General features: G+C 39.8%; 2 protein-coding genes across 2 annotated transcripts; both read left to right on the top strand.

Moving 5' to 3' along the window:
• Window positions 1–20,254: 20,254 nt before the first annotated feature.
• On the top strand, window positions 20,255–28,969 carry luc7l3 (LUC7-like 3 pre-mRNA splicing factor). Its single transcript, XM_007234898.4, has 11 exons — window positions 20,255–20,478; window positions 22,442–22,508; window positions 22,611–22,650; window positions 22,746–22,890; window positions 23,091–23,165; window positions 23,955–24,059; window positions 24,562–24,723; window positions 24,849–25,198; window positions 26,173–26,351; window positions 26,463–26,659; window positions 28,435–28,969. The coding sequence occupies exons 1-10, from the start codon at window positions 20,380–20,382 to the stop codon at window positions 26,624–26,626; spliced, it is 1,386 nt and encodes a 461-aa protein (XP_007234960.2). The 5' UTR covers window positions 20,255–20,379; the 3' UTR covers window positions 26,627–26,659; window positions 28,435–28,969.
• A 1,296-nt stretch (window positions 28,970–30,265) lies between these two features.
• On the top strand, window positions 30,266–64,068 carry si:ch73-281f12.4 (RA_Radil_like and Myo5p-like_CBD_Rasip1 domain-containing protein). Its single transcript, XM_022673578.2, has 16 exons — window positions 30,266–32,625; window positions 33,772–34,101; window positions 34,241–34,476; window positions 35,304–35,635; window positions 39,275–39,946; window positions 40,156–40,193; window positions 42,073–42,257; window positions 42,430–42,539; window positions 46,804–47,023; window positions 47,106–47,278; window positions 53,939–54,083; window positions 54,975–55,153; window positions 55,723–56,113; window positions 60,685–60,827; window positions 63,346–63,485; window positions 63,870–64,068. The coding sequence occupies exons 1-16, from the start codon at window positions 32,498–32,500 to the stop codon at window positions 63,967–63,969; spliced, it is 3,522 nt and encodes a 1,173-aa protein (XP_022529299.2). The 5' UTR covers window positions 30,266–32,497; the 3' UTR covers window positions 63,970–64,068.
• The last annotated feature ends 8,021 nt before the right edge of the window (window positions 64,069–72,089 follow it).

The following is a 72,089-nucleotide window of genomic DNA, read 5'->3' as shown; positions in this document are numbered from 1 at the left end:
CCAGCACCAGCAGTGCCTGCCGCCCACGTGGTACCCACTGCTCCAGACCCTGTGCCCGCGGCTCCGGCCGCCTCTGACCCTGTGCCCGCGGCTCCGGCCGCCTCTGACCCTGTGCCCGCGGCTCCGGCCGCCTCTGACCCTGTGCCCACTCCCAGAACTTTGTATACCCCCAGGCCTGCCCCAAGGCCCCCTGTCTTTGCCCCCAGAACTGTGCCCAGGCTGGCTCCTTGGACTTCCGTACAGACTTTCGCCAGTCCTGGGCACCCACCAATGTTTGTTCCCGTGTCTCTCCCTGTCCTGGTCCCGGTGTCTGTGTTTGTTCCCATTCCTGTCCCCGGTGGTTTTCCTGTTCCCGTCCCTGTCACTGTGTTTGTGTCCGTCCCTGTCCAGGTATTTGTTCCAGTTCCCCGGTCCAGTTTTGTTCAACCCCCTGTCCAGTCTCCATTCCTGTCTAGTGTCCAACCCTCTGTCCCGTCTAAGCCCCCTGTACAGTCTTTTGTCAAGTCCTTGTCCCCTGTCCAGTCTCAGTCCCCAGTCCAGTCGTTTGTTCAGTCTGAGCCCCCTGTCCAGTCCCAGTCTCCGTTCCCTGTCCAGTCTCCGTCTCCTGTTCTGTCCCCTGTCCAGTCTCAGTCCCCTGTTAGGTCGTTTGTTCAGTCTGAGCCCCCTGTCAAGTCCCAGTCTCCGTTCCCTGTCCAGTCTCCGTCTCCTGTTAGGTCGTTTGTTCAGTCTCTGCCCCCTGTCCAGTCTTTTGTCCAGTCCCTGTTCCCTCTCTCTCGGCGCCTCTGGTAGTGGCGCCGTTGAGGGGGGGTAATGTTACACCTTAGCCCATGTCTGTCTTCTGTTTCTCCCTTATTTTGTCTCTTGTGCTCCTGCCCCTCTGTTTTCCTGTCAGTGTTCACAGCCATGTGCTATTGTTGTTGTTAGTATTTGTCTCCACCCTAGCTCCGCCCCAGCCCTGCCCTGTAGCATCAGTGTTCTCACCTGTGTCCTGTTTGTAACCCCGCCCCCTCGTCTTCCTAGCCCAGGTGTTTCTCACTCTCCTCTTGTATTTAAGCCCCTCTGTTAGAATGTTCAGTGTCGAGTCTTTTGTATTTTGTATTTTGTATGCTGTATCTTTGTATCCCTGCAGTCCGATCGTAGCCTAGTCTTAGTTTCTTAGTCTGTGTTTCTTGTATCCTCGTCTTAGTTTCTTAGTCAGTGTTTCTCAGTTTATATTATCCAAGCCTTGTTGTTTTGCGTTACCCGTGTTTTGTTTGTTTTGATTTATCTTGTTTGTTTAAAATAAATATTATCTTTGCACTTACGTCCTCCTCCTTCACACCCCTCCGACTCCCGTGTAACATCACCAGGTTTGACAAGTGGCTGAAATAAGAATAATACTGGTGATATACTTTGCGCATTTACTTTGTGAGCCCCGAGGAGCCAGATTAACTTTGAAAAAGAACAGAAAAGTAAGGTTTAAGTTCCCAGGGGCTTTAAAGATAACCACCTCTAATTCCTCCCTGCCTACTAGCATGTCTCACTGCCTGAAGAGGATGTGGTGAGCATCTTTGTATGCAAACAGAGGCAGTTATATAATTGCGGGACTGCAGGCTAGAGACTATTGGCCGGGCGCGAGAGGTCACAGCGGGGCAATGGGCGGCCAATACTGTAGCTGTGATTTTGCGAGTTAACAGTCTTTGAGTGTGGCGCTGGCAGCCCTGCCACCAAAAAGGGAGAGGTTAGTTGGCATGCAGTCACTCTAGAAATCGAGACAGGAACACTTTGTCTCCACTCAGGCATGCACGTCTGATCACCACCCCACCCAAACTCTCTCACACACACACACACATACACTCATATACACACAAATACACACAAACACACACATCCCAATCTCTTTACCAAGCTCTCCCCTGGGGAGGTCCAGAACAATCAGCGACTCCTGGGGCAAAAGAACTCCCAACACCTGCTGCAGCAATTGCGCGAGTCTGCTAGCGGCAATGAGCTGGAAATAAAGAGAAATGGCACAAGTTTGGTTACATAACCCAATGGGAGATTGACAGTCCTGTCAATCAGCACCTGGAGCCCGGCAGCCTGTGGGCTCACGTGTGCGACGGAGCAGACAGTTAGCTGTAGCAGAATGGTCCTGTACGTGAAGATAAAGCACAGCTAACGGTGCTATAGCAACAGCTTGTGTGTGTGTGTGTTTAACAGCAATAGAGAGGGAATGGGCTGCACGTGCTTTCCACACACCACACCATTGTGCACGTGAGGGATGATGGTAAAATGGGAAGCAGCAGCAAAATATAGCTACAATACAATCAATCTTCACTCACTTTTCTTTGTGGGTCACAGTGTGAATTACTTGAAGCAAGACATTTAACATTTCCTGATCCACAGTGTCACGTGTGTACCTGGACAGTGGACAGTGCAGTAGGTAGTGATGATTGTGACCCTTGATTTAGTTCTAAGGTAGCCAAGTGGGAATCACTACACAATGGTGAGTGTTAGTCAAAAACTGTTGGACACACCCAGTATGCAAATAGATTTTGACAGAAGCCAATGGAAAAGAAGCTGTTAATTGCAACAGACTAAACTCAGTTATTATAAGTTGGTTCAACTCAAATATCTCAGTTTAAATGTATGTGTGCCCACAAATGTTCAACTAACTCAAAATAGCTGAGTATTGTTTAGAAATTTTATGTAAAACAGACTTAAATCATTTGAGTTCAAACAACTTCTGGGTTTACAGTGTGGTGTGGGCATTCCCATGTTGTGCTTTTCATGTGTAAATAATTATTTTACAGTGTAGTTTAATTCTAATTTCTCTAAGACATTTGCAAATTAGTCATGATAGAGTGATTATTTACTTATGCACTGACATATGGTGCATCATCTGTGGGATGTGTGTCACATGGACAATTTTAGCCAGACATCACCAGTTACAACCATTACCATCGACTGCACTGTCTACTGTTGGTGGTAATTTAGCCTTTTCTATCAAAATGAAAGGTTCTTTGCATTAAGTTCTTTGCACAAAATTATTCTCACATGAAGAGATCTCACCAGCTCTATTCTTGCCAGTTTCAGCCACTTTCAGAATGAGTCGTTTAAGGGCTCTGTCACTTTTACGCAAATAAGCTGTTGCTGGTCAAGCCTCAAAACACGAACAGGCTAGTTCATGCTTAACTGTAATAGAAACACGTATAATTCAAAACTACCTACTATCTCCCTCATTTGCTGAATTGCCTTGGACAGTAGTTACAGATCCCTGCCTCAGACAAAGTCTACAGGCTAATCCTGCTGTGTACTGTCTGAGGCTCTCAACCAAAATGACCGAAACAATAAGGGAGCCATCCAAACTTTGCATAGAAGCATATGATTGCTGACAATAAACTCTTTCAGCTGATTCACAGAAAATGGATGGATGGATTGTTTTAACCCTTGGAGATATTGTGTTTATAGGAGCAGCCTAGACCCAAGTGGAAATGCAAAATCAAAAGCATTAAATGAATTTTGCATAATATGTCCACTTTAGCGAATAGAGAATGCGCCCCCCCCCCCCCCCTTGTTGCCTCATGACAGGTTCTGGAGGCAGGAGCGTACTGTAGACACGCTGGACCTGCTCCCATCACGTGCATCCTCCCAACCTCCTCACTGGTCGTCAGCATGACAAGCAGCTCTTCTGTCTGCAGAAGAAGGGAATGATTGTCCCTGTCATTTTCTCATCCTCTCTCTCAGCAGCACGAGGCCGGTGGGGTGTCAGACAGAGATCAGCTTTTAATGAAAGGAGTGGTCCTGCCACGCGTTTGAGCCGCCGCCCCCTGCTATAGTTTATATTCATATCACAGGCTGTGGGTCTGTAATCTCCCTCTGCTCATATTGCCGGAGTGAACGCAGTGGCACTGCAATAATAAAGGCGATATTGGTATTCTTCCCGCTAAGCCCCCAGCTGTCAAAGTACTGGACATGCAGTATCAGAACCCGGAGCTGAGAATCCAGGCCTCCCTGTCTCATACTGTCACAAGGTGCACACACAACACACACACAGCGCTTTGTTTATGCTCACTCACATTTACAGCAACCATGCCCACCCACACACACATTTATGCACACTCACATTTGGCGCCTATGCACTCTAAAAGCTGAAATCCCAGTACTGCATAGAATTGTACTGTACAGTGTGTTCTGTACTAGAGATGTACTACACTAAACACGAGCATGCCATAAGTCATGGGATAGCAGCAGGGCTGTTTCAAGGCATTCGGGGTCCCCAAGCAAAAAACATAGCATTCTATTTCTAGAATGCTTTAAGTATTCTATTCTAAATTTATGTAGACCAATTATCACACCCATTTAGCTGCTACTCAGCTGTATATCCTCTATCACTACTGATGCCACAACACAAGAAGGGTGAAGACTAGCACGTGCCCCCTCCGACACATGTGACGTCAAATACCACCTCTTTTTTTCGAACTGCTGCTGATGTTGCCTATTCAGCATGCTCGGAGGAAAAGTGCAGCGACTCGGTTCCGATACATCAGCTCACAGACGCCTCGTGCTGATCGACATCACCCTAGGAGTGATGAGGGGAAAGAGCGCCATCTACCCACCCAGAGAAGGCAAGGCCAATTGTGCGCTCTCAGGGCTCCGGCAGCTGATGGCAAGCTGCATAACCGGGATTCAAACCAGTGATCTCGCAGAAAGGGTAAATAGTTTATCATAGTAACATATCTAGTATAGCAGAAAAGCTATGCCATCTTTGTCAAAACCGAAGATAAGAACATTCCTTATCCTTATCCTAATAGTCCCTATTACAGTGTTTAGTCACATTATTAACCCATCTGAAAAATGCTGCTGTTCTAAGTAGTTTCTTACTAGCATTGACTGTCTGTTCTGTCAGTGTGCTTAATAGTGGCCTGATAGTTGATGCCAGTGGTGCCTGTTAGTGGAGGTTAGCAGTAACTACACCTGGCCATTGTAACAAGGTTATGGGTTTAATATTAAAGATCAGCATGCTGCCATTGTTGGGCACTTGAGCAAGGACCTTAACCATGTACACTACTCCAGGTCTGTTTGTGCTTCTAATACTGGTCAAATGTCTTATCTTGTCTTGTCAGATGGATGGTATATGACATTTCCAAAGGTACAAGTGCATTTTTTGGCAATTGAAGATCCAAACAATTTTTTTCATATATATTTTTTTTACCTAATTACCAGCCTAAATATGCCCTTGTTCCAACTTTTTGGAACATGTGCCAACTATGAATATAGAATGGATGTATAATATTAATGTCAGGTCTTTTGTCTGTCAGCTTCTCATGTCTGTGTTATTCTCAGGTCTGTGTTTCATTCTCAGTGTATTTCCACTCACCTGTGTTCCTTTGTAGCTCCGCCCCTTCGTCCCAGGTGTTTCCTGTTCCCTGTGTGTGTGCACCTCTATTTAAGGTCCGTGTTCCATTTCCCCGGTGTCGATCCTTGTACGTTTATCGTCTGTCAGTGCTCCATGTTTTCCCCAGTTTCCTCAGTCCTATGTTCAGTAAATCCCTGTGTATTTTGTATTTGTTTTTGTTAATAAATCCCATTTTGTTTGCATTTGCGTCCGCCTCCGCGTCCTCCCTGCACCCGCACCTGACAGAAGGATCGACCCTAAATAATGGACGCAGCAAACAAGTGGACCGGCTCCAGGTTGGCGATCCGCCATGCACCATGCGGGACCCCGGCGTTGGAATCCCCGAGGCCTAAAGGACGCCACAGGCCTCGGGGTAGACGTTCTAAGGGGTCCCGCCAGCATGAAGAGGATCCCTTTACGGGGCAGGATTTTCTTGGGGGGGAGCTAGTGGTTGGTGCGGTGAGCCTCGGGTCTCATCCCGTGTTTGGCAGTAGCCATGAGTACCCGAGGCAAGTGGCGCGCAGCCCGTGGGACTACCTGGGATGTGCGCCCAGTAGCTCCGAGGAGGAGCTCTACCCCGCACCAGCCCGTACTCCATTTTCGTTTCCCCCAGGGGCTGTACTCTACCCGTGCTCGGTGACTTTCGCGGCCGAGATGCCGCGCTCCGTGAAGCCAGCGGATGGGACGCCACGCTCTGTGACTCCCGTGGCTCATCCGCGCTCCGAGAATCCCGCGGCCGAGACGCCGCGCTCCGAGAATCCCGCGGCCGAGACGCCTCGCTCCGAGAAACCCGCGACCGAGACGCCACGCTCCGTGAAGCCAGCGGATGGGACGCCACGCTCTGTGACTCCCGTGGCTCATCCGCGCTCCGAGAATCCCGCGGCCGAGACGCCGCGCTCATCCGCTCCCCGAGACTTCAGCGGTGGCCGCGCCGCCCCCCGAGAAAGCGCCGGCGGCAGCGCCGCTCTCTGAAGCTCCGGCTAAGCTAGCTAGCCTGCTAGCTCCACCGCGCTCTCAAGCCCCACCTGCTTCCAGCTCTCAAGCCCCACATGCTTCCAGCTCTCAAGCCCCACCTGCTTCCAGCTCTCCAGCCCGGCCGGATTCCAGGTCTGCGACTCCTGCTCCAGAAGCAAGCTCCGGTCCGGTTTCTACAGCCTCGCCCACTGCTGAATCTGCGGTTCAAGGCCGGATCTTGGCGGCAGCCGCACTCTCAGCTCCCGCTGAATCGGCGTCTTCGCCAGCTGTATCAGCGCTGCCCACGGCTCCGGCCGCCTCTGTATCAGCGCTGCCCGCGGCTCCGACCGCCTCTGATCCCTGTTCCCGCGGCTCTGGCCGCCTCTGACTCTGTGCCCGCGGCTCCGGCCGCCTCTGACTCTGTGCCCGCGGCTCCGGCCGCCTCTGACTCTGTGCCCGCGGCTCCGGCCTCCTCTGACTCGGTGCCTGCTGCCACCCCAGTTCATGTGCCTGGGCTACCCGCCTCTGCTCCTGTGCCTACTCCAAGAACAATGTTTGGCCCTAGGCCCCGTGTCCCTAGGCCAGCAAGGCCTCCTGACTTTGCCCCCAGTACTGTGCCCAGGCTGTCCCCACAGACTTTTGCTGGTCCTGGGCACCCTCCTATGTTTTTGGTCCCCCTGTCTCTCCCTGTCCTGGTCCCCGTGTCTGTGTTTGTTCCCGTTCCTGTCCCTGGTGGTTTTCCTGTTCCCGTCCCTGTCACCATATTTGTGTCAGTCCCAGTAAGTGTATTTGTCCCAGTTCCCCTGCCCAGTCTTGTCCAGTCCCAGTTCCCGGCCACTGTCCAGTCTCCATCCCTGTCTAGTGTCCAACCCTCTGTCCAGTCTAAGCCCCGTGTCCAGTCTTTTGTCCAGTCCTTGTCCCCTGTCCAGTCTCAACCCCCTGTCCAGTCCTTGTCCCCTGTCCAGTCTTTTGTCCAGTCCTTGTCCCCTGTCCAGTCTAAGCCCCCTGTCCAGTCTTTGTTCATGTCCCCTGTCCAGTCTAAGCCCCCTGTCCAGTCTTTGTTCATGTCCCCTGACCTGTCTGCTTCCCTGCCCAATGTCCAGCCACGTGTCCAGTCTCTAGTTCAGCCCCCTGTCCAGTCTGTGTCCTTGTCCAATGTACAGCCCTCTGTCCAGTCTCTGTTCTCATCCCCTGTCCAGTCTCTGTTTTCCGCCCCCTCTTGCCCGGCTCCTGGGGATCTGTTTTTACGCGTCCCGGGAGTTGCGCGTTAAAGGGGGGGTTCTGTCAGGTCTTTTGTCTGTCAGCTTCTCATGTCTGTGTTATTCTCAGGTCTGTGTTTTATTCTCAGTGTTTTTCCACTCACCTGTGTTCCTTTGTAGCTCCGCCCCTTCGTCCCAGGTGTTTCCTGTTCCCTGTGTGTGTGCACCTCTATTTAAGGTCCGTGTTTCATTTCCCCGGTGTCGATCCTTGTACGTTTATCGTCTGTCAGTGCTCCATGTTTTCCCCAGTTTCCTCAGTCCTGTGTTCAGTAAATCCCTGTGTATTTTGTATTTGTTTTTGTTAATAAATCCCATTTTGTTTGCATTTGCGTCCGCCTCCGCGTCCTCCCTGCACCCGCACCTGACAATTAAATTAAATCAAACAAAAGTAACAGCAAATGTACTAAACACTGTTTTTTTTTACTTGCATTTTTTTCATACTGTCCCTTATATGAAACTTTTTCTGTAAAAGTATGTACTTTTTAGGGTTGTATTTATTTTTTTTTTAACATAATCTGTCACATGTATAGCATACGACTGCCGAGCAAGGGCATCAATTTATTATCATAATAAATTCGGTGTTTTCCCTGTACTTAGTAAAGAACATAAACTGGTTCAGAACATTACTAATAAAAGTTTGTGGTAGTTCCTTTTTTAACTAAGCAAACATACTTACATAAGCGATCATTATAAACAGCTGTGACCCATAAAGACATAAGATTGACATTAGTATGACCAGCTATTGGCTATTTAAAATAAATCATCTATTCACAAAGCATCCACTAAAAAGGTTCTTAAGGGACAAAATATGGCTGTCCCATTGCATCACTCCAAAACATTGATTTAAGCACAGTTTTTTAAAGGAGTATTGCACTGCTGTCAGCCCGAAGGAGAAGAGAGCAAAATACCCCATGGTGATTATTTTTAAATCAGTGTTGAATATAAAGCTTGAACATTCTGAGACTGCCAAATCCTCATGGTGGGCACACAGTGTCCTGCCAGTCTACTATTCTGAAACACGTGGGCTGGCCTATATGGTGTAAATACAGAATTCCCTGCTGCCAGGGGATCTTTTATCTAGAGAATATTTGCGAAAGGTACAGAGTGAGTGAGAATGTGAGAACCTGGTGTTACCCCAGTGTTCCATAATAGCACAGCGGGACGCCTGAGACACAAGTTTAAATCCCAATTGTGTCATTATACCACTGATAAATTATCAAGTGGATTAGATCTTAACAGTAGGAGGACCAATACGTTTGGTACAGAGCTCTATTGTGTATCATGAATCTCTCTCTGTCTGTCTGTCTGTCTGTCTGTATGTATATTTGTGTTTGTAAGTCCTATTTGGTTACCATGAACAATTTGTCTTTTTCATCCTCCAACCATTTATCAGTATTATATTCCTTATCCTAAGATGAGCACAACTAAACCAAAGTTCTGACCTTAATCCAATAGAAATATTCTGGGAGGACCTGAAGCAGCAGTTTATAGGAAGAACCCCACCAATATAACAGAGCTAAAAGTGTTTTGTGCAGAAAGCCGATGTAAAAAAACTTTTATTTGCAGTCATTGCTGCACAAGGGAGTCTCACCCGATATTGAAAGCAAAGGTTCACATAATTGTGCCAGTCAAAATATGTAATATTGGACTATTTTATCGCAAATAAATGACTAGTCTGATATTTATGTTTCTTCTAGTTATCTAGTCTTTATAGTTTGTGAGAGAAGTTGTAGGTCAAACTGAAGGTTCACAAACATCAAACATTCATGCACCACTATATACATTATTTTGATGCCTTTTTTATTTCTCTCTATTGTTCTGTGCATTCACTGAGGCGAGGCTGTCACCATGATAAAATTGTTTTGCCATCTTCTAACCATTTATCAGTACTGAATTTCTTATCTTTAGAGGAGAACAGCTCTCTTCACTAAGCACAGACACTCATTTCAAAAATACTAGTAAAAAAATAAGCACTGTTCCTGACACACATACCAACCACTACACTGTCTCACACTGTCCTGACAATTCTGTGTTGAAAACAAACCACCTCCCAGTCTGGTCATCAGTGATCCTACAGTCAGAGACTGACAAATACAACATGCATCACAACAGATGGGGCTCAGGCTGTAATTGTAGACCTATCTGCTACATGTATGTAAATAACAGGTAGATGTTTCTAATAAACCCGGTGCATGTGTGAATACTGAGCAGCACTTACGCTTAGATAATTTCCACACCAGTGCAGATTGAAGTGCAGATGAATATTATATTGTGTAGAATATTATATTTCTATTAAAAACTACGCATAGAGTTTTGTCTGCTTTATGCGTAGGTAAAAGCCCACAGCAGTGCACACTGCCTACTCATAAGCCAAGGACAAGTGACTGTTCTGCCCTTCTACGAGGACACACTGTGCTTGCAGCCAGATGAATTTAAACCAGTCTCTCTGAATCAGAAACTTCTTGCCCTCTTAATGTGTTCGAGAGCATTAGTTATAAAGCTGTGAAGAGGTAGAGTTATTATACACTGAATACTGTATTATACAGTGAATACTATTAGAGTGATGTTCTAAGAAAGAAAATATTTTAAGAAATGTAGTCAGTCAATCCAAAACTTTTCAGAAACTTTCAAAGTATCCTTAACTGCAGTCGCAAAGACCATCAAAAGCATTGTGATGAAACTGGCTCTCATCAGGACCACCCCAGGAAAGGAAGACCAAGAGTTGCATCTGTTGCACAGAATACGTTCATCAGAGGCCCTATCCAGACGGGATTAGTTTCTAGGGGTGCCTGGTAATTTTTTCTTTTATGGGGGGTCCTCTGTGATTTTATTCCCGTTTGGAACAACCACTTTTTTTTTCTTCTCAGACGTCCTCTAAGAAAATTACAGGCTGAACTACCTACTGGTTTTCGCAATTTTATTCCCGTCTGGATCCACATAAATCCAATTAAATAACTATTTGTCCACTGCTACACACTGTAATTACACTTTGTGCGCGCGTTTCTACGAAGATCCACGTGAACACAACAATGAATGCCGATGTTGTGATCAAGAAAGGCAAAAAACTTAATTGCCGTCCGGATGCAAGAGTAATATCACTGAGTAAAAGTGTAAAATATTTTTCACAGAACCCGAAGAGTTGATTTCTTAGTCTTTTAACTCATTTAACCCAGAATTTTTCCCAGACCATGTGTCACTAACATTTAAAAAATAATCAGTTACTGTTTTGAATAAATATTGAGTTTTATGGTCAGTCACAGTTGTGACCAGTTGGGTAATGTATAGCATACCAGGGTTTAAACAGCTCTGGTCATGTGACACTGCACACACTTCACTAACACCTGTTATTTTGTCATTGTTTAGTGAAAATAATAAAATAAAATTATTTATATTTCAATAACATTTTTAGAGCCTTATAACTGAAGGTGTTTTAATGGTCACTACTGTGACCAATGGAAATAAATGGGTTATGTTCAGAAAATACCATAAAATCAACTTAAAGATAGATTTAATCTTATTCTTCACTTTGCTAGTATGGATAGTATGGATGGAGCTAAGGCTTTTTGGGCTGGAGATCACTTAAAGGAAGGTGCGTAATGTAACGCTGGGATGAGACGGGAGGCGGATTTAAATGCGGGTAAGAACAAGACTTTAATGAATAACAAATAAATAAATAAATAAACAGGGGAATAACGAATAAATATATATACATAAACAAACAGGGAAAACAAACAAAGAGCTAAACTAAACAGATAAGTACAAAACAGGGCTAGGGATATATACAGAGTTAAATAAGTGAGTAATATACAAAACAAATAAATAACGTGACTAAGAAAGTGACCTGACAAATAACAGACTAGAAATAAACAATAACGTGTAAATACAAGAACATAGAAAGAGCAATAACGTGACGTAGTAAACAATAGCAAAGACAAACGACAGAGGAAGGTGCAAAGACCGACCGAGGACAAGGTGGCAGAGGAGGGCTATTTATAGTAACATGAAACACTGAACACCTGGGGAAACAGGTAACGAGGGGCGGAGCTACAAATTACACACACGTGATGGAAAAGTACTAGAGAAACACACTAGGAAACGGGGAAAACACAGGAAAACATAGCGAGGGCGTAACACGTAAAGTCAAATGCCCCAAGGTGAATGTAGAGATAAAGGGAATAAATGGGAAGAAGCTGCGTGCAAAAAAGAGTGTGTTGTGTGTGAAATTAGGGTCAATAAGGAGGAGGAGTTTTGGGGCTTTTCTCTCAATAATGTAATATGTATATGTATATATAATCTCCACTAAAACTTTTGAGCATGTCTTTATGAATCTAATTAAGTCACCAAGAAAACGTCAAAGACATGTAGATATGACTTTGGATGTGACATTTGAGTGATATTATACAGTAAGCTAATACAACAAAGAAGTATCATGCAAAAATGTCTTAATGTCATGATGCTTATTCTATACAGTGATTAGGAAGGGTTATTTTAAACGCACTGAAGATTTTTATAGATCTTGTCTGTAAAGTGTCACTGTCTGAAAATACATTTAATGGTGTGAATGTGTGAGATTATTAAACATACAGAACAAATAACCAACTTTTATGAGTTCACTGTGTTCAGAAGTTTAAAATCACTTTTAATGATATAAAACCTGGTCAGTTGCAGATTCATGTATTTTATAAAATTAGATTACAGAACAACATGATATTCAACCAATCAAGCATAGCATCATAACCACCCCCTTGTTTTTAGACATTCTACATTATTAATTTTTTCAGCTCCACTGAGTGTATAAGGCAACACATCACTAAACTGCAGCTATAATTTGAGTGGTGGGTTATTCACAGCACTGCAGTGACACTGGCATGGTGGTGGTGTGTTAGTAAAATGTGATGTGTTGGAATGAGCGGATCAGTGCTGCTGAAGTTTTTAAACACCTCAGTGTTAAACACCTGCTGGACTGAGAACAGTTCAACAACAGTTTAGTCCTGTGGGAGTCCTATAAATAGCGTACCAGTATTGCCACCCAATTTGCATTTAAAGTGGTTTTCCAAGTCACGTTTTATCATGGTATTACTTACATGGTATTACTGTAATTTAAACCTTTTTTAAAGGTTTCATAATGTAGAACCTTTTTTATTCTTCTAAGGATGTTTATTCCTAGAACCTCCCTTGTCAACCCTTGTAAAAGAAAAGTGCATGTACGTATATTTTTTTAAAAAGTATACGTAACATGTAAAAGTACATACTTTCAACATTAAAATTAATACGTACTTAAATACATACTGAAAGCACATAGTAAAAGTGTTTTTTATATAATCTCTGAAAAGTTAAGAAGATTTTAGTTTTTTATTTGTAAACTTTTTTTATACGCTTTAAGTATATTTTAAATGTACTACTTTGCATACTGGTACACATATTGTGTCCACCTTAATGCTAATGGGAAAAAACTACATTAAAATGCACTTTAAGCAGTATTTAATGCCAAGACATATATATTTTTTATCAACACAGAAATTAATTTAAAGCATATTGCTTAAAAATACATTTTATGGAAATACAGAGAAAGTATATTTAATGTGTATTTACATAAAGTATATTAAATAGAAAATGTAATTTTAGTATTTTTCACCTAATTTGAACATACTTTTAATGCTCTTAAGTATGTTTCCTTTTCACAAGGGAATTTTAGCCCCTCATTCATAAATTACTAGTAGGAGCAAATTGTTATTAACACTGTCAACATTGATATTAATTATCACTAATGCAAAAACTCCCAGTGTTTGAATGGTACCATATTTTAACAGGTTGAGCAGTGCTGCTTCCTTTCTTGTTGTGCCTACAGGCTTGAAAAATAAAAATGCATCAAAAACAGTTATTTGAAGAGATTCTATTTTGAAAGAAAACATTTTGCGTCCCCAAAGAACCTTTCAATTCTTTCACTTCATTCAAAGACGTACCCAAGTGTGTTTTAATCTATTCCTATCTGCTGCTGTAGAGTACATTGGACATTGATTTTGGTGCTTTTCTCTGTTCTCAGTCACTGAAAAAGAACATCTGTTACCTCAAAATACATTGCCAGTTAGTTTCTATTATAAGTGTGCTTCTAGCAGTACAAGGAAACATATGAGGTAAACATATAAACAGATAGATTTTATTTACATTTACAATTATGGCATTTTTAGATGATGCTCATATGCAGAGCGACTTGCAAGGTTATTCATATTACAAAGGTGGCCCAATGTAGTGTTAGGAGTTTTGCCCAAGGAATCTTATTGGTGTAGCACAGCATTCAGTCACTCAGGTCAGGAATTGAACCACAGTCTCCCACACGATGTGGTGGTTAGCTCACTGGCAGGTAGTGGTGTTATCCACTGTGACACACCAATGTTATAGATAGAAATGGACAGTTCTAAAGTATTCACAATGTGGTGAGGTTGGGAAACCTCATATAATAAATAATTCTATAATGAATAATTCATTGACCGTTTTTAAGGATCCAAATTTTCTTCCAGGGTAACAATCCAATATAATCTTATGTTTCTCTTGCTTTAATGTGAGGAAGAAACTGAAAACTAAAGGATAATTTACATTACACTGACATTACAGCCTGTTCTCACCTAGCCAGCACCCACCAGTTGGTCCATGTGAGCAACAAGAACATTTTCAGCCAGCTCATCCCTACCTCCTCTTATCTGCCTCTGCCTTTATTCCTTTGCTGACTGCAGCCACAGACCTGCCTCTGCTCTTCTTTCCACTCACTCGCAGCTCAGACAGGAGGAACAGCAGCTTCTATAATGAGAACAAGAGCGTGAGCGTGAACTTTTCCCATATCATTCTTTTCCCAGTTCCACATGCACTTTAACATGTTTCATATAAACACTATACGACAAGGCCTTCTGAAAGTGTAACAGCATAAACTTGACCACATATGGAATCGTTGGTCATCATCTCCACCAATACAAAAGCTCAATATGTGATTGAAGATGACCTGCTGCCATTCTGAGTCACACACTAAGTTTCATTCCTGCCTGTCTATTGATTTCTTCTAAGTGCAACTATTTTTTGAGGGTATTAAAATCATCTTGAAATCATCTTCAGTAATTTTTTTTACTGTCAGTAATTTTTTACTTATTAATTAATGATTTTCTTTTTTTTGCAGCCCATTTAGGCTGTAGCCACTGCAAATCTCGGTACACTACACTGTATACCAGGGGTCGGCAACCTTTGAGACATGGAGTGCCAATTTTAACATTTCTTGTCAATGAGTGTGCCACTATCAACAATAATGGTAAAAAAACACACACAAACTACGGGAATATGTTCTACAAATTTGGATTTTTTTTTTACATAGAAAATGTGCTTTACTACGGAGCCCGGGAGGGGCCGTGGATAAAAAAAACAATTAAATCGAGTGAACGATGTAGCAGTTCGTGCTCACGTTTTCTTTAATTCGAGTGAACGATTTGCAATTCGTGCTCACGATTTCTTTAATTCGTGCTCACGATTTCTGTAATTCGTGCGCACGATTTCTGTAATTCGAGTGAACGATTTCTGTAATTCCTGCTCACGTTTTTATGCAATAAGACAATAAGCTGGGAGGGAAAGGAGCATTTTCTCTCTTGATCTGTTACAGGGGTGCAGTGATGATAATCAGTTATCTACCTTTATAACCTGCTGATATTAATGCACTAGTGTTACAGTTAGATGTACAGTACAGTGAGCAGATTTTGCCTGGTGGTGGAATCTCTACAGCGCGTGGGGGAGAGCCGTCCGCGGCACGGGTTCCCTGGCCGCGAGCGCAGGTCTTCACGGAGCTTATTTACCAACAATATAGACAAATATAGTCAATTCCAGTCATGATTAAAGGAAACAAACATTACTAATGCAGGATAACTGTGTGTTATTAAAACCAGATCAAAACAAAGTTATAATGCAATGTGGAACTGTTTATAATTTCTTATTTTCAACAATAGTATAACGTAAAGAAGTATAATTATATAAATATACAGCTATAAGACTTAGGTCCAAATGTACACTGTAAAAGTTAATAAAGATAATACAAAATTAATGCAAGGTGTGACAGTTGTCTATGAATGGCTCATATAAGAGCTGCTTTAAATATGTAACACTATATAAAATCAAAATAGCTGGTCTAAAATACTATTAATACAATGTATTAAGATATTTAGTAAATAGGCATTTCATATAATAATTTGGATCAATTTGATAATTTATTCCAATATGTTTCCTAAAATAATTAAGTTTCTATATCTGATGAAATGTCCTGAATATCTGCTTATTCTCAAATCACAGTGTCCTGCCCAGAAACATGCCACAAGCTTCAAATAAAAAAATATAATAATTATAAACTTCTTAAATGTATATTTTCTGAATTATGTGTTTATTTATTATACAAATTATTAAAATATAGATTAAATCTATCATAAAAGTAATAATGATGTAACCAGATTTAAGAAGGTGTGCATTTCCTTGGAGGCTGGCTGAATGTTATTTAGAAATTAATAAACACATTTGCACATTGCATTATAACTTTGTTTTGATCTGGTTTTAATAACACACAGTTGTCCTGCATCAGTAAAATGTTTGTTTCCTTTATTCATGACTGGAATTGACTGTATTTGTCTACATTGTTGGTAAATAAGCTCCGTGAAGACCTGCGCGCGCGGCAGGTGTCTGGCGGCGGGGGAACCGATGCCGCGGACGGCTCTCCCCCACGCGCTGTAGAGATTCCACCACCAGGCAAAATCTGCTCACTGTACTGTACATCTAACTGTAACACTAGTGCATTAATAACAGCAGGTTATAAAGGTAGATAACTGATTATCATTACTGCACCCCTGTAACAGATCAAGAGAGAAAATGCTCCTTTCCCTCCGAGCTTCTTGTCTTATTGCGCATAAAAACGTGAGCACGAATTACAGAAATCGTTCACTCGAATTACAGAAATCGTGCGCACGAATTACAGAAATCGTGAGCACGAATTGCAAATCGTTCACTCGAATTAAAGAAAACGTGAGCACGAACTGCTACATCGTTCACTCGATTTTATTATTTTTCTATCCACGGCCCCTCCCGGGCTCCGTACTTTACAAATAAAATTATTATTATTATTATTATTATTATTATTATTATTATTATTATTATTGTTGTTGTGTAATCAGAATAACAGTGAGTCCAGCTCTGGATTAACGTGGCTTTATAGATAAGCGTAATTTGCACTGAATTAATATATCTTGCCTACCAGTCAGTGTGATCCCTGTCCTTGCTTTTCTTGGCTGAGCTTTCTTATCTGGGGGTTGTAGTTTGTCCCTTTTAATTGTAAACATGACTCGAAATTGTCCGTCGTCAAACGGCTGTGGATAGGGCTCAGCACACTTTTCATGTGCGAAAATACCTGCTCACACAGGTATGTTGAGCCGAACACTGCCAAGAGGGCCAATGCAATGCTCTTGAGACAGCCGAACTTTTCTAGTGCAGATGTCCAGCGTGCGAGGATGCAGGCTCCGTGCTGTTGCACAGGGGTGGATTCTAACTGCTTTCGGAGCTCTGCAAACTTCGTCACCTACAGTGGTGAGCTCTTCAGCTCTATCAGCTGCATCTCCACGTCCTGTACATCCATCCAGTCGATCAGAGCTGCGACACGATCTTTGACATACACAAAACCATAGTCTTACATCCAGGAGGGCTGAAATACCCTAGCTTTGTTTTTTAAGCTGGAAGCTCTGTCATCTGTTGTAACGCTATTAGGTGGGCTAACTGATTTTGATTAGGCTAAATTTAAACATGGGTCTGTGGGAAAGTGGGCGGGAGCTGAGTGCAGAGCATTGAGGAGCGAATTCGATTGAAGGGTCGTGCTGTCAGTCTGATTTTTTTTTTTTTTTTTTTTTGCTGATGCTGGTTCAGCGTGTCGCGTGCCAGTGATTATGCCTTGGCGTGCCAGCAGTGGCACGCGTGCCATAGGTTGCCGACCCCTGCTGTATACTATGTTGTGTATTTTATACACTGTATAGGTTTCTGTATTGATACTGTTACCTGCACCAATATACTTTCTGGTCCCCAATAAACAAAAGGTTCTGTTTCTGAATGAAGAACCCCTGTGTGAGTCTGTGTAGCAGCACTGCAAACATTGAAATCTTAGTAAAAAAAAAAAAAAAGGTTAAATCCTTATAAATCTGACATTTCACATTTTTGCACTTATGTCAGGAACCTTTAAGAACATGTGATTTATTTCTAACTTATCTGTGTTTTATTCCTTTTGGGAGATACAATTGCATTCTGGGAGATACATTTTCTGTTATCTGACCTAAGCAACATTTTTACATTAGTTGGTTACCTCCTATAAACTGCTACTTCAGGTCCTTCCACAATATTTGTTTTGTTTTGAACATTGTTGTTTTATTCTATAAACTACAGACAACAATTCTCACAAATTCCAAAAAAAATTATAGTCATTTAGAGCATTTATTTGCAGAAAATAAGAAATAACTGAAATAACAAAAAAAGGTGCAGAGCTTTCAGACCTCAAATAATGCAAAGAAAACAAGTTCATATTCAGAAATTTTTAAGAGTTCAGAAATCCATATCTGGTGCAACCCTGGATTTTATTCACAGTTCGGTTTGGTTTGATGGCTTGTGATCATCCATCTTCCTCTTGATTATATTCCAGAGGTTTTCAATTTGGTAAAATCAGAGTAATTTGGTATATATATATTTGTGTGTGTGTGTGTGTGTGTGTGTGTGTGTGTGTGTGTGTGTATATGTATATATATATATATATATATATATATATATATATATATATGTATATATATTTCACACATATTTCATCATTTTTGGCAGTAAGAGAACTGTGGCATTTGCTTCTTCTACCTTGTACAGAACAATACAGAGCTCTCACACACACATAAGCCTGGACACACTGCGCTCGGTCTGGGCACGAGGATCTTGTTTACATAAATTACACACATAATGCACCTTAAAGGCAAACAGTTATAACAGCCAAAACTTTCTGGCACAGCTCAGAGGCCTTTTGGATGACAAAATGCTCCTCATTACTTGCTTGTATGCATTTTTTATGGATATTAAAGTATAAAGTGTCACAATACACAGGGTTGATAGGATTTTTAAATTTTGACAACAAAATTTAATTCTGTATATGTTTTATTTATTGATCTCTTAAACTCTATACTAACATTAGTCGCTCCATAACAAATGCAGGTCTGAGGTGCTTTACCAAGAGGCTTCCATACTTAAACCTGACCATTATTGAATCCCGAATGGAACCTGTTGCTAAATTTGTTGTTAAAGACAATATAGTTACAGTTCATAGCAGTCAAGGTAAATGTCTTGAAGTATGTCAATGATCTCTTACCAAGAGGTACACTACCCAAAATAGCATACATTTTTGCCTTTATACCTTGTGGTTTAAAGACCCACACCTGTTATCATTTACATATCTGCTAAGCACCAGGATTTGATGGACAAGGTTCTGGACAAATAAATGTTTCACAGTCTTTTGAGTTGCCTGTCATAGATTCTCGGAAATGTCAATGTGTTATTTTCTACCGCAGCTATGGTTGGATTTGAAACACCAACTGAAACCGTACAATTATTTTATAAATTATGTAAACATTATATTTTAAAAAATCTTTTCGTTAAGAGCCAAAGCAATATTGCAAAGCTGATTGCTAGTAAAATATTTAACAGTACAAGTGAGATATTAATAATAAAATATTCATTAAAGACACAGATACATTCTTGTTTTGTTTTCCATTTAAAAGGAATGCCCTAGAAAAAGAACAGTTCAGAAAAACTGAGTTCAGAGCCCAAAACTGCCAGAATATTCTTGTCTATAATTAAACATGATTCGTGAGGTATATTCATTAAGCTGTTCAACAGCGCCCCCTTGTGCACATTTTAGTGTGTCAGGAAGCTTAATGAGCCAGCTTTATGAGGTGCTCTGTAACCCAGCTAACATTTTAATGAGGGGCTCACATGGTGGATCGTGGGCTAGGTGGGGTTGGTGGGATTGGGCTCTAAATGGGTTTGTAAATGTGTTTTTACTGGGACCCAGTTAAGCCTCCCAATTTCATTTCTGACCATTTGAGGTTAAATTGAGAACAAACAATTAGCTGTAAAAAGCTTTTTTTCCACAGTCTTTCATTTCTGCTCCTCACAATCTAAATTTTGGGTAAAAAAACCGTACAAATTTCAAATTGTTAAATGTTTGCATCTTGTAACAAAAGTCTGGTTGTAAACCAATGTTACGAGATGCAAAATGTTATTTTCTATTTTTCCCCTGATATTCAGATTGTGGGGCATCTATCTATCTATCTATCTATCTATCTATCTATCTATCTATCTATCTATCTATCTATCTATCTATCTATCTATCTATCTAATTTTCACTTTTCAGTTGGCTACAGTATTTGGAGGGGAGAGTTTAATTATTTCAACAAAATACATCAAAAATTGCTAAAATATAAATAAACTAATTTTTAAAATGCAGCTCGGTGCCTTTCTTTCTTGTTTTTAACTTATTTATAATTTTCAGTATTTTAAGCAGGGGGGTGTCTCACTCCAGACCAGTAGGCGGCACACCCTGCACTATCCTCGGCCTGCGCTCGGTTTGTTTCAGCGCTCTCTGTTGCGGAGGACCAGAGCTGCCATTTTGTCACTGCAACGGAATCCCGAGAACGTCGGGTTCTTTCTGTAAATGAGAGAGAAGAAGCGCTCCTTTCTGGTCGTAAAGAATTAAAAGGCACCATGCTGTCCGCCGCCCAGCTCCTCGACGAGTTAATGGGCCGAGATAGGAACTTGGCCCCCGATGAAAAGCGCTGTAACGTCCGCTGGGACCATGAGACGGTGAGTCTGGCCAGAAAGCGTTAGCTTAGCTTAGCGTGCTAGCATTAGCACATTGATAACCACTACTTTATTAACGTTGTTTTGGGATTTCTTGTGGATATTAAAGTGAGGGATGTTACATTATCGGTACTAAGTTCCTTTAGAAATACGCATTTCGATTTTAGGTCCATCCAGGTTTTGCTAAATTAACGAAATATAAGCTAGTTAGAGTTAGCTAATCTAGCTGTTAGCTATAGTTGCAAGCCAGTAACATGCTGGTTTTCTTTGAATCCAGATCCAGTTCCTCAACGTAGCTTGCGAACGTACTTGAAAATCCACCTCGGGTTTTTCTCTAATTCCTGCGCTGCTGCAGCTCAGACAGTTCGAGCAAAATCCCGGAGTGGGTTTTCAAGCACTTTCTCAAATATTTAATAAATACTAGCTAGCATACCGGTATTTATTTAGGTACGTTAGTTGAGCCACTACATTATTAGCATGATTAGTTAAAATATCACCACACACAAACCAGTATTAGCTTTAATACAAACTAGAAGAGATGGCAAATTCTGAACATTATTTTGTTCAGTTGATTACTCATAGAACTTATTTAGATTTTTTTCTAAAGTATTAAAAGTATCTTAATATAACCATATTTCCATTTGTTAATTCTCTCTTAAAACATATAATTGGCATTTCAGTACATCATTCTGCAATAAAATGTGTTTTGTGTCATAGGAACTAGGGCTGGACAGTATGACTATATATAGTCTCCAAACCATCACTGATTGTAGAAACTTTACACTAGACATTAAGCAGCTTGGTCTTATATAATATTATAATTTTCTGTGAGACAGATTTTTGTTTTTTTGTTGGCTGTTAGCCATAATAATCAACAATAAAATAAATAAATGTTTTAAAATAGATCACGGTGTGTAATACATATGTATAATATGAGTTTCACATTTTTAACTGAATTACTGAAATAATGTAATTTTTTAATGATGTTCTAATTTTTGGAGATGCACTAGTATATAAAACAGGGTGTCTGGTAGGACAATTTCTGGTTGTAACAGCTTTTGTTGGTTTCCTAAGCAACCACAGTGCTGCTAATGGCACTGACGCAAGAGCTGCTGCAAACATGGGAATTCCGAACTGCATGTTCAGTGCTGCCTGTTTTTCTTTTATTATTATTATTTTTTAACTTCATCTTGCAACAGCTGTTGTAATCTGCAAGAGTTTACTTTAAACATGTGTTCTAATTAGGGGTGTGCCATATCGTATCGTACATGAAAATATCGCCAAAAAAAGTTAATATCGTGAACGATATTGTACCCTGAAATATTGTGCTATATCACCCACCACTAATTACCTAATTATCACATCAGAGTACTACTTTTTTGCCATTTTTAGCAAAAGAAAAATTCACACTGTTCTCATTTCCTATTATATATCTACTAGAGACATAATATATATCCAGTATCATTTATTTTACTTTAATATGGATACATGGAGATATTTGGAGTGCATTACAAGTATCATGACATTCTGGATTTTTGACTACTGTTACAAATCTGATTTTTTTAAATATCTCAGTTAGCCATATCATATTGCATGCAACAATAAAATTCTAAATATATTTTTCTAATTCAGTGTTTTGTCATATCGTCAAAAGTATCGCTATCGTGAAAATACCATAAAATATTGTGATATTATTTTAGAGCCATATTGCCCACCCCTAGTTCTAATTACAGATTAGAATTCAATCAGAGTAAAATGTGTATACAAATACTAAGAAATCTAATTACTGAGCTACAATCCAACTCTAATTTATGTTTGTGATTTTTGACTTGATCTGATCTAGGAATTGGAAACATGTTGTTTACAAGATAAATGTAAAAATGATTGTAATTAGTACAATAATACATGTTGCTTTGTTTTAAACTTCAGGAGACAACTCTGACCTTCTTTTTTACCCTTGTTGCAGGTCTGCAAGTATTATCTGTGTGGCTTTTGCCCTGCTGAATTGTTTACCAACACACGTTCCGACTTGGGTACGTTTTGTTGTTCTGCTCTGCAGAATATAATTTAATAGCAGTATTTTGTACACTAACATATTTTGTAAACGTCATAACTTTTTGCTTTTATATTGATAGGTCCTTGTGAAAAGATTCATGATGAAAACTTGAGAAAACTGTAAGTAAACAATACTCTTGTACCTTAGAGCAATAGTCTTTGCTTTGTGGTGGATTTGTTCCAGAGTTTGAAAAACATGGTCATATGTTTGGCAGGTATGAGAAGAGCTCCCGTTTCATGAAGGAAGGCTATGAAAGAGACTTCTTGAGATACCTCCAGAGCCTTCTGGCTGAGGTGGAGCGCAGGATCCGAAGAGGCCATGCCAGACTGGCACTTTCACAGGCACAGCAGAACTCTGGAGTATGTGAATGAACTAACATTTTCACTTACAATCAGATTTAATTACTATTTAATTAGCGTTTACTATTGATGCATGTTAAGTATTTGCAGAACCTATTTGTGTGTTCATAGTTTCAATGGTATCTTATTTATTTTTTTTTTTTTGAAAAATATTGGTATGTTGTGCCACAATTCATGCTTACACTTTCCTGTACTGGTAGGGACCTGGCCCATCTGGGAAGAATGAGGAAAAAGCCCAGGTGCTCACGGAGAAGATTGAAGAACTTGTAATTCAGGTACCCTTATGTACAGTGTTTCAGAAGTTCATTAGTGCAGTGCATGAGTGGCATACTATCTCAACATGGAGATGGACCAATCTGTTTCTGGGGCCCATACCACAAAGCTGATAATATTTTGTTATGATTGCTCCATCGCTGATAATGATCAAGGGTGTAATTGAATGCATCTTTAATATAATACATCTTGAATGCATTTTTGTGCAGGTCTCTCAAGATTAAATATACTTTGCTTTTTGGAATTGGACACATAAGAAAAAAATGCAGTATTGTGCTTTTCACCATTTACACCATTTGCCATTTTCTGTACTCTGCTTCCGCCATGAGATGTTAGTCTTAAACATTAAACTGACCGTTTAAACAAACAATGTTGGAGGAGACATGCATGGAGGCATGCATACACATGAGCATCTTTAACTGTGAGCCATCTCTTTGATTCCACCTTGTGGTTAAACAAGCACACTGTTTGAGCCCTGAAATGAGCCTTACACACAGCTGCTGTAATCCTGAATATGATCTGACATGCTATTATATCGGCTAATATCAATATTGCCACCAATAGCAAACGCGTCAGTTTTGTGTAAATTTTGGCATATTATGCAGCCTGTGATATCTGACTGGGCTGTAAACCAATTGCATGAATTATTTGATCAGTTTTTCTGTGAGGCTTGCTAGCACAGTTTTGATTTATACTGAACAACAAATTGATTGAACTTCTTCCAGCATGTAATGCAAAGCAATAAGCCACAAATTACCATTATGTTTTGTATTGATTTGTTGTGTCCCCAGATTGAAGAGCTGGGATCAGAGGGTCGTGTAGAGGAAGCTCAAGGCATGATGAAGCTTGTGGAGCAGCTAAAGGAAGAGAGGGAGGAGCTCAGCTCAACACCTTCTGTGAGTTATACATTTCCTTGCTACAATGTTTTGACAAGTGTAATTTATCTTTTGCCAAAAGGCCACTGAAGTCATGCGTCGTTCTTTAGCCTTCAACATTCCAGGCCACTGCAGTCTCGCAGTGAATGAAAGGGCACACCAGATGGTAAAGAAAGATACTGTCCACATTAACCCGTGTACATTGACACAGTAGTTTAACTATCGATGGGCATACTAGGTTAACATTCTTTACTATTAAGGGAAGAGTGCCTCTTAAGCTGGGGGGAAAAAAAAAGTAAACAGGACAAAAAAAACATACTGGGTTACACAGAATATGACTAAGGCACATGTTTATTAACTAGTTTTATTTAATGCCATTAAAAACAGACCCAGAGTGTCAAATGGCATAACAACCTGCAGCTGAATACAAAATTAAATGGTTCAGTGGTTGGTGTAATGTTGACTGCAGTTCAGTTTCAGACTGGAGGATTAATGGCTTTAAATTGTTTGTGTGGACTTCTAGACAATTGAGAGCTTTGCTGCTCAGGAGAAGCAGATGGAGGTTTGTGAGGTGTGTGGTGCTTTCCTTATTGTTGGCGATGCTCAGTCCAGAGTGGATGACCATCTAATGGGCAAGCAGCATATGGGCTATGCTAAAATCAAGTCGACTGTGGAGGAGCTCAAAGTGAGTATGAATCCTGTCTCTTTTTGCTGGGATGAAAGTCATGAATTTATGAAATGCATTAAAGTGTTCCTAAAATTGTATTTGTAAAATTTGTAAAAATCTTAATATTTGCTGAAATTCTGCAGGAGAAACTTCGCCGGCGCTCAGAGGACCCAGAAAAAGACGATCGGACTAAGAGAGAGAAGGAGAGGGAAGACCGGGAGCGAGAGAGGGAAGAACGTGAGAAGAGACGTAAGGAAGAGGAGGAGCAGCGAGAAAAGGAACGGGAGCGAGAGAGGGAGAAAGAGCGTGAGAGAGAGCGAGAACGTGAACGCGAGCGTGACCGGGACAGGGAGAGAGAGCGGGAGCGCGAAAGACGAAGCAGGCGAAGCCACTCCAACAGTCGCCACTCCAGTCGGGCATCGGACCGCCGCAGGAGCCGCTCACGGGACAGGAGGAGGAGTAGGAGCAAGGAACGGGAGAGGAAGCGGAGCAGGTATGAACGCTCATGAGTCATCAAAGTCTAGTCCTCATTAACTTAATTATTTACTGTGAAAGCGTAGTTTGTGACACCACCCCTGTTGAAGGGTAGTTTGCAAATTAAAGTTTTCATAATCAGTTACGTTGTCTGTCAGTGACTCGTAAGACGTTCAATGTCTGTGCAGTTTAGGCAACAATAAATTTTACACAACTGTGATTTGTTAGAATTCTCCATCAGATCATGGCTAAATGCACTATGCTGGCTCTATACAGGTCAACCTAAGGTATAAAACCAATGCAATGTTTTCCAAAAAACACACTTGGGCCCCATCCTATTTCTCTTTTGTACCCCTAACCCATGTTTTCGAGTGTAACCCTTCCCCTTGGAACAGAGTTAGAAGGAAAAGGGGTGAAATCCTCTCCCTAAGAATTGGGACAGCCCTTCAAACACCCAATGCAGATATTGCTATAGTAGTGGAGCACTAAAGTTCAGCTATATACCTGCTAGTTAACTTTAGAACATCATATGTCTTCAGAAAGGGGGCAGGTGAAGAAGCAGTTAATTATTATGGTCCATTCCTTAATTCTGCTGTGAGCCACCTTAAATTTTACAGCCTCTGTAGTCTGTTGCTCTGTTTAAGGTAGAACATAAAAGTTAGTTAGCTAGCTACTGAAACGCACTAAAGTAGATCTTTTTTTATGCAAGGAAAATACTTTCATTCGTGTGTTTCTTTGGTTGCTTGTGCTGCCAGTGATTCTCATACCTCCCTGTTCTTCCCTGTAAAGGGAGAGATGGGATTCGGCTTGGTCTTGTTATTTAGCTGTAATTAGTTTTCCCAACCCCAGAGCAAATGCCCTTTATGTAAGTCTCATGATGAGGAATATTGTAAATATTCTTAGTAAATACTGTTTTGGTGGTTGATATTGTTTGTTTTAAACACACATAATGATTATATAATGTGTGCTGTTGTCTTGCTATGCTGTCTGTAGGAGTCGTGACCGGGAGAGGAGGCGCAGCAGGGAACGATCAGACAGGAAGAGGCGTTCCCGCAGCAGGGAGAAGAGGAGATCCCGCAGCTCTGAGCGCAAGAGCCATCGACATCGCAGCCGAAGCCGGGACAGGGAAAGGGATAGGGACAAGGAGAAAGACAGATCTAACAGAGATAAAGGTAAGTTAAATAATACATTGTTATATATATATATTTTTTCCCCCCAGAAAACTGCTATGTAGCATGGGATGTTTCCTTACTACTTGTGTGACATCTGCATGGTCTTCTCAGATCATAAGAACTCGGAAGACAAGAAAAGTAGTGGGAAAGGCTCAGGTGACGAGCGGCCCAGCGAGCCCCTAAAGTCCGAGTCCATGGAGGCAGAGCCTCCCAAAGCAGAGGTGAATGGCACCACCGAAGACCTCCATTCTGAAGGTGACACTCAGTCCAATTAAAACTGATCTGATAGGACCTCAGATCAGCTCCAGGTAAGTGCACTCTCCCCCTCCAGCTTGGCTCCTTCCCCCCTCCCCTCTCCCTCCCCCCTTTTTCTTTCAGTTATGTCTGTGATTTTTCTTCCTGTTTTTTAATAGTGCATCGTAAGTATGCACTGAAGATGGAACTAGAGGCTGAAACAGAAGAAGGTAGAATGAAACACAAACCCAGAGGGAAAAGCCAGTGTAGTCCTGAAAAACATGCCTGGAGGTACTTTGTTTTGTATCGGTCATACACGTTTGTCTCTTAGACAAGTTCTCTTCCAAATTTTAAGTTTTTTAATTATTATTTTTTTCCTCCTGCCTCTGCCTTTACTATCTGAACCTCAACTGTTAACCATGCTGTGGTGTTTATTTGATACATTGAACATATAAAATAATGGTGTGCCTATGTATGCCTCAACATATATAAGCACACAGCAGTTTAAGCTGTATTTGTAATGTCTCGAGGTTATTCCTGCAAGGAGTTTATTTTTATTTTTTTCTTTTAAAGTTGATATAAAACTGCAGTCAGTATTGATTCTGTTCTCCAGTTTCTTGGATGTGTGCTTCCTTGCCTTGCACTTTAATGCAGTCTGTTCTTAAAGTCGAGAGCCGATAGCATTGGAATGATGGAAGTGTAGGGTTAATGAATTATTGCAGCTGACTTCCATACCTCACACAGCGTTGGTGTTGTGAGCGACCCCATGAAAAGCCAATTTAAAAATCAAGGATACTGTCAAACTGTGCAGGTACTCACCCAAGGTACTCCTTTCTCTACCCACATCCATTTGAATGCTGTTGCCTGTGAACGTGTTTTCAGAGCTTGATGTTTTTTGGTTTCTTTTGAAATTTCTTTTTCAGTTATGATTAAGATCCTCAGGCTTTTATTTTTATTTTTTTGGTTGTTTTTTGAAATTGCCTACTGTAATTAAACAGAAGTTGAAAGATAGTTGGTGGGATTTACAGGTGAACCCGGTTGATATCCCATAGTCAAAGGATAATATTAGCACTTTAATCAGGTGTTACTGTCCCTGATTGCTTGTCAAATCAGTGACCAATGACAAATGTGATTTGTCACATCTGCATAAGTTTCTTTACTTTGTTTGTACAGTTTTTCAATTACCTAGTTTGTTAGGTTGGTAGGTCTGGAAAACATATGTAATATGATAATTTCATATATTTGGTGCTTTAAATGATAGAAATTAGCCTAGTTGGTGCCTTAAAAACTAATAATTTAACTAATAATATATTTTAAAATATATTATCCTCTTTTTGCCCCATATTTTCCCAAGAAACAAAAGACATTTTAGACAAGGGGATATCAAGCGGGTTACTCTTACAGGACAAAAAACAGTAAGACATAAGTCCATTACAGATAGATTTTTATGGTTCTAAGGTTTTGCTATGTGTTTTTCCTTAAACCTTTTAATTGTCCAACTAAATGGTCACTGACAGTCTGTGTTCTTTGTGGTTAGGCCGGATGAAGAGGGAGGAAATGAGGAAATGTCTTTCTGCAGCCAAATTGTCACTGCTGTGCTAATTACTGTCTAATCGTGCTTTTGAATAGTAATTGGCACAGCAGTGACAGTACCAGTTACTGAATAGTTTATCTTCCTCATATACCTGTTAAATTTTTACTGTAATATAGTTCAAGTTACTTGAGTGACCATAAACATAAGGGAGTTTTTATTTTTCCTGTTTCTGTGTACAGCAAATGACTTGTGTAACTGCGAACAAATGGGATTTCAGTCACTAATTGTGTGTCTCTGACCATTTGTGCACGTCAGGGGCGCTGGAACAGCTGAGTGAGGAAGAACTGAAGACCCCTGACCTTCAACATGTCAACTCCGCTGCTTAAAACAAGGTGAACCACAGATGTAGTGGCCTAAATAAGATAAAATAAAGGAGTAAATGTAAAATGGTTCTGTTGCCCCTTTCCAGCAGTTTCACAGGACCTTCTTTTTACCATGTTTCTGTTCCTTCATACTTAAAACTGTTATGAGCATAAGAGCCTTTAAGTATATGAAGGTCCATTCTTATTTCTGTTAGTATGCATTTAATGAAAAGTACCTGTGACGTTTGCTTTGTGCAGTTGGGTCTCACTTCACATTTTAGAATCAGAACAGCAGTTTTGGAGCGTACTGTACAGTGTTTTGGACTGAGGCCCTAACAGGGCTCCATTGCTTAGCTTTCATAATTTCTCCCCTCTCTGTAAGCTATATCCCAAATGTTTGATCACTTTTAGGTTAGAAAAGTGGATTTTCGTTTTGTTCATATTTTAAAAATCCTGTATTTTTGTCTTGAATAAAAAGTTAAAATGAATTCACTTGGAAGTGTTGTGTTGATTTAATAATTTTGAATTTGATCAAGGAAAATGAGCTTTTGTTAAGCCTGTGCTTTTTTTTACTCTTTTATCTTGGGTGTCGGATATCAGAGTTGGGAATTATTTCACACCTGAGTGGATAGTGTTCCAGTTAAACCTTCAAATACTTTTACGTTATTTTAAAATGATTCCAGAGGAGTTCACCAGAACTGAGTTGACTGTTGCTTACATTGGCTTATTCAGCCAATATATTTCCTTCTTTTTCTGTCTCAGGTTATCATTTGGACAGATAAAGGCCTTATCCTTTTTAACTTTCCCATAATTTTACTTCCACCTTAAATAATGCAACTGACAGCAGATGCTGCAGCATTTACGATGGAATGAAAAAATAAATTCAATGATAATTTCAGCTCCCTATCACAGAGGAATTAAGGAATGGACAATATTAAATGTATTTTGCACCACTTGCCCCCCTTCTGAAGATATACGTTGAACTTTCTGTTATCACAAGAGCCCAGCAGGGTCACCTACAGGTTCTTGAAGGGTTGTCCCGATTCTCAGGAGGAGAATTTTACCCCTTCCTATTGTAACAGTTCTGCTCAAAAACAAAGGGTAGTGGTACAGATTAAAATAGGATTAGGCCATGAAGCTGCACAGTTCTGTGTGCAAGACAGGTTTAATTACATACAAATAATAGTGTTCATAAACTGTAAAAGCAGCCATCTTGGATTCTGAACCTCAGGTTGGCGGACCTTTCCCAACTTTCTGAGCAGGAACTCCAACTTGTGCGTTCCAGTAAATTCCACTTAAAATTTCCTACATTAAAAGTTCAAATGGAATGTTACATTATTCCTTGTCAGCTCGGGGTTAGCATTTCCCCTGTTAATTAGCTGATATGTTGTATCAGATGTGTGGGAGAAGGGAAAACACAAATGTGCTGGGAAATGCCAAGTTTGAGAATCACGTAAGAGCTTGAAAAGGAATGTGAATTATTTTCCCCTTCAGTTCTCTTCCCACTTTGATTATTTCCAGTTCCCACCCACTTGCTAGGACACTACAGAACCACACTAATGAATGAATAATGGGTAGCATGTGTTAACTCAGTCAAAAAACACCAGATACAGAATCTTTGCAAACTGCAAATTATTTAGCATCGCTAGATACTGGAACACATTCTCATTAGAATATTTTAATGTTTTTTTATGTGTTCTTGGGAGGTCACAGGCAATTCTACTCACTCATATGTGACTTCTGACCACAGATGGATTTTTAAAATACATTTTAACTGGCTATATTGTCAATTAGATCAACTTAATATTCCCCTCCTCTGAGTGGGGGTGTGGTTGTTTAGGGCAGAGATGTAAAACTTTGTCAAAGTCGACTATAACAACCTAAGTAAAAGTGTCAGAAGGTAGCATGTATAGTAAAATGAAGCAGTATATTTCTGTAACTAGATGCTTTATTTTTGAAATGTAACTATAGATAAATGACCAATTGTTAGTCATTGATAAAATATGACCATACAGAAAGAGTCATCAGCACAGAAGCAAATATAATAAAACAATGCTTCTAAATCTATTACAAATTTTGTAAAGAAGAGATCTGCTTTATTGTTTTATAGCATTTTTCTTAGTTTTTATATGCATATGGATAATGATTTACTGAAGTCTCCAAAATGTAGTTATAATGTATTGACAATAGATGGCGTACTTTACATGCGACACTTTAGCTTAACACGTGTATGTTTTGTGTGTGTGTGTGTGTATGTAGTGGTGGGATGTCATCTTAAACTGTTTAAGATAACAGTATGGATGTGAAAACTTCTTGATTATGACTAAGTGATGTAAACAGTAATTTATTACTTTTTTAGTGATTATTTTGGAAAGTTCTTTCAGACCAAGGTCAGGGGATATCCTTCCCCACCCTTCCCCTTTCCGCACACACATCCCAATCCCAAGATTCAACAGTTAACATTACGCAACATGTGGTCTCTGTGTAGTCCCATCACTGAATTCACTCACAGGACATTCAAATTACTCTTCAGACACTGTCTACAGCACTTCACTAAACATTTACAATGCACAGACACTTCACCTGCTATTGACGGTGGCCTGACACTTTGGCACAATATTATCTGTTAATCTATCAATATGACTATCTATTATCTATGATATATCTATTTAACTATCGTGTGTGCTATATCTATCAATCATCTTTTATCATCTGTCTGTCTCTCTATGTATCTATCTCTGTCTCATTCTGTCATTCTTTGTCTGTCTATCTATCTATCTTTCTATCTATCTGTGCTGTAACGTGTTTTTCTGTCCGTTTATATATTCATCTCGATCATTTGTTTCTCTGTCATTTTTTACGTATCTTTTTTTCTCTCTGTCAGTCTATCTACTTACCTTCCTACCTACCCATGGCTTATGTCTATCTGTTTATATATCTATCTAGATTATTTTTCTGTCATTTGTCAATGTATCTGTCTTCTTTTGTCTTTTCTATCTACCTACCTATGTCAGTCTGTTTATATATCCATCTCAATCATCTGTCTGTGTCTATTTGTGTCTGTCTGTATCTGTGTGGGTCTATCTGCGTCTCTGTGTCTCTGCGTTTATATGTTTGTCTATCTGTATGTCTGTGTGTATCTATCTATCTATCTGTGTCTCTATCCGTCTGTGTGTGTCTGTCTGTGTTTCTCTTTCTATGTATCTGTGTATGTGTTTCTCTTTGTGTGTCTGTTTCTCTCTCTCTCTCTCTCTCTCTCTCTCTGTTTGTGATTCTGTCTATGTGTTTCTCTTTTTATGTATCCGTGTGTCCATCTCTGTTTCTCTTTATGTCTGTCTTTCTGTCCGTCTATGTATCTATGTCCATCTGTCTGTCAGTGTGTCTGTCTCTCAGTCCAGGTTTTGTGGGTGTAAAGCTGTTCCTTCAGCACTACAGTCTCCTCCTCCGAAATGACGTAACGGCAGCAGCCCGCTGCGCGAGCAACTTTTCAAACAGGTTCACGCGCAGCAGCAGCAGCAGCTCGAGCTCCAGTCTCTCGCTCTCTTAACGGAAAACTGCCCGCGGTTCACACGATAGATTAACAGTTAGTTAACGAGCTTATCCGAGTTAAAACTGTCGACAAACGGCTGTTTCTGACTTTGTTCAGTATTGGTTTGGGTAGTTTGAGGAGAAGAACTCGGTAACTTTACGGGATATGTAAATTAAATGAGTCGCCCGTTAGAGAAATAGCGTATTTCTCTCAGTCAGCGTTAGTTAGGATGTGGCTGAGAAAACGACTTTTAACGACTAAAGTCGACATGGAGAAATCCTCAGAAACAGAACTGGAATTTATCCTAAACAGCGGTGTTGAGATGAATAATTAGTTATTAGGCGAATCTAACGGTCCTTGGTTTTACAGATAATGTAGTTAACCCTAATAGCTAGTTTACTGATTGTCCAGCTACCACAGTCCAGAAACTTCTAACTCCACGTTGTAGTTTTAAAGTTACCAGCTGCTGAGATTTTTCTTGAAGAAAATGATCTCAGAAGAAAGAAGCAACCAAATCACCAAACAAGCCCTGGGCTTTCCCGTCGGATTATTGATCCGCTCCCCCAAAAAAAGCCTCGCGAAGCTGGGGAGAAAATCTAGCAATGGATCTCTACAGTAAGTCTTTCTCCATTATTTCAAAATTACACCAGGTGTACAAACCATACCTCAGTTTTTACTGGTCGGGTCAAAATTAACGTTGCATAAATTTGTAACTAAATTTTACTAATTAGTTAACATTAACTCAGTGAACTCAAAGTACATGTCTCTAATTCGGTTTTACTGGTAAAACGCATGAGATGTCTCTAACTCAGTTGTTCCCTGTTAACTCAAATTACATATCTCTGTAACGCAGTTGTTACTGGTGAAATCAAATTGCATATTTCTGAAGCTCAGCTGTTACTAGTAAACTCAAAATTAAATATCTATATGGCTCAGTTGTTCCTGGTAAACTCAAATTACTTATATCTGTAACTCAGATTTGACTGGTTAACACAAAATGACATACTGCGAAAAAAATAAAATTGCATCTCTCTCTCCAACTCTGTTGTTACTAGTAAACTCTAAATTACATATTTCTGTAACTCAGTCTTTACTTGGAAACTCAATTACCTACCGATAAAAACTCAAATTACATATCTCTAGTAACCCTTTTAAAAATCTGTCACATGGGCCCTTCTTTAAATTCAGTTACTCAGCAGTTTTATAACAGTTACCAAAGGATTTGTTGTAGTTACTAAATAATGAATAATTTTTAAATAATGGTTGTGAGAATTAAAAGGTACATAGAATACATACATAGAATAAGCTTGTTAAGTATCTGAGCATATGGATAATGCCATAATGTTGGCATAATGTTCTGTGCCACATAAACTATTACTTTAGTTTGATAAAAATATAAATAAATAAGTAAGCCTTTTAAATGCTCAGAACATAATATGCTTATTCAGATTTTCAGACCACTTACTCTGACCACCCTGGAACCATTACTCTTCATCGTTACTCTGTTAACTGAGCTGTGTGCTCAAACTCTCTACTATATATTTTTTTCTTTCAGTATTGGCCAGTATAACAAAATCCTCTTTCAAGTATAAAAGGTCTGCTCATGGGCCCAGGGAATCTGTCTTTGGTTCACTGTCTATGGAATGCTTTTAAAAGAATACTGTCCTTATTGTCCTGTAGATGGACAGTGTGCAGAAGAGCACAGCCGCGATACATCTTAAAGGTTATCCCCACCTCTCATCCTCTTTCTCTGTCCCTCAGATCCAACGCATCTGATATGACTACTCGATCCATGGAGAGCACTGGCGTCAGGCAGCCAGCCAAAAGCAAGATCCGTCGACACAACAACAGGTTGACCACTGTGTTTAACCGGAGTCCTCTTCTGCGAGACAGTGGGCTGGGCCAGGGGGTCAGACAACTGTCAGGAGACTTGCAGGTAGCTGACGACCCATCTGAGCTGTCCAGCCAGCTCTCTGCTCCAGGCATCCTAAAAATATTCGGCAGTGACATCTGCCAAGGGGCCAATTACAAAAGTGTGTTGGCTACGACTCGGTCCAGTGCAAAGGAGCTAGTTAAAGAAGCTCTGGAGAGGTAAGATATTATCTCTTTAATAATAGCAATAATAAAAAGGCTAATATCCTTTAAAAACTGCCTTTCTTTACCTTTTTGATGTCACCAAGTCAGAGCAGATTGTCTTATCATTGTGTTGGTGTTTGCTGGTGCTTTGCAGATACTGCCTTGAAAAGGAAGATCCAGAAGCTTATGTGCTCTGCGATGTCATTGGCCAAACAGGGACGGACCACCAATGGAAGACAGAGTGCCTTCGGGTTGTTGGCGAAAATGAGAAGCCCCTCATGCTGCAGTCACTTTGGAAACCCAAAGAAGGGTTCTCTAGACGGTTTGAGATCCAGAAAAGGAGCAGTGTTGAAGAGCGAAGTGCCAAAGACAAAGACACAATCACTGCAGGTAATCTGCCTTAATTAACGTGGCTTTTCACGACCAGAGAAAGTTATGGGGTTATAATATCATTTTCTTTTAATTAAATGTATGTAGCTTTGAATCATCCTAAGTGTGCTTTAATAGTGCCATTAATTTCTCATGCTGGGCTTTCCCATTGTGCTGGAGCACCTACAGCATGTCCAAGCACCCGCTTATTTTTCTTTCCATCTAAGCTTGTTTCCTGCACTCTGGAGAATGTGTGACCCTGTTGACTTTGGCAGAGGGCTTCGGGCTTTCTCAGGGTTCCCTGGTGGAGACTCGGCCCTGCCACTGCCTTCTCCAGGCAGAACAATGTGGACAAACGCCCACTTCCACAGCTGATAACGCCCAGAGAACTGTCGGGTGTGAAAGCTTGGCCTCTGAACATTCCACAGTGCTTAATGGCCCCCAGGCTAAGCTGAATGGTGTTTGTGTTACGTCAGTTCCATGAAGCCATGGGTGGTATTAAATGGATGTGAACAACTTTTGTTTTATGCATTTCCTGCCTTTTTCACTCGTTATTCTTCCAAGCTGTGGAAGTGAATTAATGAGGTTTATCGGAAAGAAAAACTGGCACAGTCACAGAGAGCTACATTAAATGTAAAGTGGGCTTTAGTTTGTTTATTGTTGTTTCTTTACCGGTTCTAATTACACACATTTAGTTATTTCCTGATGCATAGATACATAGATCTCATTAGATGAGATTCTACTGTAAAAGTGCCACTATTATTTCCAGCACCTGTAGGGGTCTTTTGTTCCCACTTTGTGGGTATAAACATATGCCCTTTCCTAACTTCCCCGCTCTCGCACCTCAGGTCTCAATGCCCAGGTTCGGAAGATGCAGAAAGTGCGCTCACGCGTCACTTCACTCTTCGTGGATGGGAGTTACGGTGAGATGGACAATCTTGGCATTTGGAGAAGTCTGAGTGACATGGATGTGTCTGCTATGGGCAAAGAAGCTTGCAAGGTCAGTAAAGCAGTGGCACTGCAGGAGGACCCAGAGGCTGAGGCCGACGCAGAGGCCCGCTGCCTCAGCATGGAAAAAGAAGAGACGGAAAGCAGCGATGACAACACTACACAGTTCTCCATCCACCCGCCCTTCGATTTTCCCTACTTCCTCCTGCTCCAGGGATACAGCCACAGACAAGTAAGGCTAGTCTGCCTACCTAAAGTACAGCTTGTTTGCTACTATTTGCTGTTTCTTCTTGTTTGTATACTGTATATGAAGAAAAATAATTGTTAATCGTTGCACTTGCAGGTTCTTTTAGGGTGTATGTTCACTTAATTTTACTAGTTTGGTTCCATTGATCAAAACCAGGCAGGAAAAAGAAGTATTGTTTTAATGATACTTTTTAGTGCTGGTTTGCTTTGCATTCACACTGACCTATTTCAATCAAACAAAAATGAGGAGAAAGGGGCAAAGATGTATAACACACGTATGATAAAGGGCAAAAAATCAACCCATTAACCTGCGACAACTTTGATGCTGTACATCTAGTTATTTTTTAATTGGCATTAAACATAAATCTGCAATAATATAATTTTTTTGTGGCTGCTTACATCTAAGCTTCCACATGAATTTGATTCTTTTTAAACACTATGTAGTGTTGTAGTTTGTATTGTGGACACAGCCCTGCTAAACTAAAGGCATGTGCAAGAAAATTGCAAGAATGCCTATAACAACCATTTGTGTTATGTTGTGTGTTTGGTCCCTTTAGATGTGTTTGGTTCACATTGTGTTCACACTTTAAGCTAATCTGAATACTGCATACTTTGTTTGAAAATGGAAAAAGACTTGCCTCGGCCTGTTTGTTTGGTGAAAAATGTTAACACACTATTAGTTTTGTACTTCTGTAGCAGCAGCCCACTAGGCAGTGATATAATTCTACACTATAATAATCTCTCTGTAATTGGTTTAATTGCCTAGCTTTAATCAATTTACAGTTCCACAAGGTAAATGAGGATGGTCTTCTATCTGCGTACCTGTAAACGGCCTGCAAATGTACTCTTATATAATAGTGTTGATTATACGTTAAGGACATTAATTAAACTAAGGCTTTTAGCCTGGTAAAGAGAACCCTGAGGAGCTGTTGGTCAGCTATAGTGGTGTGTGGTACGTGTGGAGCGACACTGTGGGAGGGAGCTTCGTGCTGGATTAGCCCTTGTCTGAGTGGATTGAGGTAGACAGACAGCCACGAGGGAGACAGGTGATCTCTGGGCCTCTGGGATTTGACCCGTCACTCAGGGGTGGAAAGCAGAGCTAGAATCAACATAGGCACTGCCAAGAGCTCTGTCCACACACATGCAGGCCAAGTTAAGTGTGTGTCTTCTGGCGGAACTTGTGAAAGGAACGCTCAGTACATGTCAGGTCTCACGCTGAGTTTTAACAGATTAAAGGCTTCGGAGAGGGAAAATAGATGGACGCACGAAGCATGTGCGCGAACACGCTTTGTTCTCACCACAAACAGATATGCACCAATTCTACTTTCTGTTTCTGTGATAAGAGTAAAGCAAAAAATAGAAGTGGTTCAGTACACTGTAATCTTAAGCTCCTTTCTTGATTGTGTTGGCATATGGAGTGATTTATTCGTGGAGAATAACACTTTCACTGTTAATATTGTATTGATTCCTCTAACATTAGGGTTTTTTTAAGCAGCAGGTTTCTGCTTCCACAAAGATAAAGCATTATGTATCAGCTTAATACCTCTTCACAAACTGTCTGTTTTCCAGCTAAAACCTTAACTTAGCTCTAATATACTAAAAGACTGACTGCATTTCTTTGTGTAAATGACACTCATGTGACTTGGGTAACAAGGTACATTTATTGGTGAAATATCGCTACTGAGGTAAATTTTATGAGTAAATTGCACTCCTAAGGTAGCTAAATGTATGACCAGAATAACACTGCTGAAGTAAATACGCGATTAGGATAGCACTGCTTTAATTGCTTAATGTTTTAAGAAGCGAGACAAAAATAAACTATATAATATTTATTTATTAAATGATTAATAAACTGGAGTAATAAATAATAAATAAAAGCGTTCTAAATACAGACATAGTTTTCATTATATTTAGTTTGAATTTTGACCAAAAAACATTTTACGGTGCATCCTTTTTGGAAACATTCCTTTTTTTTTTTTATACATACATTGACAGGCCACGTCCATTTTCAGGCACTGGAAACTGCTCCAGCCCTGTTTGTTCTTGATTGTGAATGCTGCTGAGTATGCAGTGTGTGTGTGTGTGTGTGTGTTTTGTTTGTGTTTTTTTTTTTTTTTATTGGGGCAGGGTGGGGACATTTGCAGCACTGGGAAACCCACTGCTGCCTGACCTGCAGCACAGACAGTCTGAGTTACTTTTTAACGCAGCAGTTATTGATAACATCATATTTTCAGGTTTACCACCATGTGTATTTATTTGACCTTGTCATTGAATTCGTCATAGGGTAATATCAGTGCTTCCTTCTACGCTAAGAAAGCAATAAGAGTCTGCTGGTTGTTTTGATAGTGTGTGAGGATTGTCTTAAGGTTAATGACACTGTAAACAGGAGTTAACATTCCAGAGGGATGAGGCTGCCCACAGTGCTGTAATTTGTGCAGGTAGAGCTCCGCCATGTGCACTTAGACTGAGGTCAGCTGAGGCAGGACAAAGCTGTAATCAGTACAGAATCTTCTGCACTCGTCTTTAGATTGTTGGCTTCAGTTGTCTTTCTGTGGTACTTCTGCTGTCAGTGGATGATGGATCATATTTCTGTGGTTTTTTTTTTCTTTTTGCAGACAAGTGAAGAGTGAGTTTTCAGGTAAAAGGATTTGAAGCCATAGTCATTGCTCAGGAAGAGATTATTTTAAATTAACAGATTAGTACAGCGATATGCCAGTCACTACAGCAAATCCCCAAAGACCCTTCTTTTAGAACAAAGAGTTTCTTAGGAACAACTGGTTAGCCATTGCTCCGTTTTTTTTGGAAAGTTGTGGGAACCATTGATGAATTTCCTGATTTATTGAATAAACTCTATTCATATGTTATATTTTAGTCCTTAAACAACCAATGTCACAAAGCAGCTTTAGCTCTTTGAGATCTGGGTTCAGGTGTCTCAGCAAGCCAGAGGCAACAGGGCAAGAAGGTAAAGCTTCCGCAGATTAAAAGAAAGAAACTGGAAGGAAGGAATTCGGATGCAAAACAGGAACCCATCCTGCTCTGGTTAACCAGAAATAGTAGAACAACAAGAATAACTAGACAGAAAGAGTGAGATCATGAAGAGTTATGACTAACGTGACAGCACATCATGTGTTATGTGAATATGAGTGAGTGATAATGATCCTACAAGTTAAACAGTAATATCCACAGCATTACAATAGGCAGCAGTGTAACAGAGAGTCTGGTTAGGCAGCACTAGGACACAGAACAGTAGGCACAGGTCAACTGTATACTTGGGAAAGAAATAGAAAAAAAGAGTATGGAAATGAGTTGTGGCGAACACTGTTGAGTTTTAACAGTGGGGAGAACCTGATCGAGAGGGTAGGCAAGCACCAGCACCCAACCATCATATATGTTGGTCTGTAATGGAGGGATAACTTGGTGTGGAAAATGTTTTTAGTCTAAATTTAAAGACTTTGGTTGTGAATAACACAGGGAACTAAGACCAGTGTAACTTATACGTGCCATAGTATAAATAGAATTTAACCTAATTTCTCATTGCTCTGTCAATGTTGGTATTGTGTGCAGCCATTTTGTTTTGATTGCACCTGAATTATTTTTTCTATTATTATGTTCTTATCTCCTACAGGACTTTGTGATCTACCTGATGAGCAGTAACAGCTGTATGTTTGGCTGCTGCAGTGATCCTATTGAAGATATGGAGCGGTTGAAGTTAGATGTGGTGCTCTATGCACCTGACGTGCTACCACAGCACTGCTGTGTGCGCCGTTTAGACCCTACCAGTCCTCAGCCTGAGGGCAGCAAGAGGACTCTTACCCTAATCCAACCTCTCAACGAAGCTTTTGTCACCCGCAATGGTATTCCAATTAAGGACGAGGCTGAGCTTTTCCCAGGCGACCTGGTAGGTCTTGGCCAGCACTACCTTTTCTTGTTTAAGGATCCTACAGCCCCTGATGCCCAGAAAGCGCCATCCTGGATGGCCAGTCTGTGTCCGCCAGCTGAAGACTCATCTTGTAAAACCTGTGGTTCCACTGTAAGAAGACCCAGGACCCATAGGAGAATGGCATCCAACTGGAGGGACCTTGAGGGCAGGGTCCTCTCTGTTTTCTACCACCAGCACCAAGAAGACCAGGTGCTAGAGAAGATCCTCACCATGGTGGACCCAGGAGGAAAGGAACCCAAACTGATTCCAGCTTTCTTGCTCTGTCTGTGCATCCAGCACTCTGTCACCAGTTTTGAGATGGCACTATTCCGCAAGCTGTTACTGCGAACTGCCAACCAGATCCAGCTCACCATGTGGGTGAGTAATCACTTATTAAAATTACTTAGGGATATTTATGTACTGGTACAATTTATATATCTTATCATGTTTTTTTATGCAGCATTCTCAGAGTTTATTATAACAATGTGGAATGTTATAATCTGTTACCAAAGGCACGTGTAAAGTCTCCGACCCACTTTACGAGAAGTATCTTTTAACAAGAATGTTTGTTTCTGTTTCCTTCACAGGAGAGAACAAAAGAGCTTGCAGCACTTCAACCAGACTCGTGAGAAATTTTCTCTTCTGACTTGATTTCACATGACCCTTAAATAGCATTAGTGAGAGAAAAATGTTCTTAATGAGGGATAAGTTCAGCACAGGTGGACCTACCATGCTAAACACATTTTTTGGATGATATATTGTTCCAGAAATGATTCTGTAAACAATATTATTGTCTTGGCATGTATGGTCATTTAATACCATAAATATAAAGATAGCATAAAAATACATTTACTAGGAATACAAACATTTTAGGTGTTTGGAACATCTGTCATTTTCCCATTATTTTTAAAGAACAGTGAACATATATATTTAGACAGTAAAATTATAATAAAAAATGTTTAAATATCCTACATAAATATTGCAGACAGCCAACCATGAATGGAAGTATGTAATGAAGAATTTACTGAAAGTTTGTGTAAAGTAGAATGTGTCTGTCTAAATTTGAAAGCTTTTGGTACCGGTATGTGAGCAAAACAAAAAGCGAATAGTAGGGTAAATGCCATAGTATAAATAGTATACAATTATTTTGATTGTTTAATTAACAAGTTAATATTAAGAATAATTATATATTATAATAATAATTAATAATAATCTGACTATTATAACTCAGATTAAAACTAGACGGAGTGATAAAATATCCTAAATAAATAAAACGCAAATTTAATAAAAACATTGTTTTTTAAAACTAAGTTGACCTTCTGTCAAGTTAAAAAAGGCAAAATTGCAAAAGAAAATCCTATCTTTATACTCTTAAAATACACCTAGACATATGAGCAGTGTCAGCTGCAGCTGAGTGTCCCTGTACTAAATTAGTCTACCAGCAAAGAGCTGCTTCAGAAGACATCTTGCTGTGATATGTTGGAGTTGGCAGTTTTTTTCATGGACAATTGCCCAGCCACACTACATCCTGGTTTTAAACCACTTCTCTCCATATTGTGGCAAAGGTGAAAAGACTAACAACTGAAAAGGAAGCCCTCAGAATAAAAAAAACTTCAGTGGATATATGGTTTTAACTCCCTTTGATTCAGCATGCTCATTGTTGATGGAAATCAAAGATAAGTACGGAAGTTAAATTATTTAGCTGCTTTAATGTGTCAAAAGATTTAAACCACATTCTCTTGTCCCTTTCTATCAGTTTGTGAGCACGGACTCATGGACTGGTAGATAAATTAAGCGTGTGAAACTGTGGCACAGCTGTCCACCAGCCCTCTTCCCTTATATGTTTACTGTTGCGTTATAGGCTTAAGTGTTGCTGCAAATGGTTTGACGGTGTAGATAAAGCAGAGATGCAACAATACACTGTCCAAAATTCATGGGATAGGAACTACCATTGTGTCACATGAGTTTGGCCTTATTCTGTGGAAGATGAACAATGAAGATGAACAATGACTTAATCTTTATATGATTTCTGCCACAGTTGTCTGTCTGCTGTTTGTCACAATCATTACCACCCACTGCGCTGTACACTTTGAATGGTAATTCCTTCTGTAATGACTATTACGGAGGTACAACTTCTGTCATGCTGTCCCATCAATTGGACATCCACCATCAGCCCTAGTGGCCAAACCTGAATAGTTCATGTTGCCTTGCCATGAGCATGCTGAACAGCCTCACCTTCACGAAAACACCTCATAACTTATACAGGTGTAGGCATTCCACGGCAGTCCTCTAAGGCAGCATTGTATAATCAGTTTAAATACCTTTATCCCATGTCTTTTGCTTTGTCTGTATTTGATCAAGAAGAAAATAAAAGCTTTCTGAAATCTTCTTGACATTGATATTTGAATATTATACACCACACTATTTATATAGTTTTCTACTGTCATGAATTTCTATTTACCCAGAATGCTGAATATACAATAAATATTCTCTTTGCTCCACAGTGGATCTGGGGTCATGCAGCCAGATCCAGAGGAGGTGCATCTGCTGGGCATGGAAGAACTGATCCCTGGTTTGCAGCCACTGGTATTTTGGATGGCCAATTCTATTGAGTTGCTGCACTTCATCCAGCATGAGGTGCCCATGCTTCTGCCCTGGACGCAGCAAGATGAATACAATCAGAGCAAAGGTTTTTATTTATATGTTTTTTGCTCAACTCACTTTTGTTGTTCACATTGTTTGTTGTTTAGTCCGCTGGTAATAACAATGCTGTTCAAATGATCAAAATCTTAAGTGGATTTTGCAGAAGTTTGTATTTGGGGAGAATTTGCTTGATTTGTTATGTTTCTTTCTTTCTGTAGAATTAAATTCTCAAATCCTGTCTACACGCACTGCCTGTGAGGAGGCCATGACTGTCCTAGAAGAAGTCATTATGTTTACTTTCCAGCAGACTGTCTATTACCTTACTAAAGTAAGTTCCTCTTTCTCAAACACCTGCATATACTGGGACGTTTTCTGCTTTAATGGAAAGTCACAAACCTGTAGCTAAATCATATAATATTAACACAGTTTACCACAGCCCTCCTACAGTTGAAGACCTGGAGTGTGTGTTGTACCGGACTTCGGTGTGTAAACACCATTCTTTTCTTTGGTGAACATGCCAGAGAAAAGTCATAACAAAGCTGTGGAAACATACTGATTTGTCCTGAGACGACTGTTTGAGATTGGGTGTGTGGAATTTTTTGTCCCTCTCCTTCCATGGAATCAAAAACAATCATGTGTCCTGCATTTTCCCAAAGTTGGGATACATTGAATTAAATATATGTTTCACTTTAGTTTCTTGGTAGATTTTTTTTTTTTTTTTTTCTTTGAAATTATTTTTAATTTAGATTCAGGGTCTTAAGGTACAGTTTACAAAATGCTTACAATAACCTTTTTTTATGCTTGATACTCTTATTATATTACATTATATTTAAGTAATAAATGAATAAAACCTGAATGTTTATTTTGTTACAGTAGTATATTCCTGAAAAATAAGTTTTGTCATTTTGCCAAGAGTAGTGTTATCTCAAAAATTGCCCACCCCCATATTACACACTGCCCAGAATTCTCCTTCAATACATGTTTGCTGTACAATTTGGGATTCCTACATATTTACACTTAATTGCACACATTATTCCAAGTCACTTCACAGCATAGCATTATGGAAATCGGTCATAAAGTGCTACCTGAAGGAATGGCTTCGGAAAGGCAACATATGTATATGTTGTAAGGTGTTAACTTGTGAGAGAGTTTAAGATGAAGCCAGGCCTAATAGTGGGTGCCAGGTGGATGGAACTTTACATTTTTAAAGGTAGAAGTGCAAGCATTAGCATCTACAGCCGACAAAGCAGTGGGTGATAATGATGGTGACCGGTTGTTTCTGGCGTGAATTGTCCACACACATAGACAAATGACTCAGAACGATGCAGAAATGAGTTCCACATTCAATGCAGGTGACCACACATACACACTTATACTTCCATGGGATATGGTCAAAGTCATGACACATGATACTAGTCCCTGTCCCTTTACTTTTGGCTTGTCATTGCAATTTTATTTTATGCTTTTGTAACTTTCAATGGTCCTGGATGAGTGTCAGTTTTGAGAATTCCTTCCTTCAACTGTCTAGTAAATGTTTATTGCCCAATTGCTTACTCAGTAGTAACCAGGACCGGGAAATCATTCAGGCTTCGTGACGTTTTGCACATTAAGGACCATAAAAATTCTGGTTTGCAAACAAACAGACAGACTTTACCCCACTGGCCACACCTCCACTAACCAAAGCTCACTTAACTCTCTAGATGTTTCTCTGATGATATTTTCATTACTTTTAGAAACACATATACTAATATAAATTTTCTCTGATCTACTGTGTTTGGACACTGTTTGTAACTAAGCTGTGCTTCTTTGAGAGAAAAGGACACATCCTAAGGTCTGTCAGAGTGCTGAATGTACAGATGTGCACTCCTACAGTCATGGTTGTGTCTTTCTAGAGTCTATAAACTTCTCAAATGTTTATTATGTGTATAAGAGAACATGTTTGTCTGGTCTGTCTTGAGTAGTGAGGGGTGTAGAGTGGAGGGTGGAGAGGACTTAATGGTGAAGAGAGCAGGAAGGACATAGTGACCCAGCAGCAGCCTGCTGTTCAGTTCACAGGGAAGCAGCTGTGAATGTTTAGCCGGAATAGTGCAGTGAACACAGAGTCTGTTTCCTGCTTAGGAAGAGGGCCTCAGTCGTCACTAGACAGCCAGTGTAGAGTAAGGGACCCTTCTTCATTGTGACAAAATGTAGATGTTCTAGATGTACAGGCATTTTCTCAGTCAGCTTTACGATATAGTCACCTGGAACGGCTTTCAGATAACAGCTGTGCTAAGCTGGCCAAGAGTTCATTACTTGAATTTTTTAATACTGTATAAATGAGCGGGACACTAAAGTTCTAATATCGTTATTTATTATGGAAGCCCCACATTTTTTTCCCTTAAACCAAAAAAAAGTAAGGTTTTCATTATTTTTCCATTTCCTTCACTATTGTATATATTAGCCTCAATGCTACCAGCTGGCAACAGCAAGTTGTGACCAGGTTAGCCAAAATGCTTTATTACTCAGAAAATAGGTATTTTGATAATTTCTGCTGAAATTATTGTTTGTTGTTTTGCTGTTTTTAAAGTCACATGCTTCGATGTATTTCAGATACCTCATTCCTTCACTTTTCACTTCTCCATTCATGTGCGCTAAATTAGGACATGTTACCACCCAGGCTTGCCTTTGGTTTGATCTATAGAATCACATGTGACTGAAGGAATGTGTAATCATTGTGATTTCAATAGTGGGATCACTAAGCGCTTGAAGAGTCATCACCGTCTTTGAAGGACTTGTCTTGGTAGTGCCCTCGCTATGTGAATCTGACTGACAGATGTGGTGATGTCATGGTCCTGGACAATGACCGAAGAATGTGTCAGTGAAGGAGAAGTGATGTGGGCTGGGACCTTTTGTCCTGGATGGATTACTCATTGACCTCTAGTGTGTTTAGTGCAGCCAGTGTGAAGAGGCCCAAAGATTCCTGGAAATCAAAAGCACTTCTGCAAGTCACTCTGGATGAGTGTTTATTTGCGTAATTAGTAAAAAGTAATTAGTATTACTAAGTAGGGTTTACATATGTAGTTTATTATGTAAATAAAAGTGTCAAGTTTGGTATCCTTAAATATTGTTATTTGAATGTAGTCATGGTGGACAGATCCTATCCCACAATGCAGCCGAACACTTATGTTCTGTCATGTAAGGCCATCCTCCTATCTGTTGCGAGGCCAAAATAATCTAAACTGAAAATTTAATTGCCATTTGAACAACATATTTTACATCACTTATGAAATCTGACAAAAACATCATGAACAGTTTGAAACATTTTGTAGAAAAATGTGCAAAAACATGATTTTCAGTTTGTTATGGCTACTGCGCCTTCACAAATCTCCACAGCAAGATGCAGCCAATTTGAGCAAGATTATTTCAGCAAGAGGTTCTGAATAAATTACTTAAACCTGGTATAGAGCATACACTTTTACAGTATTGTAGTACTAAATGCATTTGGGACATAGCTGTTGAGTTTCACAAGCTCCATAAATGTAAATCTCCAGATGGAATGGTTTAGATGGTTCCTTGCCTTAACATGTAATTACTGTGCTGTAAACTGTTGCTAAAGTAAACAAAGTTCCATTTAAAGTTTTGTTTTTAGTATGAAGTTCTCCAGTAAATTGTTTTTAACTCTTAACTGAAGGTCAGTAGCCCTTTGTTTAAACAGAAGCTTCCTGTATTCTTTTATGATCTTCCACATTAACTGTAGTGATATTAATTCCACATGGTTTAGGGGATAGCCTTTCTACTATAAGATTAAATACCAGCAAGGTCCAGTCTGTTTATTTATCCTCGACTTTGTAGTCTTTCACAGTCGTGTAATCATGACCGTTATCTGTGCAGTGAGGGGTTCAGAGATTGAGCCAGTGGGGAATGTAAGTGTGTTTGTGAGCTCCTCTTATCTCTGTAATTCCTAAAACTCTCACTGCAGGAGGAACAATGGACTGTCAGTGCTGAGAGTTTCTCCAGACTGCAGAGCTGAGTTTTAGACGTATATCTGTGCTCTGAGTGGAAGTCTGTTTTTGCCATGCTTCCTGTGGTTTCAGGAAGAACATACAGAATCTGCTTCTCTGAAGTTACTGTCTCACAGTGGACTGCTGGGACTAACTGATATGCAGCTATCTAACGACTGCACACTCTGCTTAAATTCAGTCTTGTTTCTTTATCTGACTGTTCGGTGTGTACAGAGATTATCTGCAGGTTGTTGGTTTTGCTTTGGGGCATTTACATGAACTTTTTAAATCATACACATGACAAATAACACCTAATGATTATTTTGAAAATCGACTAATTTGATAATTTTATTTTTTAAAATAGTTATTTATCAATTTATTAACAAATTATTTACCACACTTTTCTGTTCTTTACTTACTACATTAGTAAACTCACAATTCTAACCCACACCCTGTTTTTAGTGTGCTCTGCCTTTGCCTGTCACTATCATTTATTTTGGGTGATAATGTTGTCCCAGGCAGTATTGTGATTAATTTTATTATTCTCATTACATGCCACTGATATAATGATCATACACGTGAAGCCTAAATTTCTCTCTTTTCTCTGGACAGAGTTTGTATGCAGTGCTGCCAGGACTGCTGGACAGCAACCCGTTCTCAGAAAGTGGGCAGCTACGCATGGCTGTGGGCGTCGGCGACATCCTGGGTGTTCTGAAGAAGGCACTACAGCTACTTAACACCTTCCAGGTGCACACAGAGATCTCCTCGCAGCTCCTGGCCTATTTGTTTTTCTTTACCAATGCCTCACTCTTCAATATTCTCATGGAAAGAGGTGAGAACCACACACTCACTATAATAGGTTGTTAATGATTGCATCTAGAGCTCTTTTAAGGCTTCCTTGATTTGGTTCTTAGGTTCTGGAGGAGGGTTCTACCAGTGGTCGAGAGGAGTGCAGATTCGGGCTAATCTGGATTTGTTGATGGACTGGGCTCAGAGCATTGGACTGGCTGATCTGGCTGCTGAATTCTTTCAGAAACTCTCATCAGCCGTCAACCTTCTGGCCACACCTAAGGAGACCTTACTACAGGTATGTTTGCTATATGCTTTGGGCATTTCCCTCTTAAATGAGACGTGACTTCTGTTTGCCTTGCTTTGCTGTACCTGAATGTAGAGTGTTAACGCAGGGCAAATACATCTGTTGTCTTAAATCATCAGACCAACCTATCAGTCTGGTTTTTAGAAGCTTCTTTGGCTTCTGAGTGGTGAGATTGACTGTATTTTTGGCACTATAAGGCACGTCTAAATCCTTTCATTTTCCCCAAAATTGTCAGTGCGCTTTATAATCCAGTGCGCTTTATGTAGGAATTTTACCAGTCAGGTTGTAAGAAGCAGTAAAGGGACTGCTGAAGTGCAGCGTTTCAGTTTAGAGTTCTAAAAGAGTTTCAGTTTAGTTCTCCAGCAGTATTAGCATTAGCTGCTAACCGCGCTAAGCACTAGAGATTTTGCTGTCCAGACACAAATAAATCGAACTGTATTCTGCGTGTTTGCCATACTAAAACGTGGGATGAACAGCTAGCTAATATCACCCTGTCTTACCGGGACCGGGTGGTTAGCCGCTAATGGTCCGTCTTTAGTGGAAATCTAAGCTTACTGTACATAAACATAAGTGCTTTGCTTACCCAAATAAACAGTTTTTAGGAGAACAATCTGTGTAGATTTACATCCATTGCTCGCTTGATTGTCTAACTTGTCTGAAATGTTTTGTGGGTTTTTTTTTTTTTTTTTTTTTTTTAGAATTACAGTTTTGTTTACTTAACTTAGCTTTACAGGTGGCAAGACCTGCTGAATTAGTAGGAAAACTTGGTGACATCCATGTCTTGGAGGAAGCCGATTCTACCTAGTTAGTGGAAATTGATTATGACTAAAATTGGATTAAAAAAAAAAACTACAAGAAAGAAACCTGTGTACAAAAAAGGTTTTGGTGTTTAGCATGTTCAGCAAGTCTGTTATACACTGACGTGGCTGTAGTAACTGAGGTAAATGGTTTATGATTTTAAAACACCATCTCAAAGTCCTTGAGGTCCTTCATAAATACAGCAATGACCTCATGCAGTACTATGCAAATCTGTTGCATCAACAAAGGGGCTGGCTTAAGGTGTCAAGTGCAGTCTACTGTGACAGTGTTTTAGGTAGTGTGGTAATATTTATTTCCTTTAAACCGTTCCATTGTCTTTGTTCGCTGCGGGCAACTCTCCTGTACGCTGTGCTGATAGTGCCAAAACTAAGAACCTGCAGTCTGTTTAAGTTGTCCAAAAATTTACATAATAAATTAGTTTTTTACTATCTAATATATTCACGTTCTTGTTTGCTGTTTATTTCTGTGTACTAAATATGTGGTAGGTTTTTGTTGTATTATTGTTATTATTATTATAGTGCTGGTCAACGAATTAGAATAATTTGAAATAGTGCAATCATGAAATTCTTTGAATGCATTTTTTGTGCAGAAAGCAAATCAGGTGTTCACCGCACCTGTCCTACTCGTTAGACTAATCAGAGAACTCGTTACCTGGAAAGAAATTTGCTCAGCTGAGCTTTCCAAAAGGCCCATTTAGGCCATTTAACTGTGACACTGTTGTTTTATTGAATTAGAATAATGGAGAAACCGTTTCATTGAATTAGAATAATTTTTATTATAATTACAATCATCACTTTCTCAGTATTTTGTGGCTGCCCCCTTGGCTTGTATGACTGCCTGAAGTCTCCGCGGCATCGATTTGACCAGCTTGTCGCAAGTTTCCGCACTCACAGCTTCCCAGGCAGTGGCGATGTTCTGCTTCAGTTGGTCCAGCGTAGTAGGCTTTCTGTCGCGAATTTTCCGCTTGACGATGGCCCAAAGGTTTTCAATGACATTGAGGTCAGGCGAGTTGGCCGGCCATGCCAAAACTTCAAGCTGTTTTTTAGTGAACCAATCTTTAGTCGACTTTGCCGCATGAGCCGGTGCAAGATCCTGTTGAAATATGAAGTCTTCTTCGCCGAACTGTTCCTCAACAGTCGGAATCAGGAAAGTTTCCAGAACATCTTGATATACGGCAGCATTGACAGTCTTCTTGAGGAAGCAGAGTTTCCCTACACCTCGAGCGGACATGCATCCCCAGACCATAAGGCTCTGGGGAAACTTGACGGATCTTTTCACGCACTCGTGGATGTAGGTTTCGCCACCACGACGCCAGACACGAGGACCTTGGTCACCAAAGGAGATGCAGAAGCGTGATTCGTCACTGAAGACCACTTTCTGCCAGTCTTCAGCAGTCCACTCGCCGTGTTCTTTGGCCCACTTCAGCCGTTTCTCCATTTGTTTCTTGTTCAGCATCGGTTTTACTGCTGGAACGCGAGATTTGAAGCCGAGTTCGCGCAGACGACGGTAAGTGGTTGATCTGGAGACGTCAGCGCCGGTCTGCTTGTTCCACAAGTCGGTGAGCTCGGAAGTGGACTTGAACCGGTTGCTGACTGCGATCTTTCTCAGCTGCTTGTTGTCGCGAGCAGAAGTTTTTCGGACGCCGGAACAGTTGGTGCGCTTGCTGCAGTTTTTCTTGAGAGCTTTGCAGACGGAAGACTGGCTGATGCCGAGCTGCTCAGCAATTTTAGTTTGGGTCAAGCCTTGTTGGCGAAGGGCTTGAATTTGAGCCACTATTCCGGTTGAGAGGTCGTGCTGCTTACCCATGATTGATTTTACAACTTAGAAATTCTACTCAACCCTGACTTTATACTGCACAGTGAACACTCTTCACAGAAAACAAAAATTCGAGCATTTATTCTAATTCAATGAAACGGTTTCTCCATTATTCTAATTCAATAAAACAACAGTGTCCCAGTTAAATGGCCTAAATGGGCCTTTTGGAAAGCTCAGGTGAGCAAATTTTTTTCCAGGTAACGAGTTCTGTGATTAGTCTAACGAGTAGGACAGGTGCGGTGAGCACCTGATTTGCTTTCTGCACAAAAAATGCATTCAAAGAATTTCATGATTGCACTATTTCAAATTATTCTAATTCGTTGACCAGCACCTGTATTATACAAAGGTCATGATCTTGGTAAGTTTTGGTATAGTAAATAGACAAACCTTTTATAGATGATTTTGCTTCCACTGTACGTATAAAGTATATTTTGTCATGTTGCAAAGAATAATGTTATTGCAACAATACCCTTAAATATGGCAAAAGTTTTTTAATGCCATATCGCCCAGCCCTAGTAAGCTTGCAAAATATCTATCATGGTCCAGTTTGACATTTGTCTTGTAGTCCTTCTGGACTCTGAGCAGTCTCCATCTAAATGCCTTGAAAATATTTACTCATGTTATAAATATATTGAAACTGTCTTTAGTCAAGGAGCTTTTTAAAAACATGCTAATGCTGTTCCATATCTGGCAACCAGAAGTATAGAAATTGGACTGGGAAATACCAATAGTGGATGTTGGCACAGAAAGTATGATATAAATCGGTGCTTTAAAGCATCTGTGTTGTTTGTTGTTTACTGCAATATGGGATCCCGTTAAAGTTTAATTGTTTGAGGAAGTTGTCTTGGGTAATTGTTATGTTAAAGGGCTTTACAAATGTTACAAGGTGTCAACAAGACTCATCTTTCCCAGGAAGAGCTTTAAAAGGCTTTTCTTTGGAAAAGAAAGGTGAAGTTCACTAGGGATGAGCATAGCCCAGTGATTAGAAGACTACTCCCTAACAAAGGGCTAAATGTTAAAATTGGTATTAATAATTAGATAAAAAATGTAAGTTTTTATATTTATATTTATAGTTACAAAAATACCAGTATTACAACATCACTACCACTAGCCAGTGTCCTTGGGACCAAAACAAATCACACAGTACTCCAGCAAGTTTACAGAAACATGTTGTCAGTAGGCACAAGTACAAGAGCTTTGGCTTCTTCAGTTTTAAACCTATTAGATAATCACACCCAGGAGTGAAGGGCTTTTTTAATCTTGTTTGTCTTTCATTCATGGTTAATCAGATTCACTCAGAAGAGATGAGACTCTAAATGAGCTTACATAGCTGGCTCTGACCATGTGGAATATCGCATGTACTGCGTGTAGTTCCTCGTGTTCTTTAGCTGACCACACATTAGCTGAGCCCTCATCGTGATTCGTCACCCGCTGATGATTCTGCTCTTCGGCTTTTGTGGTCTATTTTTTGAAAGATCAGCAGAACTGCAAACCTGTTTCTGTCAGGGAAAACAGTTGTGCTATCAGATAGGGTTTTCCCTATCTAACTATAATTGCCTGGTGCCTGGCAGTACTGGGGATAGAGAAATGATTGAGGCTCTGGACTTTTTGCTCTATTTTTGCACCTAATATACAACAGTATATGTGCAATATATGGACAAAGGTATTGGGATGTACTTTATTCAGTGCCATTGCCACAACCTTTAAAAATCAAGCATAGTAGGGATGTAAACTCACTGAACTTTAGCATTGTATTGTAATAGGATTGTTGCACCGCTGCAACAAGTCAGCTGTTGAAATTTCTCTTTCCATCTAGATACTTTCCCCTCAACTTTGAGTGGTATTATTAAAAATGAAAGCACACATCTACAAATTTACACAGTGGGGTATTCAAATGCTAAGTGCTGTGCAGAAAAAATGTGAAGGGGCACCGACTCCACAATAATTCCAGTGGATTTAGAATGGGATGTTACAAAAGCTCCTTTGGGTGTTATTGTGTAGGTTCCCACAATACTTTGGACTGTCATTGGACTGATTGGTGAATAAAATGTCATTAAAATGCATCCCCCGTGTGACTAGATGAGATCAGTTTTTTTTCCTGAACAAAAAGTGGAACATTTAGATGGTTCATTTCCTGTAATGGCTTCAGTAAAGAAAAAGGACTTATATTAAATATTTTTTGGACAGAGTTATTTCTGTTCACCTGACCAAATAAGATCACAGAAACACAGTTCGTTGACATGTAAAAAATTGCATGTCTGACCATCCTTCAATATTTGAGTCATTGGATCGCTATCATTCACATTGTGTCTCGGGAGTGTGGCTCATATGTGTAGAGCGATACTAGGAAAGCAGCCATGTGCATGTTGCCACACACAGTTTGCCATAAAATGACAAATCACGTGTTGCAGAATATTATCTCGTATTTCAGTTGAGCTCAATTTGGCTGATTCTGTTTAGCATTAACCGCTGTTGCATGGTACAGTTGCTAGGATCCTGGTTTTAACTGTTCCACCCATGGCACTAGGGCACAGTTTGTGGTTTGCATTATGAAGCCAACAGTGTGCTCAACCACTTATACTTTTCCCTTTTTACGTCTGTCATTTCTGGGACCGCCTTGCTGGGAGCATTAGAGCACTGTTTTTGGTGTTCTCAGGAATGTGCTGAGGTTTTTAGCCAAAGTTCCTGTCTGTTAGACCAAATTAAATTTCTAAAGCAAAACTGCTTTTCATATCAACACAACAAGGGCAGCTCCTTCCAAAAGCTGCTGGCTGTTTGGCCCAGACAGGCCTAAGAAATTCCCATACACATTCATCCCACGAAGTAGTAGTTACTCATAAACACACCATGGATACACATGAAAGTGTTTTGGAAATGAGAGCCTGTGTTCAGAAAGCTCCCTCACATCGGCCTCCCCTCTTTGTGCAGACAGCTGTAAGTAAGTGGGAGTTTCCTCAGGAGGCCTCATGAGCTGATGAGCTGGCATGTTGGGGCAACTTGAAGGTTCCTCCCAGAGTGGTTCTGTTTTTCTGATTAAGTGACTCTGTCAGCACCCCATCTGTTTGTGTTCAAACTGTGTGAATGTCTGCGTAGACCTCTGAATACTACCATACTACATCATACTGCAGCCTTACTTTAGTGTGTGCTTGTATGTATGAGATTATATGTGACCAAAGAATGAAAGAAGAAATGGTTGGTTAATTACAGATAAGTGTTGGGAGTTTTTTGGGCTCCTGTCAGAATATAAAGTGGTTTGGCTGTGAAATACACTGTTCATTCCCAGTACTCTATCATTTGCCTCCTTTAATTTACAGTATATTAACAAAGCAGTCTTTTGTTAAAGCTCTTTGGCAGAATGTTATGCTGGGCATTTTAGTGATGTCTTGTTTTGTTTTTAGTTAATCACTTACTTCAGCAAATATGTAGAAGAGTTAGAGCTTTGACTTATATATAGACCTTTTAGATGGTCTCACTCAGGACTGGCACAGTTGTATATTACTTGTATATGAATTACAGAGTGAGTCAAAAGTCGTAGGACAAACTAATATTTCGGAACTGATTTGTTTTGTCACAAATAGAATGTGTGCTAATATTAAAAGTGTTTAGTATAAATTATTCTGTCTTGTCTTTGAACAGACAAAAATGATTTTTTTTTTTTTGGACACTTTTTGTCTGAAAAATTTCAGTCATCGAATATTCTGTGTATCCCTAAATGTAATGCATCTTGAATCAAGCCAAAAAAACTTTTCCTTTAACCTTTTAGCTGGTTATCCCATTTTATCCCATTCAAAACAGACTCACTCCGAAGTCTACCTTTTAACCGTTTGTTTTTGGGATTGTTTAATACAGTGGAACAGTAAAGAAACCATAATAGTTTTCACCATAATAGTTGTTGTACCATGATATCTTTTAACTGTATAGCCGGTGACGTGTTTATAAACCCATTATTATCTTACCCCTTACAGTACAAATTATTTATAATTTATTTTTGGTCTGTGTGCATCTCTCTTAATGAAGGCATCCTGGCCATCTCTTCGAGCTGAATTCCCACACCTCAACCCTGCACAGCTTCACCATATGCTGAGGGAATACAATGCAGGCAGGACCTGCCCCTCCTGCTGGACTCCCTCTTCAGAGGAAGCAGAAGCTGCTCTCCAAACCTGTGAGTTGAATAAGTGCATTCAGTTACTTTAAAGCCCTATCCAGACGGGATTCACTTCTCAGTGGGACGTCTGTGAAAAATATTTCACACTTCTACCCAGTGATAAAACTCTTGCATCCGGACTGCAATTAAAAAAACAGGAGGAGCAGTGAGTTTTCAGGCTTTCTCTGTCATATGACATTGCGTTCAGTAGCTCCTCCATTTCCACTCACTGTTGTGTTTACGTGGATCTCTGTTGAAATGCACGCCCAAAGTGTAATTACAGTGCGTGGCAGTCTGGGGATGAGATGGGGATAAGATGAGGTGTTTAACGTCCAACATCCTCAGCTTACCAACACTGAATTTGCTCGCACAGTAAAAATACTCCAACAGTAGCAGGAGCAGATCAGCTGCTCATCATCCATCTTACTCTATAAGCCATTAGTGGAGCTGCTATACACCTGAATATATAAAACCTATGTGGATGTATGAAAGACTTTTTAAAATTAATTTAAAAGCCATTTGACCAGTGGTAGGATGGTCCCCCCTTTAATGTGAGTCTTGGTCCTCCCAAGGTTTCTTCCTCCTCCTGCAGCTCTGAGGGAGTTTTTCCTTGCCTCCGCGCTCACTGGGGGTTCTGTATTATGTATATTCTATGTTTAATGTTTTGCCTGATTCTTTGTCCTGTAATCATGTTTCTGTAAAGCTGCTTTGTGCCAACACCAGTTGTAAAAAGCGCTATACAAATAAATTTGATTTGATTTGATTTGATAAATTCCTATTTTTGAACACCCTTGATTTTAGAGGGAACAGTAAAATGATTGAATGTCCCAATATTTTTGTCCACATAGCGTATTTTGGTGCCGAGGAGTTTTGTTCACATAATAATATATAGCTCCATCTTTCCTCCAGCTGAAATTCTGGAGAGTTTCGACAATCATCCTCCACTCATCCTGCCCAACAGTACCTTTCACCTGGAGCTCGGAAAGCCCATTACAGAGCCAGACTTCTTCTCCCAGCTTCAGCACTTGCAGGATTTCATTGACTCCCTCCCAATCACTCCAATACAAAATGAAGCACCACCTCAACAGGTAATATGGGAGATTGAACTTCTTCAACATGATTATTTGGTGATACTTGACCCGTCACAATAAGTGTGTTTGTGCGAAACAATATTATTGTCATTTTAAGAATGTTCTCTCCGAGTGGTCCAGCGGACTAAGGCGCTGCCACTATAATCTGAGGATTGCCGGTTTATATCCCGGGACATGCTGCTTGTCATCAGCAGCTGGAGTCTGAGACAGCTTTGCTGCTGTATCCAAACTGCGTCACTGCGCTTTCCACAGAGCATGCTGGCTGCATGGTTATGCTACATTAGCAGCAGTTGGAAAAGAGTCAGGTTTTACATATGTTAGGGAAAGCATGTCCTAGTCTTCACCCTCCTGACATTTGTCGGCATTATGGGTGAGTTGGTTGGGTAAATTGATTTACTTTAATGGACTCTACCTGGTGATATTGTAATCAACCTTATGTCCATTTAATGTATAATAACTTGATCATCTAATGTTGTGATAGGCCTAGGTGATGAAGGTGGTGGTTCTATACCAATAAGTACTGTGCTGACAGTTTCTTCTTCTTCTAATTCTTCTTCTTTTTCCAGGACCTGAAAAAAGGCAAGGACCTGATGGATGACACACAGACATCATCTTCGCTGTCTGGCACAGATCCAGAGCTCAGTGCTTCTTGTACCACCCCTGACTCAGCCATCGGTGTTGGTTCTGAGGCAGAGGAACAGCTGTGTTTGTCTGCATCACCCCTTCATATCAAGGAATCTCTTGGTGACCTGAGCTCATGTGAAGCAGTGTTGGCCCAGAAACTGAAGAACCTGGAGCTCCAGAGTAACCTGCCAGGGGAAACGGACCTGGGATACCACAAAAGCCTGGCCTTGGACCCTTCCTGCCTGCTTACCCCACCCAACACACCCCAAGGCCTTGAACTAGCTGAGCTAGAGGCCAACATGCAGGAGGAGGCAATCCGTCAGCTTAAGAAAGGTAATAATCAATTCTTCTGATGAATTTAGGAAACTTGTGGTAGCTATAAACCCAGGAACACATATCCTCTTGCTCCACCAGGTTCTGATAAACAAAATGCTTCTGCAGTCAGTAAATCTGCCATAGGGATTTCTTACTGCCTGAGGGATGTGAATACTGCAGCTAAGCATGGAGACGTTCTGTTCAAGGCGATGACCTCAGGCCCACGCTGAGTTAACGGTTAATATGAACGACCTGGAGCGCTGTCTCCTCCACTCCCCTTTCAGCTATCTAAGAGAAGGTCTTAAGCATGTTCACCCTGTGGGGTGTTCCCCAAGTTCAAAGGATGGGTCGTTTCCTCCTCAGGTCTGTTGTTTTTGGATGCCAGACTGCTTAGGTCATGCAGGGGTAGCAGGGTGGATGTGAAAGTGGTTCTTTGTGTGCTCTGGCTCTGGTTTGGTGTTAGGATTGGGGAGGGAAGAAGGGAGTGTTAGGAGAGCCCAATTAGCTTTATCGGCACAACAAGTTGAACTTTTCAACCTCTAAGAATGTTGTCATATTTACAGAAATGGATGTGCCTGAATGTGTAATGTGTAAAACTCTGTCAAAAGCTGCTTTCACGGATATTGGCTCGAGAAGCTTGTACTAACACCCTGGTTGCCGAGTATAATATGACAGTCAGCCCAAACCACACATGCCAACACCCTGGCTTTTGAGGATAATCTGAGAATTTGCCCTAGCCACATGTGCCAACACCCCGGTTTCTAGGTTTAATATGGTATTCATATGTAAGTTTGTTTTTGCCAACTCTCTATTTGCTAAGTATAAAACACATCTGGCCCAATTTCACCTTGCTGATACCCAGTTTCGGCCAATGGCACCATATATCAGTCAAGCTTGGGGTGATACTCTTTATGCTATTTGGGAAGAGTATTCCAGAGGGAGGCATTAGGCCAACTAGATGTACTTGCTTAACCACAAGTACTGCCATTATCCATCAGCTTGTTCATGTAGCGTGTTTGGCTAACTCTGTTGGATGGAGGATGGTGTTGTCAGACACACATCCAAGTTCTTTACTGTCCACACTACAATTATAATGTGGTCATATGGATCTCAGATCCCCTCTGAATGTGGTTTAAATAATTAGATAGCAATACGTTCTCAAGACACATTCGACCCCATTCACACCTGTAATTCAGCTGGCCACTTCCGATGATTAGATCATCCAGGTTGCATGTTAATGCCAAGTCAAACTTTTCTGTGAAACAGATCACAGAAAAGTGATCATAAAAAGTTCCCTCCAGCACTGTGGCTCCCATCAACACATGGTTAGAAGGGGTTAACCCTCACAAATGGTCATAGGGCAGTTCAAGCTTTAAGCCCCCTAGAAAAAGGCAGGGGTCAATATTCTTTCACAAAGGATTATGGCTCCAATTCATTGACCCCAGCAACAACCGGACTGTTGTGATTTCTTTAAAATTCTAACCACACTGTCCACCACAAATAAACCGAACGTTTCTGACACAAGTCATCCAGCTTTTCCTCTCCACAGCCCCTGTATGGACTGGGTGTGAGTTTCCCCACTCCAATCAAAGAGACTCCCGTTCAACCACACTAGTTTTCCCTGCTAACACGTCACGCTATTTTGGTAGCCGGGCTAATCCTATAATCTGGAGCAAGAATTACAGAGAGGTGGTGATGTCAGGAGAGAAAAGAGCGGTGGATAAAGCGTCATGGGAATTTACAGTTGGTTTGCTGGGTGGAATCTTAATCAGGACTGGCATTGTTCAGGGTGCTGGGCCGGGGTGTGAACAGTTTTAGGGAATGGGGGGTGTTACTGTTGCTGTTGTGATGGGGGAGTAACATCAGAAGAGCAGCAGACCATGCAAAGAACGGCACACTCAAGACCCCTGTGGTCCTGCAGGCCTGAAGGAATAGCAGTTATTGATGCATGTGATTGAAAATTCAAAATAGGGTAGCTGGATTTTTTTGGGAATGCCCTTTGATCTGCACACTTAATTCCCTAGATTTACCTTTTATGGCATTATTTGAATTGTGAATTACACTACTATCATAGGCTTGATTATAATGTGATGTAAACAATGTAAATTCTGTGCATTCACACTAACCGGCAGCAGAGTAAGTCTTTTCTTATGTGTGATTTTTTAACCGTGAATTAATGGTTGCACAAATTGACATTTTAAAACACTTCTTAAAGCTGGTCCTAAAGATCTACAACCATAGAGAGAACAGACCCGCATGTGTTTAAATATTTTTCTGTTTTGAATTATTTGTTGAGTACCTCATAAGTTTGGATACACCCCTTCTCATTTAATGTTTTTTGTTTATTTTTATTATTTTCTACATTGGTTAATATTGAGGCGCTGGTGGATGGACTCGTTTATTTTATTATTATCTTTTACACAATCAGTGTTTAAAGGGGAGAGAAGTTGAGTAGGGTATTCTATTTATGGTTAGCATAAGTTATCTTTGAATGTTTCTACTGTTTGTCTTCCTCCACCACATGTGCTTAGTCCTTTTCTCTTCATTTTTTGACAGCAGTTTTTACTATGACTTTAAATCAAAGTTTATGTTCACTGCCTTACTGCTGCTGCTTTGATGCATGAGCCACAAGATTGCACTGTTGTCAGACAATATCTTAATAGGCTAGAAGGAGCAGCTATGAGGCGCAAACTGGGGTGCTTAAAGCTGGTCCTGAAGATCTACCACCATGGAGAGATCAGACCCAACGCATTTGATTATTTTATTGTTTTGAATAATTTTGAATTTAGTTATTAATCGTTATTATTACGTATATTTAGTTGCAAGCTTTAAAAAAAAAGTTTGGATACACCTCAGTTTAAATATACATTTATATATTTATTTTTATTTTTATTTTTACTTCTATTATTTTCTACGCTGTCGATTAATATTGATTACTTTCAGACTATAAAGGAATGCATATGCAATTAAAGTATTAAACAAGATAAAATATGTTTTATACTCTAGATTCTTGAAAGTAGCCAAATTTTGCTTTGATGCCAACTTTGACCACTCTTGGTTGATTCTCTGTCAGTTTTCATGAAGTAGAACTGTCTTAAAGAAGTTTCCTTTACTCTGCACTCCAACTCGTCCCAAAACAACTGGGTTGGATGTTTGTCAGGTTGCATACATGTTCCTTCATAGTTTTTAAGTCTTTAATACTGCTCTACAATGTAGTAAATAATACAAATATAGAACAAATATAATAAATAATGTGAATGTGTGTCCAAACTTGTCCAGACTGGTACTGTATGTATTATTTGTTTTGGCTGTTACATTTTCTTGTCAGAAGCTGGACCTTGTACACACCCACACACAACAACTCGAATGGCCTTAAGCACACCCACGAGAGACAAATTTGGGGGTGACATATGCAACTTGTTGACTAACAGTGAATGCAGGCTTATAGAGTTTGCTCAGTTTGATACCACTGCATGTGAATTTCACTTCTGTAGTGCTACCTGTTTGATGTTATTTGATGCTGATGCATGCTCTCTAGTATTAGTTGCCAGTATAAACAGTGGATGAATTGTCTTTTTTTAGTCAAAGAAAGAAAACACATTTATATTCCCTCTCTTGTTGCTGTGCCACTAGCATGCTTTCACCAAGCCAGTACAGTTACCACTTTACAGACCTGTGTAAGCTGTCGTGCACAGGCACTTTTTAAGTAGGGGTGTCCCGATCACATTTTTGCCCCATAAGTCTGACTCATCTGCCAATAAAGAGTCCTGATCAGATACTGGAGTCTGTTAATGGAGAACTCTGGTGTAAAATGGACTTTTGGTGTAGTTGAACATGATAAAAAGTACTTACCTCTGATGAATAGCCCATCTCCATTCTCCCACAGCGTTCCAAGATCCAGAAATCTTCGTCCAAAAATTGTCCAAACACCCTTCAGACTGGGTTACGGGGCATAATTTGACCCAATAAATAGTTTTTTTCCACCGTTATCCAGCCTCAAAGTAGCTACAAACCTTATTAAAGTGCACAAGAAGCTAATTAAAAACCTCTGTTTACCTTCTATAATGCTAGCTTTAGCTCTGAGCACCGCCATTAATCCTGGTGCCGGCTGCTACGCTATGCAGTCAACGTAGTCTAAATAATTTTTTTTTTTTTATTATTAACACTATCAAAACTTACCATTTATCACAAAAATTTGTTTGTAAAAGTCTTATATTGTAATAGCCTGCACTTATTAAAGGATAATTATTGCTTACAGAATATATTAATCTGAACTATAAATATAAGGCATTTTTAATTTACTTGACACAAACAAAAATCTTAAAATCACCAGTGCAAATACCAAACTGTGCATGTATGTGTTAACCATGTGATCTTCCAGATTTTCTTGTGCTTTTTTAAATAGCTATTTACATGTAAATAAAAGAACCAGCATTAGATGTGGCATCCTATTTTTAAGCCTAATTCTTGAAGACAGTTCAGATTTAATGTTTCATGGTTTTGTTTAGTGGATAAGCTTGATTTTCATTGGGACAGTGAGACAAACCATGTGTGGACACTGATGTGATATCATTGTTTTGTTTCCTCAGTTGAGAATGGCCTGTTGGCAGCTGCAGGTCAACAGGATGAGAGAAAGGAAGAAGACGACGATGAGGATGAGAGAGATGAAGTGTTCACCATAGAGCTGTCGAAAGGACCGCATGGCCTCGGCTTGGCACTGGTGGATGGACTGGTTAGTTTAGTCCAAATCTTATTTAAATTTAAAGCAGGAGGCCCTATATGCTTATTCACTGCTTTTTAGTCCATCATTCCTTTGCTTTTATGTTCCAATGGTCATGGCAAAATTGTGGGATGCTTACTATACTAGTTCCTGTCTAATGGCATGTGGTATGAAATATAAGCTAAAAATAGCTTGACTGCATTGCAGTTTAATAAGAGCGATTACTTTTAAACCAAGTCTCAAATCTCAAGTTGTAACTTGAGCTCCTTGTCTGACTGACATTGTAAAAGTTCCAAAACTAGGCCAGTCAGCAACTGCTGAGCCTAAAAATAATTGCTGCTTGTTTGGGCCGGTACAGTGGTGGTGGTACATGTGTAGACAATAAAGGCAGCATTGTTTAGCACTCCTGCTTTGCTCAAGGTTGCTGATTGGGGAGCTTGGTATGGAGGTAGGTGTTGAGGGGGTCAGGTTTTACTGGAAATTGCTCAGTAGGAGGTAAATGGCTTTAACTCAGCCTAGCCAAGGCTCTTTTGAAGTCAATAATAGTGGCTGTATTGAGATGGTGACTGAAAGTGAGGTGGCCCCTGCTTTTCCCTAAACCTCATTTGGTCATTTGGTAGCACAAACAATATAATGCAGACAATGGGATGAAGTGGGTGTATCCTGCTGGCGACCTGCTTATGACACCATGCTGGATCACTCAAGGACAATAAAACAGTGTTTTTATTTAAGTGACTCATCACACTTGTCCTTAGAAACACTAGTCTAAATGCGATTGTATTTATACCTTTTATGGAGGTCCTTTGTCTTATCTTTCCTGCTCAATAACACCAACTAAAACAGTAAAGTGGAGTTTAAGAAGTGAATGTTTTGGTGGATTTTGTGTGGAACAAAGTCAGCCTCTAGCATTCTGATTTAACTTTTATAAGCACTTAACCTTAACTTTTGAAGCACTTTTCTCATAATGTCAAAACATAAATAAATATACAAATACCTGTATTTTCTTAATCAGAATTTACATTGTTGAATTTTCTCTGATATGTTGAAAATAAATGAGTTTGAATTTAAAGTTTTAAAATAAAAAAAACATGCTGTTGACTCCAAGCCCTTAAAGTTTATATATATGCAAACTAAGCAGCAATATCAGACCATTTTAAACTTATTTATATATTTTCACATATTCATCCAATAATGTTTTTGCTACATCTGTTACTTTTGTTTTCATAGCTCAGGAGTGTTTAAACTCTCAGTGAGAGCTTTTGGAATTAGGTTCAGTTCAGGACAGTTAGCTTACAGAGCACAGCTTATGTATTATCTTGTGTCTTAGACCATACTAAATTCACAGGAAAATGGGATTTATTAAAAAAAAAAAGGAGTTCCACATTTTACAGCAGTCATTTAATCAACCTCAAATAGTCATTTAACCTCTTGAGACCCTGCATGCTCATAAGGGGACATTACATTTCTGCTTCTCTGTGACTCTTTATTTTTTAAAATTGACTCTTTGGCCTCATATCATATCATACCATCACTGTTCATACCATCTAGTGGTCATGTGACAACATTACACTCAATTGATTGAAACAAAGATGGCAGGGATTCCAGTCCATTTTTTCTACAGCCAGTCCAGGCAGAAACATAGGGCAGGTAGAAATTCTCATCCAGTTTTAAGGTTGAAACTACGGTAGTTTATTTACTAACTGTAGTAAGCTAAAATTTAGTTTTTGGACTAATTGGGTGCTTTTTTTTCCAAATAGCAAATATCCTTCTTAAATGTTAAAATAAACTACTGTCCCTATATGAAGACACAGTTTGGTTTTAATACTTTTTAGGTCCCACTAATCCCAAATAGCTAAAATAAATTAAAAATACACTAATAAATAGTTAAATAATGGCTGAATAAATTATAAATTTGTACTAGTTAAGACATTACTAAAACACTACTAAATTGTAATGGTTCATTATGTTATGAATAATAATAAATTGAGACATTAGTTAAATGACTTGGTAATTTTTAATAATGTCTTAATTAATGTTAATTAATAATTAGTAGAGACGTTCTGCAGTAAGTACTGTTAATTAATGTACCTTTATTGTAAAGTGTCACAGAACATCCTGCAATGATGCTGGACTCAATGCTCTTTCTGTGTCCACAGAGTTGATTAGGATCAACAGGTCCCATGCTGATTTCGCAAGATAAATAAGTCTAAACTTAAAACACAGGCAATGTTGTGTCTGCTGCTGGTGTGTTTGTAGATTGGTAACTCCTACAGCTCGATTGGCAACCTACAATGATTTGTCAAAACCAGGAATGACACTACTCATTGAAGAAAAGACAAGACAACCACATCAACCATGCTTGTGCTGGAAACAGATATAATGTGTTCAGTAACTGCTGAGTCTGTAGTAGTCCACTGCCCCAAGTAGTGGTAAAAGAACCAGGGTTAGAAAACACATAAGATGTGTTCCCATGTATTGGAAGTTTGGTCTATTCTGTTCTTTACTGAATTCTTGTGTTTTTTGTCTGTAGAAAACTCCACTGAGGATGAGTGGAATCTATGTAAAGTCAGTGGTGCCCGAGTCACCAGCTGCCCAGTGCCAGAGACTCAGGCTGGGTGATCGCATCCTGGCTGTGAACGGAGTGAGTCTTGTGGGCGTAGACTATCACATGTAAGTATACTGTCTCTCTCAGGTCACTTAATAGGCTTACCTACCTACACCACAATGCAAAGCCAGCTTTAGTTAACATTAAAAGAGTTGCTCAAATAAAGTACTTCTGGTTCTGGTTGATAGTCACCTGTCATTAAGGACAATTGTAATGGTCATAAAGTAGATGTTTCAGTATATAAATAATGAAACCTGTAGAGTGAACCGTGTGAAGGACCATCCTGTGTCCTTCCAGCCTGTCCCTAGGTTCAGATAAAAGCTTAAAGGAGGAAGTCTGAGGTTTCACAGATGAGATCTGGCAGGCATTCTTGGCACTGTAAGCTGAGTTACCGCAATCCTGACCAAAATAACCCTCCAATGCTCTGCTTCCCTCTCCGTCCCTCACAGCGGTAGGGAGATCATCCGGACGTCAGGAGATTCTCTCAGATTGCTGGTGGCCAAAACCGAAGCCAGGAGCAGTGGGAGGACCTCCATCACCAGATGCTAAATCCGTGGACGACTGACCAAAAAAAATAGACTGCCTCGTGACAGCTGAGAGATTTGGGACAAGCCATCAATCTCATTAAATCTTTTTTTTTTTTTTTTTAACTTCATGCTGCTGGGCTGAAATCCTCAGATGCTGAGCTAAATTTTGGTTCTAAACCAAAGAAAAGAAGGCTCTCACTTATTTAGACATCTTTTTTTGAAAGGTTGTATATGGGAGCCTGTTTTTGACAGTTCAATCAAAGTTTTGTAAGATTCACAGGCAGACAGAGTTCTGGGTCAAGGCAACACTTAAAAGAGCATGCTAGAGCTCTTCTATCTCTCTTGGATGCGAATACTTATACCAAATGACTTTTATGCCAGTGTTTACTACCGTTTTATTTTGTCGTTTTTATTCAGTGTTCAAAAAAAATTATCCGTCATCTGCATGAAATGCAGCATGGTTATGGTTTAGGGAAGAACAGCTGCATTTGTACTAAGACAATATACTGACACAATGACACTATGAGAACAGAAAGTTTCTCGGCTGATGCTGCTTTGCCATCAGCAGCCGGTGCCCAAGAGAGGATATTGCCTGTGTTGCGATTTGCCATGCCCTCTCTAAAAAGGTAGATGGTGCTCTCTCCCACCTCTCATCACTCCCACAGGTGATCGTCTTTCTCTCTTTTTTTTTCTCCCCCAAATTTTTCCCCATTTCTCCCCAATTTACACGGCCAATTACCCAACCCACTCATTAGGACTCCCTCTATCACTAGTGATGCCCCAACACACCAGGAGGGTGAAGACTAACACGTGCTTCCTCCGATACATGTGAAGTCAGCCACCGCTTCTTTTCGAGCTGCTGCTGATGCAGCATTATCGAGAAGCCAGTGCGCTCGGAGGACAGCGCAGCGTCTCGGCTCCAATACATCAGCTCACAGACGCCCTATGCTGCAGACATCACCATAGGAGTGATGTGGGGAGAGAGCGCCATCTACCCACCAGGTGGAAGCAGGGCCAATTGTGCTCCCTCTGAGCGCCGGCAGCTTGATGGCAAAGCTGCATGAGTGGGAGTTTGAAAGGTGATCGTCTCTCTCTGTTGGCTGATCATCCTTGTTGGCATGTTGGCTGCCTACTGAAGTTGCATCGGCAGCAGTTGGACAAGTATCAGAGTTGTATCGGAGGAGGCATGCGCTTGTCCATACCCTTCTGTGGTGGGAGTATGTTAAGCGATTAAGTAGTACGTGGACTTCTAGTAATTGGGAAAAATATTGGGAAGGAAAGAATGATCTCTTTAGCTTCTTGAACTCAAACATTATACTTTAACATACATATGCAGAACCTATACACCAAATATTACAGCAAATATCAATACGTAATAACGTTATATCTTCATTAGATATATTAACCAAAGATGCATTGTTTTAAACAGTGTTTTTACATGTTCTAGTCAGAGCAAATTGTTTCAAGTTATCTCCAGATACCAGCATCGTTGATCTAGTCTATTTTTTATTTTATTTTTTATAGACATTACAGTTTCATAATGACCTTCATGTCATATAAAAATGTTTGAGTTGTTTCTAAATGCCAGAAAAAGTGTTATGTCGATGTTACGAAGTATTTTGTACAAGTGTTTTGTTTGTGATATTTATATTCTATTCTATAAGTGATATTGTTCATGTCAAATAAATTGCACTTGTTTTTTAAGGTACAACAGTATGGATTTGTGCGCATGTGTATTTGAGTTGCTTGAATTTTTTTGTGTATACACAGATCAGCCGTGACATAACATACTTTGTCTCATTGTTTCTACACTTACTGTTTATCAGACAAAAAATCTGAAAAGTGTGACGTGAGTATTCATCCCCCTAAAATCAATACTTAGTAGTGCCACCATTCGCTGAAATTGTAACTGTAAGTGCTTCGGGGTTTGTCTCTACCAGCTTTGTGCATCTAGAGACTAGGGCTGGACCCGAATATTCGGGTATTCGGATATTCGTTCGTTGAGTAGGTATTCGGTTTTTAATTTTGGTATTCGGATATTCGTTTTTTTTCTCCTTTCCAGAGTTCCACCTCACTCTAACCACTTCTGTTCTCGCGGGTCCCGTCAGAATATCTTGCGCGCGGGACAGAACTGAACTGTTATTGGCTGGAGCGGGAGTTTAATCCAGACGATGCGGGAGCAAATTAATAAATAGTTAAGAAAACTGTAATAATTGTAAAAAAAAAAAAAAACCTAAAGAAAACTCTCAACGCGCAGGATGGACCGACACACACACGCACACACCGATGGTGTTTGGACTGGGTAAGCAACGGGACCACACTATTCAGCGCTGCTGTTTTAATAAATATATAAGTAAATTTGAAGCATTAAATGTAGTTTATTTAATTTATATTCGGAACGTGGGGCGGGAGCGGCAGAAATGTGTATGTGGCGGGCGGGCGCGGGATTAAAAGAAGCAATTTTTTTGCGGCGCGGTAACGAGACAGAAACGCGGGAGCGTGGAAGAGTGCGTTTAAAAATCAGTCTCGCGCAGACCTCTATTATACATGATAAAAAAAAATGCAGGCTCTTCGAAACTGATTTATATAATAAAACGTAAGGGGTAATGTGGCAACAGTAGGGGCTAAATCGGTTACAAAAGCCTGGCCTACAAAAATGATGTCTGAACGAATTTCCTCTTATCTAATATAATTTAAAATGGTTTAAAATATAAAATAATTTCTAAGCAAACGAAATATTTAATATTGAGCTTATAGCCCAAGTGCAAAAATACAAAATCAGTAATACGGCTATGCCCTGCACAATGCTTAAACCGAAATAGACCAAGTACAATAACGTCATTAACAATGACTTTCCTCTACTCTAATATAATTTAACATGATTTAAAAATATAAAATAATTTCTAAACAAACGAAATATTTAATATTGAGCTTATAGCCCAAGTGCAAAAATACAAAATCAGTAATATGCCCTGCACAATCCTTTAACCGAAATAGACCAAGTACAGTTTACAATGACTGTCCTCTAATATAATCAACAATGTTTAAGAATATAAAATACTTCCTGAACAAACGTTTTTTTTTGTTTGTTTTTTTAAGCAAATAACCTAAGTGTGAAAACACAAACAGCAATTTACTGGGCTGGCTTGCGCAGCGGAGAAACCGTGCAGCAGCAGCCTCCTAGCCTGCTTACGCAGCGGATAAGCCGCGGTGTAGGGCAGCAGAAATTCCGGGATGAAAACACAAAGAAATCTGGGCTAAAAACACAGAAAAAAATATGGGGTGAAAACACAAAAATCCGGGATAAAAACACCAAAAATCCGGGGTGAATATGTCTCGTCGGTCAGAGCAAATTGAACATTTTTCAGTGGATTAAAGGGGCCGTGATTTGCTTTTTTTTTTTTTTTTACCTCTTTTTAAAAAAACGAATATTCGAATATTCGCTTTGAATCAGTGCCGAATATCCGGAGCTCAAAAAACGCTATTCGGGCCAGCCCTACTAGAGACTTAAAATTTTTGCCCCATTGTTCTTTATAAAACAGCTCAAGCTCAGCCAGGTTGGATGGAGAGCATCTGTGAACAGCAATCATGTCTTGCCACAGAAGCTCAGTGGTATTTAGGTCAGAACTTTGGCTCTGCCATTCTAACACGAGTATTCTTTGATTTAAACCATTCTACTGCAGCTCTGGATGTATGTTTAGAGTCATTGTCTTAAATCTCTCCTTCCCAGTTTCAAGTCTTTTGCAGCCTCCACCAGGCTGCAAAAACAAAATATCATTTTCATTTCATTTCACAATTATGTGCTACTTTGTTTTGGTTTATTACTTAAATATCTATAAAATACAGAGTACAAACAAATACAAAGTTTGTGATTGTAAATTGACAAAATGTAAAAACTTTTGCAAGCCACTGTATTATTTTATTAATAGTATTACTATTTGAGTGGTGGGTCATTATTTTTAGCACTGAATGATAGGGTTGTGATGGTTTATTAAGTGTTAGTACTGTGTGTTGTGCTGGTATGAGTAAATCAGACAGAGCAGCGGTGCTGCTGGAGTTTTTAAACACCTCAGTGTTACTGCTGCACTGGGAATATAGTAATCAGTCCACCAACCAGAAATATCCGGCCAACAGCTTCTATGTTCCACATTCAGTAATGTGGAGTAACGTGTGTAAGCATTTTTACTATTCAATTCGGCATAAGTTCAGAATTTGTCTCCATATAAAAACAAGTGCTACATTAATATAGTTGGAACATTTTTATGCCAGTCTGTTTCTAAGGGGTTCTAGGGGCACCGCCCAGCTCTGAACTGATTTAGCTTTTAAATGGTTTATAAATGAAAACAGAAATAGTGATGTCCGGCTGCAGGGTAAATCAGGCGTCCAGCTGTCAGCCCCGCTGCCTGGAGACAGTGGGCAGGAAGAAGCGTGAAGTAAAGGGTGTGTCTCCCGGAGGGACTGCTGTGTTAGGCCAGCTCACCACATGCCATTTATAGAGCGCTGAGGTTTCAGCTCTATCACTCTGCAGGCCTCCATTACGCACTGCAGCCTCCTGAGCGTTTACAGGACCCACACTGAGATCCTGCTCACTGTGATCTGCTGAATGCACAGGTCGGCTGAGGTTTAAGCACAGCGTCATGCTGAAAGTGCTGAGCAGGTTGGTGGTTAATGACTGGCTGATGGAGCTATTATGTACAGAATGTTTTACAGTGTTAGTGTTGGCACTGAATGTACTGGGGAGGTTCGGGTCTTTTTTGACAAACACTTACTTGTTAACATTTATTTGTTGTGATGCTTTATAATCCCTCGTTACTCCCATTACTCTCATTTTTGGCCCTATCAAATCCCACAGTCTCTGTTCATTGGATTTTATGTTGGATTTGAACTCATACACAACTAGTGCATCTCAAAAAAAAATTTGAATATCGTTGAAGAGTTCCTTTATTTTAGTGGTTCAGTTCAAAATGTGAAACTCATATATTATATAGATGTATCACACACAGAGTGATCTTTTTAAAGCGTTTATTCCTTGTATTGTTGATGATTATGACTTGTACCTAAAGAAAACGCAAAAATCACTGTCTCTAAAATGTACAGTATTACATAAGGCCAATTGGTACTTTCTGCAGTGTGCCTACTGAAAAAAGGAAATCTGCATCTCCATAAAAGTTGTTATTAAGCAGAGTGAAGCATGAAGTGCTGTAAGATTTATTTATTTTTTTCCTTTGGACTTGATAAAACAGTGGTTCAACACCAGCAGATGGCATTTCTCTCCAAACCATCACTGACCATCAGTAAATTTTACAATTTTACATTTGTAAAGCAAGAGACCTGAGTCTGGAGGAAGAGTGGAGAGAAACACAGTCCAAGCTGCTTGAGGTCTAGTGTGAAGTTTCTACAATCAGGGATGTTTTGGAGAGACATGTCATCTGTTGGTGTTGATCCACTATGTTTAATCAAGTATCAAGTCCAAAGTCAGTGCAGTGTTTTCCCGCAAAATCTTACAGCACTGCATGCTTGCCTCTGCTGACAACTTTTATGGAGATGTGGATTTCATTTTCCAGCAGGACTTGGCACACTGCCCACACTGGTACAAGTAGCAATAGTCTTATATAATATTCTAATTTTCCGAGACACTGATTTTTGGGTTTTCATTGGTTGTAATCCATAATCATCAAAATATAAGAAATAAAGGTTTAAAATAGATCACTCTGTGTTTAATACATCTATATAATATATAGGTTTCACATTTTGAACTGAATTACTGAAATAAAGTATCTTTTCAATAATATTCTAATTTTTTGAGATGCACTAAATAAACTTTTTTTCAGATTTGTCTGCATGGTCAGCCTCTCCTCAGGCTGTTTGTTTTGAGCACTGCAGAGCAAAAGCTAAGCCTCCAGATTTAGTATCTGTCGGGCACAGACTGCCTGTTTATTCCACTATAACCACAAGGTCTTGTAAAACCATCTCAGACTCCCATAAAAAGATGGCTTCTGCAATACATGTCTGCCTTACAACTGCGTTTATTCTGAATTGTGAAACTCAGCAGTGAGTTTTTACCACGTTAAATATATGTTACACAACTGTGCTTTTCTAAGACTGACCAGTGTACCATAGTTCTGTCCTCAGGGTACCTCAGATACAGCAGAAGAGAGAATTCACAAGTATCACTATTACTATCCGTATAAGTAGTAGTAGTAGCAGTAGTATTTTAAAGCAGAAAATATCTATCCAGGGTGATTTTATTTTTCTCCCCTTGCTTCAGTAGCTATATTCCAAAGTCTAGTCTAGATTTAATTTAGGCCTGGTCCTGTGTAAGACTGTCCTATGGGGACTTTTTCTTAGTTGCCTTTTGGTCAAATAACAGTGACGTATTTTACATCACTGATAAAATTTGTTAACAGAGCATTTGGCTCAAAAAAATAATTTCCATCTTATTGTGGCTACACATCGGGGAGGGGCTTCCCTACTCATACACTGACCCTCCTCTGCTCTTGGCACAACAAGCTAGCTACTAATTGATTGTTTTTTGTTTGTTTGTTTTTAGGCTGTAAACAGGCATCATGATTAGCGCTACCAGAAATCCTATTCATATTGTGGTTAGTAGTTGGTCTCCTTCTAAAACTGTCTCTAGTGTAGCTGTGTTGTCGTGACGTCACCAGAAAGGTTCTGGCTTCTACAGTAGCAGTACAAACCTTGTATGCTTTTTCCTGATTTCTTTATATAAATGAATTAGAATTAGAAAAAAGTACTTTGTTACTATTTACTTAGTTTTTTCCTAATTTTCATGTTTTTTCCCCCTGCCCTACATATAGGTGCAGAGAATTGTGGGTAAGTGAGGGTGACAAAGAATCCATCAGGATACATGACCTGTAAATGCAATGTCTGTGTCTGAAATATTTAGTGGTAAAGGAATAACAGTAATCCAGCCTTGTGTTCTGTCAGAATCCAGACCTCAACACCACTGAATGTGTTTGGAATTACTCTGCTGGTGATGAAAATTAGTTTTCTTATATATATATATATATATATATATATATATATTGAATCAGCTTTGAACTACACTGGAGATCAGGTGTTTAATATATATACACATACATAACATTAATAGTATTAAATATTATTACTAATTACTATTACTAATATATATGGTATAACAGTATAAAATATTTGGAAATAACCCTTTTTTCATTTAGTAATCAAATTTAGAAATCTGTATTTGTATTGTGTTGCTTTATATACAGCATTTGTATGAATTTTTCATATCTCTCAATGGTATGAGCACAGACAAATATAAGCTGGGCTTATACTTTCATAACGTTAAATTGTAAGTCTGGATGAAGAGCAAATGGTTAAGCAGCCTCTCTGTAATAGAACGGTGCTGCCATTGAAGGATATGTCTCCCTCTTGTGGTGGTTTACACAAATTACACAAATTCCTTAACACGTGTGTGGCTGCAGCTATTAAAATATAAATATATCAAAATTTTAAAAAACAAGGTACTTTTGAGTTTATTTATACATCAAATATATTGACCCCTCCTGCAACCTCTTAATCAGAGGATGGGCAAAAATGAATACATAAACAGAAATTATTATTTAACACATTATAGCAGATGAAAAAAAGGTACTGAGCGTAAGGTGTATGCATATTTAAAACACACAAATAAAAGTAGCAAAAATAACTTTCAGCTCATGTCAAGGTCATTAATAGCTGTATACATCAAATCATTGTTTAAGTTATAGAAAGTTGGACAGGGACTGTCCATGAAAACGTGTAAACCCAGAGATTACCATCACCGTATTATAGAAGTGTATGTAAAGTGCATGACTGTATCACTGACAAAAAAATATCGGCAGTAAATCAGATTATTAAATTGCATTTAAAACCCATTTAGTAAATTCAGGTTTCAGTACAGTTCTTCAGTGGTCTTCCCAAATCATCAGACCTGACCAACAGAACACCCATCGGTTTGTTTGTTCGGGTTTTGTGCCATATCAGCAACTTGTTGGCTATTTTACGGCATCGACAATGTTCATGACTTGAGCATTACAGACTTAAATCAGTGTCTTCATATGAAGGACTTCCAGAAATTAAGTATTTTAGCTGGTGGAATATATTCAAACAGTTCTTTACCTA

This window comes from Astyanax mexicanus, chromosome 19 (assembly GCF_023375975.1).
Source record: "Astyanax mexicanus isolate ESR-SI-001 chromosome 19, AstMex3_surface, whole genome shotgun sequence".
NCBI classification, from domain to species: Eukaryota; Metazoa; Chordata; class Actinopteri; order Characiformes; family Acestrorhamphidae; genus Astyanax; species Astyanax mexicanus.
Note: the sequence above shows the minus strand (reverse complement) of the source record. Positions and strands in the feature narration are given on the sequence as shown.

What these genes read in the sequence shown, in the direction of transcription:
- luc7l3 (XM_007234898.4), top strand. Translation starts at nt 20,380, where the DNA reads ATGCTGTCCGCCGCCCAGCTCCTCGACGAGTTAATGGGCCGAGATAGG. An exon ending in CAACACACGTTCCGACTTGG is followed by an intron (nt 22,509 to 22,610) that starts GTACGTTTTGTT and finishes TTATATTGATAG; the next exon opens with GTCCTTGTGAAAAGATTCAT. An exon ending in TTGAAGAACTTGTAATTCAG is followed by an intron (nt 23,166 to 23,954) that starts GTACCCTTATGT and finishes TTGTGTCCCCAG; the next exon opens with ATTGAAGAGCTGGGATCAGA.
- si:ch73-281f12.4 (XM_022673578.2), top strand. Translation starts at nt 32,498, where the DNA reads ATGATCTCAGAAGAAAGAAGCAACCAAATCACCAAACAAGCCCTGGGC. An exon ending in CAAAGACACAATCACTGCAG is followed by an intron (nt 34,477 to 35,303) that starts GTAATCTGCCTT and finishes CTCGCACCTCAG; the next exon opens with GTCTCAATGCCCAGGTTCGG. An exon ending in GTGGGCGTAGACTATCACAT is followed by an intron (nt 63,486 to 63,869) that starts GTAAGTATACTG and finishes CGTCCCTCACAG; the next exon opens with CGGTAGGGAGATCATCCGGA.